At 38.6% G+C, this 71437-nt stretch overlaps 5 protein-coding genes across 6 annotated transcripts in view; 3 read left to right on the top strand and 2 right to left on the bottom strand.

Moving 5' to 3' along the window:
* slc13a4 (solute carrier family 13 member 4) overlaps positions 1–20277 on the bottom strand; it is a 22492-nt gene extending 2215 nt beyond the window's left edge. Inside the window, exons 1-16 of the mRNA XM_066704916.1 lie at positions 19656–20277; positions 13204–13332; positions 9421–9557; positions 8800–8972; positions 8144–8198; positions 7068–7101; positions 6484–6555; positions 6051–6226; positions 5286–5405; positions 4807–4908; positions 3572–3673; positions 3204–3310; positions 1884–2020; positions 1298–1459; positions 858–995; positions 1–347 (exon numbers count right to left, since the gene is read on the bottom strand). The exon at positions 1–347 is cut by the window's left edge and continues 2215 nt beyond it. Of these exons, the coding sequence (XP_066561013.1) occupies positions 210–347; positions 858–995; positions 1298–1459; positions 1884–2020; positions 3204–3310; positions 3572–3673; positions 4807–4908; positions 5286–5405; positions 6051–6226; positions 6484–6555; positions 7068–7101; positions 8144–8198; positions 8800–8972; positions 9421–9557; positions 13204–13332; positions 19656–19775 (1902 nt within the window). The 5' untranslated portion in view covers positions 19776–20277 and the 3' untranslated portion in view covers positions 1–209. The remainder of the gene's footprint in view (positions 348–857; positions 996–1297; positions 1460–1883; positions 2021–3203; positions 3311–3571; positions 3674–4806; positions 4909–5285; positions 5406–6050; positions 6227–6483; positions 6556–7067; positions 7102–8143; positions 8199–8799; positions 8973–9420; positions 9558–13203; positions 13333–19655) is intronic.
* Positions 20278–26026: 5749 nt separating this feature from the next.
* Positions 26027–26944, bottom strand: LOC136749032 (lysophosphatidic acid receptor 4-like). Its single transcript, XM_066702970.1, has one exon. It carries the CDS (start codon positions 26942–26944, stop codon positions 26027–26029), a length of 918 nt encoding a protein of 305 aa, XP_066559067.1.
* Positions 26945–33212: 6268 nt separating this feature from the next.
* LOC136750116 (sushi domain-containing protein 3) lies at positions 33213–43556 on the top strand. The gene is made up of 5 exons (XM_066704914.1): positions 33213–33799; positions 40191–40382; positions 40743–40899; positions 41390–41569; positions 42173–43556. The coding sequence occupies exons 1-5, from the start codon at positions 33655–33657 to the stop codon at positions 42387–42389; spliced, it is 891 nt and encodes a 296-aa protein (XP_066561011.1). The 5' UTR covers positions 33213–33654; the 3' UTR covers positions 42390–43556.
* A 1145-nt stretch (positions 43557–44701) lies between these two features.
* ssbp1 (single-stranded DNA binding protein 1) lies at positions 44702–53096 on the top strand. Its single transcript, XM_066704915.1, has 7 exons — positions 44702–44807; positions 46489–46602; positions 47004–47064; positions 47205–47345; positions 50150–50237; positions 50503–50591; positions 52855–53096. The coding sequence occupies exons 2-7, from the start codon at positions 46579–46581 to the stop codon at positions 52896–52898; spliced, it is 447 nt and encodes a 148-aa protein (XP_066561012.1). The 5' UTR covers positions 44702–44807; positions 46489–46578; the 3' UTR covers positions 52899–53096.
* Positions 53097–54632: 1536 nt separating this feature from the next.
* On the top strand, positions 54633–63022 carry creb3l2 (cAMP responsive element binding protein 3-like 2). 2 transcript variants are annotated; one of them, XM_066704913.1, is made up of 12 exons: positions 54633–55169; positions 57410–57635; positions 57896–58086; positions 58509–58593; positions 59415–59596; positions 59779–59925; positions 60456–60514; positions 60828–60896; positions 61284–61383; positions 61782–61905; positions 62127–62364; positions 62625–63022. In XM_066704913.1, the coding sequence occupies exons 1-12, from the start codon at positions 55071–55073 to the stop codon at positions 62698–62700; spliced, it is 1596 nt and encodes a 531-aa protein (XP_066561010.1). In that variant the 5' UTR covers positions 54633–55070; the 3' UTR covers positions 62701–63022. The 2 variants fall into 2 exon arrangements, with proteins under 2 accessions (XP_066561010.1, XP_066561009.1); XM_066704912.1 differs by having other exon boundaries at positions 54634–55169; positions 57896–58095.
* The last annotated feature ends 8415 nt before the right edge of the window (positions 63023–71437 follow it).

The raw sequence follows: 71437 nt of genomic DNA, 5'->3' as shown, positions 1-71437 counted from the left end.
GATCCCGACTGATTTAGTGCTCATCGGGTTTCCAAAACCACCAATCGCGTGATGAAGAGATAGCTGGATGTGGTGATTGCTGAAAGATTAAGCTCTTTTTGAGGGATGATCGAGTGAATGTGCAGGACTGGCATTGCAATTCCTCATGTAGGCTGTTCCTCCCCTACATGCCCCCCAGACTGCACCTTCACCCCAGTTTTGCAATGGCTTTAGATGCTGTCCGTCACATTCCTTTGCAACGCCCAGTCTGGAAACTCGGACAGCTGAAACAGGGGAACGCCCCACGTCATGATGGCCAGCATAACCACTACCACTCCGATCAGGTTCACCCCAAAGCCCGCCTTCACCTGCGGACACACGGGGAAGTCAAAGTAAGCCAATAACAGCACATAGTAACATCAATTGGAGATCAGACACTTTGTGTTTGAATGCAATGGTGAAACTTCAGGTACCTTTCAAAAAACTAACTTTTAAGCATGCATGGAGTAACATACATTTTGAAATTAGGAAGCACTTTGTTACACAGAGGATTGTGGGAGTCTGGAACAAGTTACTGCCCTTTCACTGAAGCAGTCTGGGATCCTTCAGGAAACAGCTGGATGAAATCCCTGGGTTGAATAGTTATTAGCATGTAACCGCATGAGCTATCTGTCAATTGTAACCTTTCTTAGTATTGCTTTAGGAATGAGTCTTAAAAAAATCTAAATAAAAATGTTATTTTGCCTTAGAAAAGATTTCTCCGTTGTGCAATCAGTTGTTTGGTTTGCCTTTCTTAACTTGTGAAGAACAACCACAGCAAAGGAAACTGTGATTTAGTTACTTTAACAGTGGATATGCTATATTGTTTGAGCTCTCACCATGTCGCTAATCTGGCAGTGCCCATAGCTGAACACAATGGCATTGGGGGGGTTGCCCACGGGCAGCATGACTCCAAATGACACACACATGGTGGCTGGAATCAGGGTGTGCAGGGGGTTGATCTTCAGGGTCTCCGACTGCGATAGAGACACACTATCAGAATCGGCTGCACTTCTTAAACAAATAACATTTATTTTAGACAAATAACTAAAAATTAAAAACTTTTACACGAGTCTTAATCTTGATTTGTTCAGGCAATAATTGGTTATAATATGCAATTCACAGCTTGGCTTTTTTTTACCAGTCCATCATCATCACCATCATGATCATAATAATAAATGAAAAAGACTCAAATGAGAGATGGCATTGGCATGTTTCAGTGATGTATTGTTGTTGCTTCATTACTTTAAGCCTGGTGTGTGGCGTTTTACACACTTACTAGTGTGGAGAGAATGGGCAAGAAGACAGTCAGGGTGGCTGGGTTACTGGCGAATTCAGTAACTGTAGAAACAAGAAGACAGGCCAGTAGTGTCACTGTCCACGGAGGAAGCCCGCTCATTGGCTCCATCTGTCTTCCAATCCACACAGATAATCCTGACACCTGGACAGGAAGACATCTCATTTACACATCTGATTTCTGATGGGTAGTAACAGGATATCTGTTTCTTAATCTTAATTCTAATTTACCACCCTCCCCCCACCTCCCCACACACACCTTCTCTCTCCTCTTTTAATCTAATTCTAATAATCTAGTGTAATGCACCACTGGAGTGCACTAAGCACTTTGTGTTTATAGTATTTTAATGTGCTTGATGCCAATGTGTACATTGTAAGTAATCCTATCAAAAGGAAAAATATTGTATTCTTTAAATAAAACATCAGTTAGTGCTTCTTCTAAAAATAGGAAAGCATTACAAAAGAAATATAACATGCCAAATGGCTTATCATGGTGAGAGGAAAAGGTTAAACAACTAAAACCATGTCATAAGTGTGCCAGTGAAATGAAAGGGTGAAGGGGTGGCTACCTTGCACCCAGCTGCCAGGGCGTAACCGCCTCCCACGAGAATGACAATCTCCCAGGGCATCAACTTCTGGAAGTCCTTCCAGGTTATCATGGGGGCCATGGGGTCAGAGTCAACATCGTTCCCTGGACTGCCTCCTTCTGAAAGAAGAAGATGAGCAGTCTGAAAAGGAGCCACTTACAGAGCAAGTATGATCAGAAACCTGTCCAAAAGAGCCCATCAAGCCCAATATCTTAATTTTGTTGGGTAAAAACTGATTTTATGGAAATGACAGTTGTACCTGGAATGTATCAATGTCTATATACAATGCTCACTCATATATGTACAGTGAGGGAAAAAAGTATTTGATCCCCTGCTGATTTTGTATGTTTGCCCACTGACAAAGAAATGATCAGTCTATAATTTTAATGGTAGGTGTATTTTAGCAGTGAGAGACAGAATAACAACAACAAAATCCAGATCAAATCTTGGGTGAGAACCTCCTTCCCTCAGCCAGGACATTGAAAATGGGTCGTGGATGGCTATTCCAGCATGACAATGACCCAAAACACACAGCCAAGGCAACAAAGGAGTGGCTCAAGAAGAAGCACATTAAGGTCCTGGAGTGGCCTAGCCAGTCTCCAGACCTTAATCCCATAGAAAATCTGTGGAGGGAGCTGAAGGTTCGAGTTGCCAAATGTCAGCCTCGAAACCTTAATGACTTGGAGAGGATCTGCAAAGAGGAGTGGGACAAAATCCCTCCTGAGATGTGTGCAAACCTGGTGGCCAACTACAAGAAACGTCTGACCTCTGTGATTGCCAACAAGGGTTTTGCCACCAAGTACTAAGTCGAAGGGGTCAAATACTTATTTCCCTCATTAACATGCAAATCAATTGATAACTTTTTGAAATGAGTTTTTCTGGATTTTTTTGTTGTTATTCTGTCTCTCACTGTTAAAATACACCTACCATTAAAATTATAGACTGATCATTTCTTTGTCAGTGGGCAAACGTACAAAATCAGCAGGGGATCAGATACTTTATTCCCTCACTGTATAAACAGACTTTTCTAAGTTATTGTTATTTCTAGCAACCTAGGAGTCCCCTGTGTTATTAATATTATTATTGTTACCTAACTATAAATACAGTCAGCAGGTCTGAATTGCAACTATACTTTATGGATTTAAACTGTTTTCTCTGTGAATTCCATGTGCATATATATATAAGAGAGCATGCTGAGGTGGGGGAGGGGAGATTGCAGGAATAGACAATAATTATTGGTGTCCATGGCTAGCGCTCTAATTACTTGGTTGGTTCCCTAACAACAAGTAAAGAGAGTATTACCTTGGTCTTTCTTTTTTGATGAACACGGCCAGGGTTTTCTAGCAGGTATTAAGAAGAGCAGAAATCCCAACAGCACAGAGATCGTGGCATCTGTGCGATATCCCTTCCTAGGAAAACAGATAGAAAGTCACTGTAGCCTCACTGAGCTAGTCTACAGTCAGAGGAACATCTCAGTATAATTTCATACATTTACCAAGTTCACTTGACTTTCCTATGGTTTAATCATACTTTTCACTTCACTGCATCTACACTTATATAGTTGCATTGAATGAAGCTGTCTTCATTGACACTTCATGATATTTTGAGCAATTGGAATGTTTCCAAATGGTAAATTAACCACATTAATTTTCCTTAATTTTCACACTTACTTCTCAAACAGGGAGGTCCAGCCAGGCACAAACCCTGGCTCACGTGTGAACCACAGCAGGGTCATGAGGATGAAGAAGATCCCAGTGACAATCTCAGGGTAACTAGAGCACAAGGGTGCAGAGTTAGCAATGAAAACAGACTTGTGTCCCAACAAGGCCGTTTGAAATCTACAAAGTCTCACCAGCTGTTCTGTCCCAAGCCCAGATTTAATTAAGCCAGGCCTGAGCCAGGGAGAATAGCCTGCGGTTTTAAACTTTGTGCCAAGTTTGATTCTTACTTATGGTGAGTAATGCTTAGTTTCAACAAATATTTTAGGCTACACAATCAGTGGACTGCAATGGTATATTATTTTCAGTTATTGAAAGAACATAACTTGTCAAACAGAAGCCTTTAACTGTTGAATATGAAATTATTGTGTTTGTATCTTAGTAATTAAAAAAAATCTCCAGGGCCCAGACAGGGCAGTAGTTTATTTATGTAACAGCTGTGCTGTATAGTTAATATACCGTCTCGCTGAGTTTTAACATGAAAACATTTTTTTCTGTCTCGTTTTTCTGTTTTTGTTTTTCAATTTTGGGCTGCTGTTTTGAAAAGTGCATCTCACTCGCTTGTTCACACTGCTTTGTGACCTATCAGCTAGTCAGATGCTATGGTGCAACACAGATAGGACTCTCTGACATAATTCAAGTAACTCAATGATACTAAACTAAAGGGAACAATTAATCAGCATTGTTTTTCTCTGGGTAACATCTATGTAGTGAAAAAGCTGATTGAAGTCAATCAATAAGGTGTTTCTCTTAGTAGATTGACCTGTTAAACATTATTAGCACACTGCTTTAAAATACACAATTTTAAAAGTGAAACACAAGGCTGGCAGAGACAGCCTTTCACATGCACATGGAAGAATCCAATTTTGAAAATGTGTTAATCGGGCCCAAACAAAGCTGCTTTCACTGAGTAAAGAAGTGTCCCAACAAGTTCATACGATTCAATTAAATAAACGCATACATTGAGTAGACATTTGTTTATGTTTAGAAATCGATTCTTGTGAAGAGAAAAATGTTCTGCCCCTGTCCTGGTTTCTTCATAAAACCAAAACTGGCTCCCATGGAAGTAGTTGACTGTTATTATTATGTTTATAGTTGAAGAACATTTAAACAAAGATATTGTAATCTAAAACATAGTTGCATCTGTGCAGAGGTCACAAGGTCAGTTATGACATCAAATTGCCTACCTGATGGGCCCCAGTTTCTCATATTCCTCTTGGATGCGTCTCTCTGATAACTCCTCTCGCCGGGTTTTGCGTTTCTTGCTGAGGGAGCAGGTGTCTCTGAAACTGTGCAGACACAGAAGTGAAAGGATGAACTGAGAACTATAGTGTTTTGTGCAGATATTGTAGCAAAGCAATTAAAGTGCATTCAACAGTAGCTTTATTTAATCTGATCTATGCATTATGTTGTTGTCTTCAACACTGTCATGTAGACACCTGAAGGATGCAAACCCTGCTGTTCCGTACTGCAGTGTTTAAAGATTTGTCTAATTTATAACAAATTATGGAGGCCTGTTCCACTGGGGAATCTGTGTGCTGAAGTTTCAAATGATGCTTTGCACAGCTGCACATAAAATGATTCTCTTTCGTACCCACAGAGGAATATTGTCCATCCAGGATATTATAAGGACACTGACTAACCCGATACCAGAACACATACTCACTTGCAACCCAAGAACAAACAGTGCAGCCAGATCCATGTCAAAACTAGCATGATGAGCGCGATTGGTAAACTGAAGACAAACCAGGTCCCAAAGTTGATCACATTTGCATCAGGGTACCGGCTATAAAAAGAAACACAAAAAATATATGTATTATAAATATTTTTGAAATACATATTCATGGCATGTCTACCCACTGCTTTGCCAAGTCCTCATGTTATGAACAACTTGGAAACAGCTGAAAGAAAAGAGTAACAATAATCATTCGGTTATATTTCTTCTTTATAAAACACAATAAAACTTCATTTAGGACAGAAGAAACAGATCTGCAGGGGATACTGAAGTAGATATGATGTCTTAGGAGTCAGTTCTTCTGAGTAAATTGAAATACATGTTTAAAGTTGAAGGGGAAAAAAAATTGTAAGCAGAAAACATGTTATCAGATTGGTTTAGTTCAAGGTACAACTAGTTCTTGCTAAACCAGTCTTTCTAAAAATATATATATTTTTAAATCAACACATACAAACTTTAAAATGCCTGTTTAGACAAAAGAGAGTATAATAAATAGCTTTCAGAAAGTGCTGAGATACTGATTATAACAGCAAACAAGTGATTATAAGGGAGTATACTCATAAACAGTACTGTTTACTTGTGAGAGCAGGTGATTTGTAGATGGTGTTTGAATACCAGCATTTTAAGAAAAACTTGAATTTTGGGAAAGATTTCAATATCACTGCACGAAGAAGAGCGCAAGCAGCAGGCCGGTACCTTTTGAAATGCTCTGCGAAGATCAGATTGGTGGACGTGCCAGTGATGGTGATCAAACCTCCTATGGTTGCTGCATAGGTAATGCTTAAGGACAGGCACTTGCAGATCATATGGTCCTTCTTGGTTGGATATAAGGAAGTCTGCTTCTTCTGGGGCTCAGGTATGATGATCTGTGTCTACAAATGAGAGTTCGGCACAGTTAGCAGGAATAAGAAGTGTTGTAGTTTACTCGTTTTCCCATCTAGGTTCCCACCTTCAAGTTAATCACTTAAATCTTTAATGTTCAGTATGTCTTGTCAAGATGTCTTGGTATGTAAACCAAATTAAAACAAAATGCAGTGTAGTTGTGATTTCTGTACCTGGGCCAGGTGGCCATTGGGCAGTGATTTACTGTAGCTGGTCCAGGTGGCCATTGGGCAGTGATTTACTGTACCTGGGGCAGGTGTCCATTGTGCTGCCAGTTTATCACCTCATCATTGCATTTGAGTGACATGCCATTCAACTCCTGCAAGTCATAAACCTCAGTCATAACACTTACATTGATACACGTGTGTATTTTATCCGGAATAATATATAATTTATACTGTCAAATTCATACCCCTAATCTGTTTGTTTTAGGATGCACGGTATACAATTGTAGATGATAAAGCATGTATAATTCATTTGTAAAACATTTGGTGATTAATTTAGTTTAATACATATTGGTTGTACTTATTTATCAGTTATATATTTTCAGAGATTGTTGAACACTAATTCAGTCTGAGATAAACTGTAGATATTTCAGTTGACTGAACTGAGTTTAGGCACCATGACACTTTTGTTGGTTCTCACTGTTATACAAGGCAGGTTAGTTAAATCTGCTATTGAAAACCACTGAAGCATGAAGAATTGCAAAGGTTTGGTCGTACATAAAAACTAATAAAACAAACAAAACATGTTGTTGTTGTTGCTGTTGTTTTACTAAAAACAGGTCTCTTTAAAACAGTAATGACACAATCTTAAATGGTTCTCTCTTACCTCAGGCATAGTGATAAGATCACTCTTTGTACAGCTGTAAAAATAAAAGCAAATGAAAATAAAAATACAAATTAGTTTGGGTAATAATATGATAATATGTTGATGTATTCTCTGACTGTTATACACTGAAAAAATATTACTTTATATCTATATTATCTAACTATATGGATATGTTTCAATGTGTGTTATAGAAATGATCTATAGTTAACCATTACATGGTTACAAATAGTGATAGTTTTTTTTAACCTTTAGCACTGGGCATTTTTAGCAATGACTGGATATATTATTTTATACACAATTATAATATAATTTGTAGGGCTTACATTTTCCCCTTACATTTCTCCTCACCTTCAGGTGTGAAGCTTAAAGGGATCACTTAAACCTCACAAGTTTATACAAAATAGCATTATGTAAAATAGCTACAAAATCATCATGTTTACAGTTTACAGCTAAAAAGTCACTTCTGCTGAAGAGGAGCGTCATTTAAAAGAGTTCTTGGAAACCTTTGGGTCTTTGTTAATGATTAAGTTATTATTTTATTATTGAGAAAAAAACATTTAATCACATGAATACATTCACTTAACAGAACTCTTAGCAGATCTTTTAAATTACAGCTGAAATATGTTGTTCAAATACAAGAGTGCATTTATTCTGTAAAGTGCGTGGCCTTGGAGCATGTCCAAGAAATACACCTAACAGACAATCATTGCGGACCTCAGCCCAGAGAAAACTATCAGGATTTCAGCTGACTTAACTGAGATATGATAGGGGTGTATAAACTGCAAGTCTATTGATTTTTATAGAAGTAGATGTATTAAATGTATTAATAATTACCTCATCTGGATAATCAATTAATCACACCATTGTGCTACTAAACACAAATGCAGTGAGAGATAACTAAAAGTAACACCTGGTATTAATACTATTTTCTGTCAACATTTATTAACTACACCTAATATTTAACATGCAACTTAATGTGACTTCACTTCAAGCCCATCTCTTTATATGGCAGTCGATGAGGAACACTAGCACTCTTGAATTTGTGACATTATTACAATATATTTGTGTTTTCATACCTGTGTGTCTGAAAGAGGAGCTCAAGCTGGTTCTTGTCAATATTTCCTTCCTTGTCTGTAATGCATTAATTGTTGAGGGAGACAATATTCAGTCTATGTATGAAGCAAGAGCTTTTGCATTTATAATAATACGAGTAATATTAATAATGATAGTAATCCTATTTTTTGTTGTTGCCCTTAGTATACTTAGAATCACTTCCATATACAAATCTTTGCACTGTGTTAATTATACAACCACCATGGCTTCTTTGACAGGGAATGCCCCAATTGGTATACATGCTTAAAACATGTTTCCATGTAGCCTTTTTAGAAAAACATATATAGCATTTGACTTCCACAAGACATGTTTCTAAGGTTTAATTTCAAAGACATGAAGGGCAATGAAAATTTAATGTCTTTATTGTCATTGTGAGTGGCCCTAAATCATTTTTTACTCAAGATATGAAGGTACTGTATTTTTTCAGAAGACTAATTCTGTTGGAACACAAATCAGCAGGGTAGGGGGACCTCCAGGACCAGGGTTGAGAACCACTGGTCTAGAACAACTACCTGCAATCACACACAGTCTGTCACAGAGCAGTTTTCACATAGCGTTCTCTCACATTGACACTCTCCTGCTAAGGATGTCAAGGCATTGTCAGGGAATAATCCATTACCAGTGTCCTCCTGTGCTTCCATGCTCTCTGAGTCGTCCACCGCATCACAGATCCCGGTGCTGATCAGCTGCTGCAATACAGCCTCTGCTATGGGCATCACCATGGCCGTCGTGGAAGTGTTACTGAGCCACATGGAGAGGAACACTGTGCAGCACATGAATCCTAACACAAGCCTGCAGAGGAGAAACAAGCAGCTCACAGAAATGCCTAAAGCTGACCTGTACAAGGAACAAAACTGAACTAGCCTCTGCATAGTAGTAGTGCTTTTGACTATCGAGGACAGGAGAGAAAAAGAACAACAATCCAGCACTTTCAAAACTCAAAAAGGTTCTGAATTTGAAAATATAGTTCATATCGTAGAAGGGGAGTCAAGCCACCAACAACATCCGTTGAGTAAATTACTTTGATTAGCCTACTTAATATACTGTTTGAAGTTACATCAATATTTCCAGCCTGTCCTCGAGAACCAGAGAATCAGAGAATTAGCCAGTTTGGGCTTCGATCTTTGAGAGCACATATAAAAACTAGGAATTTTTCAGGCTGATACACCCAGACACTAAAGTTCTAAGACAGCATTGGTTTTTGTGAGCAAGATTGTGGAGGAAGTGTTTAGATACTGACATGCCAGGCTTGGCCCCTGCGATCATCACCATGCGCAGAGCGATCCGCTTGTGCAGATTCCACTTCTCGATGGAGGCAGCCAGGCAGATGACCCCAATGAGCAGCAGAGTGGTGTCTTTGCAATATTCAGCAGCCACCTACAAGCAAAACACACAAGGCCCTCCACTGCTCAGTGCAGGAAAAACACGTTTTTTTATATTCAATAAAATCTGGAATGACCAGCTTTTTTATTTCTTACATAACCTTCTAAATTAAATGGACAACTGTTCATCATCCTGTCTCCCCAGGAAGGACTGCTGGTGGCTGTCCCATACTGTGAGACCACAGTGCCAACAGAACAGCTATAGCACCATGGGGAGGACTGGTGGAGCTCTCACTGATAGCACTTCAGGCCCAGGAAACTAGCACACTAGCGCCTCCTGAACCACAGGAAATCTGGCTGCACGACAGGCCCAGGAAACTCTGGGACGGAGGCTATGATGGTTGACATTTGACATGTTCTCAGGATACTCAGCCATCACAGTCAACTCCTTCCTGTCCCTTCTCTTGCTCAGCATCACCGCTTTACAAGCTACATTCAATTCTAGGGCCAGTTATCGCTATTAGAAATACACATAAGCAAGATGGATTTATAAACCTGCAATACTCAAAATACCCTATTTACATGGTATGACTAGGCTATATAGAAATGTCACAGATGCAGGACTGGCCACAGGGGTTCGTGTTGTTCTGGGACGGGGCAAACTCTTCACCCCAGTTAAACCCACACACGTCTGGCGGTGCTTTTAACATAAGAAAATGTATTAAAGTGTAGCCTGTGTGAAGTGTTATACAGTAATCTTTCCACTCAGGGACTTTAACCTTGTTACAGTTGTGTAACAGCAATATTTCCCCTGACACTTCTCACTGCAGTGTTTACACGACAAAGAAAAATTGTTTCTGCCAAGATTTTCCAAACTTGATTGCACTTCCAGACTTAAAGTTATCTCAAGAATGTGCTGCACATCCACATTCATAACAAAGTGTGCATAATTACATAATTTGCCTATAAGCAGTTTAATTCACAGCATTATAACAAAGAGTTTAAACACTAGATCACGTGGATTACTCATAACACCATTTTAATACAATTTCCAACTTGATACTAGTATTACTGAGCTCCTATGGGACAAGTTAATCTAATTCTTGGCACCCAGAACAGACAGCATTATTTAAGCCCTTTAGAGATGTTGGAGATGTCTGCAAAAGAATTCCACACCCTACATTGGGCAGCCATTACTCATAGGTTGAAGGGAAAGGCCAACTGACAATCATCTGTTTTCAGTCTTCTTTTCTCAAAAGGCAGTGCAGTTTCCACAGTCATTTTCCTCCAGTGATATACACAGTAAACCAGAGCAGGTGACTCATATAAACTGACTTGGAATTCACATGTGGGCAGGATCTGGCAAAGCTGTGAATACCTGCAAGCCCCTCTGCAAACAGTATGAGTCAGAAGACAGAGGGAGCACATTGCACTCCGGCCTGAATATTGAAGTACAAATTAAACACTGTGGGATTGAAAGGGTTACATTAAAAATATGCTTGCTTCTTTTTGAAGTTTGTTTTTTAGATATGCTGGTATTTTTTTACAGTAAAACCTGCACATTAAAAACAAAACATGTCCGAACCTGTTAACTATCCAAAACATCATACTGCTTGAGAATTTAGCTTTTGTTCCACCTGCTAAAAGGTAACATGGCAATAAAGTGGTTAAAAAAAGTTTACAATCATAGCACCGAGCAGTACCCCCCCAAGAAACAAAAACTAGGTTACATTTGCAGGGGCAAACAAACCTGTCTTTGTTTACTTTTGTTATCCCAGTCACACATAGCAATACTCTCCCAAAACCCTTCACTAATACCAACATCCCCTAATGCTATTATGTGCCCTTTTAGTAACCCCAGATCCCCTGGGCCTGGCACCCAGCCATCAGTGACAGCCCCTGCAGAGAGAGGGTGTTATATAAGGTCTGACCGCTGTGCAGAAGCAGCACACAGCCCAGCACATGTGTAACCATCAGGGGAAACGTGTTCATCTCTTGGCCAGTGCCAGTGAAGTGGATATTATTGGATTATTTAACAAAATGTTCAGGTTCCTGTGGACAAATTGTACAACTTAACTGGCTTTAGAAAACGGACAGGACATTATTAATTCTAAATGTAAAACACCCTAAAGCCATAAGATCAAAGAGGCTGTGACACATCTCTAGGGTCTGTATTTAACCCTTAAGTGGTGCAGTTAATACCAGTAATGTGGGAAATGATTGATAATCCATAAAAAAACAACAACTGTCCTTTCCACTAAAGTATCTTTACAAAGGTTTTCTGTGATGAGTGACAAAAGGGTTTTAGCCCTAAAGCAGATATGTTTGGTGCTGTATATGTATGTATACATAGTGTCATTTCATAACCACATTAAGAGAAGGTGAGAAAAATTCAACCAGATGCAACAAGGCAAATCATATGAACAAATACAGTGCAGACCAGCAACAGAACTCTGCCCTGGGAACAGAAATCTGTAATATCACTGCTGACCATCAGATGGCAGTGCAGTCAAACAGAGACCTATGCCTCAGTTCCACTGCCGGTAAAGCTTTGCATGGACAAAAAACACTGTAGTATTGAAGGTTACATGTTTGTATCTCTGTTTCCCTCTTGTTTTATGATTAAAGCACTATTATCTAGTTCATGATATACATCCTATGTGGCTTGACTGGTCACATCAAATCTGAGAAAGCAAAATGAATCAAGATCCCTCTGCAATGCATGTGTCTGAGGGATGAAATGGGGTGAGATACTGCCAGCTCTAACACCTTCATCCATTTTCCCCATAAAGAAAAGAGGCTGGATAGCAGCTTGTTTAATAGTATGTGTCTCTTGTACATTAACTAATAATGCTTGATGGATAGTATATCTGTGATTCATATTTCCTATGTAGTTGCACATAATAAAATATAAGGAAAAAAATATATATACTTTTACAGCATGCATATTCACTCCCCACCAGAGGGAAGGCCACAGCTAGAAGCACCACTTAAGAACTTTCTGATCTTCTTGCTGCTGTACAATTAAACGTCCTAGAAGGGGGAAACCATCAGTCCTAGGCCTTAAGCTGTGGACCAACTGAGATTCACTAAATAGGGCACTATACTAAATACAAATTGATGGATTGAATTAATTACGGAAAAAAATAGATTTTTTTTGTAAAGTAAACCTGATAAATATAGTTAGTTGTAGTTATGTCTATAGTCTAAAGTCTCTTTACTGAATACAGAATTATGCAAAAACTGTTTGCTCAAATGGTTAAAAAAAGTGATTTCAGTGACTGATTAAGAAACATATTCTTCTACACATATTATTAATTAGTGGTACAGAATCTAGCTAAAGGAAGATATGCATGGTATGTACAGTAATATGGCAAAAAGATCAAGAATATATACCTTTACAGCTGTGCCCCTGTACATCATTTCCAAGACAACCCTTGCTATTGACAATAACAACAGGGCTATTCTCATTGGTTCTACACATAATGCTGTCTAACCCAAGCAGGTGCGGCTCCAGGCCCCCAGAGTTGTAATGCCGTCTGGTTTTCACTTACCCCCTAATGACTTAATTGAACTAATTATTTGGATAGTATCTCAGATAGCCTGTCACTTACAGTTATTGATCAGTTGCTGATTTAAAAGTCACTGGAGCTGCACATCTCTGGTGTAACCCTATGAACAGGGGAAGGGATGGCACTCACCTCACTGGATTTGAGGACCCCGAAAAGTGGGTAGAGAAAGGCTGGCACAAGCGCAGCAGCACCCAGAGGAACGGCTTCTGACACCCAGTAGACCGCCGTCACGATGAGCACATAGGCGCAGCAGGCCTCCTGCAGAGGAAAGAGACAAAGGGCTGAGACTGGGGTTCATGCCTTACCTCACTTCTGTTGCACATACCTTTCATTTTAGGACTGATTAAATATATGAATCTACTACTAAAGTAGCCAAGTGAATATGTTCTCAAAATCTTTTTTTAAATGCTTTTGATATTTTTATCCTTTTTTACTGTGTTTTTTGTGTTTGTCTAATTTGTATTACATGAAAGTTTACTAAAGACATTCTTTCCTAAAGATAAGTTATCTTTCAGTTACATGGCTATCAAAATTATTATGGCCTTTTCCTTCATCTAATTTATGTCACTTGAACTAAAGAAGGACATATTTCTTGATAAATACATATGCTCGTCGTGATCAGAGGTTTATACCCCCTTGATATAATTTAGTTCAGTGGTCTTGAATATTCATAGTGTTCACTAGGCTGAGCACCATCAGAGTACTGTGCCCATGAGACCTGAGTTTTCTTCTCTGCCTCACCTAGACTGACACACACCATATTGTACAGCTCACGTCTTAGACAGTTCATATTTCTCTAAGAATCATTGCTTTATCTGGCTACCCTTATATCAGTGCTAATGTGAAGGTCTGTGTCTCCCCTCTGAGTCCTATCACCTTAAAAGTTACACTCATACTAATTCACCTTTAAAGGTACATTCATACTAATTTCTATAATTCCTCAATTCACCATTTCCTTCCACTCTTTCTCTGAGCTTAGTGTTGTTCAACCTTGTCAAGCCTTATTCATTCCAGAGCCCCTATGAGTTAGGTTTCTGTATTCATCCAGTCAAAGGTGCCTTTTCTTTACAGATGGCCGCTGATCAGTCAGCTACGCAGTGTCACAGTATAAATACATACATTTATATACGTATAAGAATTGTTATATATACAATGGTTTGTAGGTGGAGGTTAAAAATAAAAATATATATCTACTAAAGAAGAATATTTGAAGGTGTTTTCTGAGGCAGAAATGCTGAAATTCATGGTGCTAGGCATTAAACCTTCCAGATTTCGTAATCTTAAGCAATCTCATTTATCCCTTATCCCTGAGCTTTCACATTATTGTACTGTAATTTCAATGTATTTATTTAAAAAGCAGATTAGCCAGCCATTGTATTCCCCATTCATTCTCACAGATTCTTAATTATTTGTGAATTATTTAGTTTGACACTTTTTGGTTTAACATTTTTTGTGACTAACAAATAATAATTCACTCTCGACTTCAAACTTACCTCCTTCAGGTGCATATTGGTTTCTAAATTGTGGACATTTCTAGGCCTAGAACAAATCAAAATCTTGTCCTATCTGCAAATTGCAAATTACTTGTACACTATAGCATCTTTATTTATAACCAGTAGAAAGTGACTTCTGACAATCAGTTTAACCACAATTGGGTACAGGTGTGTAATTTTCATTTCTTTTTTGGGATTGAAACATTACTATTATTTTGATGAGACTGACCAGTAAGAGCCACTTTCATGTCTTAGTTAATGAGACATTCTGTTCTAGTCAGAGATTCAAGTGTGGGTATAGTCCATAATGATTCAGAAGATCTTTAACATGCATTTAATTCTGGTGTTCAGGGCTATTTCAACTGACCTTAATTGATGGCAATGGTGTACAAATGGTCAGTAGTATGTTTAAAGCCTTCAATTTGATCTTTGTTGCTGACAGTATGAAGTACAGAATGTGTATTGATAACACATTTCAGATGATGTGTATGAACATTATCTTCCTCTCTCTCACAAAGCAATAGAAAATAGGGTGGAAAAATACACAAATTCATTTCAAATCGAAAAGAAAAGTCTGTCTTTGTAAATGTTTTTTGCTAAGTGGAAAACATCACAAGTCTACAACACCAAGGTTTAACTCCCTCCTGGCCAAGCCCTGTATGAGTCTAAACTTGATGTGTTACTTATTTTCTGAATTTCAGATCTCATCATGTCAATCCTGATTTTATCAAGTAAAAACCAGAAGGATTAAAGTGTTTATTAAGTCTTACAAGTGGAAGGCATGATATATACTATTATTTTAATCTGAGATTTTACTTTAAACAATAGATTTGCACAGAGCTCACAATGTAGAACATTATGAACCAAGAAATTTGGCATTGCTTTTACACACCTGCTGTGCCAGCAAGGAATCTTGTTTTAGAGTTTATTAAGAAGGCTTTGGAGGTTATGCAACTAGGCTCCATTTAACTTTTCCCCTCATGTGATAGCAAAAATAAATAAATAATGAAAATATTCAATTTTAGTAGCCAGGCTAAAGGCTGAAGGAAAACAGTCTCTTCATCATTGTGATTTTGATCTTGTGCAACTGCAGAGGAATGTCTGACTGACAAACGTGCAGAGAGAGAAGTGAGATCTTAGAAGGACTAGGGCAACAAGAGATGTAATTTTTGAAGATGAAAGTTGGTTAGAACATACAGTTGATTATTTAGTTTACACATTTAGTTAAGTTTGGTTAAGATTGTTTAATTTTGTCTCTTTAAAACATTGTATGGAAGCAGCTGGTTGTGACACAGGCAGGGTGCTAATGATATATTTTTAAGGATAAATATAAATTAAGATGTTTGTAGTACTTTTAGTACACTTATACATCTGTTTTCAATTTTGAGTTTTCAGAACCTGTCTTTCCGCTCAAAGACCTAAAAAACCTCCATCAGCACTTCCAAGAGCACTGCTCTTATTTGGATAGCGAACATGTCACAACCTGACCAAATAACACTAGGTGACCTGAACTGGAATGTTTCTAAATCTGGGGGGGAGGTGGGTTCTTTTGTTATTTTATTTACTTGGCACCATTTTAAATGTTATTGTTCTGGTTAAAACCTTTTCAGTTTTAGAAGTGGCCAAATATAGCTTGAATGCCCCTAATAAACAGCAGATTAAATATTTTAGTGTAGTGTTGCACCATTTTACTGCTGTGTTGCTTTTGTATCAAATAATGCCTCCATGTTAGGGGACTTAGAAAGATCCATCATTAATTCATTGTACTTTAATCAATCATAAATTTAAATTCTCTACCTTTGGAACATATTAACAAAAATGTATGAGATTGGATTTAGACAATAATATACAAAATGTGAAATGAATCCAAATCAAAGGGACTGAAAATGTGTTAAACAATGGAAAACAGCATTCTGATCCAATGCATAGAAATGAACTGCTGGTATCTGAACTAAAAGCTTGCTTGGTACCATAGCAGAACAATGTGAGGCATAAGCATTGGCATTTACCATTGGACTGGGATAATATTGGTAGGATAATACCCATGACAACTGCAGAAATAAGAATGTGTAATTCTCTGATCAACCAAATAGTGATATTCATATCAAACATGTGACCTTGCTGTAAGTAACACATTCTTTTTCTTCTTGAATAATCTGTCAGTTTCAAAATATGTTTAACTCAGCACCATCTACAAGTTGACAAGTTGACAAGTTGACAGCTGTGCCTGTGCACTGGTGCCAGAACTACAAAAGTCCTCCCCATGATGCTAAGGTTCTACAGTTTGCATTGTGGATTTATGGTGAGAGAGGAAGGAGATGGGCTGAAACTGTAAGCACATGTTTTGGGAGGATGTGTGTCAGCTACATCTCCCAGTGTGAGTACAGGAGGTTTTATAGGGAGCCAAGAAACTGTGGAATTCCAAATTTGGGGGCACAGAAAAATAAAAAAACATTTGGCTATTCATAATTTAAAATGACATTGTGTTTTTGTTTTAATTATCTTATTAGGTATGTATGTGGGGCTGGTTGACCAAGTTTGATTGCCTTAAAATATCCTCTAAAGACAAGATTAAGGGTCTTTTCTTGTATAACTACTTTCATAAAACACTTTTAATCATTTTATGTTTGATGGTTGCTACATCTAAATAAATGTTGACTGCTGCCTTTGTTTCTACCAACTTTAAATCCTCTTGAGATACTCTGCTATGAAAGGTATTATGTTAATTAAAGATTGCTGCTCTTGCCCAATGCTGATAACCCCTGGGTCATGATGAATCATGGCCACCTCAGCCAAGCTTAGGGAGACCTTTACCCAACAGTGGATTGACCAAATCAAAACCCACCCATTTCCCCATGACACAATTCCAATACATGAGAGGTTTTAAATCTCACAGTCTATTCTTCCGCACACATATTGAAAATGCACCACCAAGTTCTGCTTATTTAGGGACTGGGAGGTAAGTTGGCATTTTGAAGTTTAGGCCTCTGGGTGAACATTTAGCCCCTTTTACACTGGTGCAAGTGGGTGATTTGCACTAACAAATACCCAAGCCAAGCTGGACCCATACTATGTGACCCTTTTTTATACCATGATCACTAGATAATTTACCTCAGAACCTCAATATTACCATTCGGAAGATGGAAGAATCCTGTCAGTGAAAGTACTGTCAGCAATGAGACTGTAAACTGTATTTTAAGAAAAGAATATCCCAGTGTTTCCTTAAATATGGTTGGCTGTTTATTACAGATTTTGAAGAATAAAAAAACCTTCTTATATTGAACATGACAGTTATATTTTCATGCTACCATTGTTTCCATACTCAGACACTTTAATTTAGTCTAAACACATTTTTTATCAAAATGTTTTGTCTTTGTATGTAAACAAATTTTTCTTGCCCCTTTTATGTTTAAAATCATTTGATTATACAAAAGTGAATCATTTTACTGAGATCAATTGTAATGAAATTGTATATATGTACAATTTTAGAGGATAGGTATAATAATAATAATGTATTCCATATACCTAATTTAATTTAAAATCCACGGGAATATGTATCAGTTCATGCTATGTGAGCCTTGAGCAACACAAGAGCTTGTAGCTGTTAATTAATATTTTGAGACAAGAGGGAGCCAGACTTATCAATGCCTTCTTAGTCAGCAGAAAAACTTTGCAATCAATCCTAAATGTTGACTTTAGTTTGGGTCCTCAGCTTTTCACTTTGCTCATGTGTAACATTGTAATGTGACTATCCACAGACCAGGCCCAGACCATTATTTAAATTACATAAATTAGTAGAGTAGACCCTGAATTTCTCTTGTATAAAGAAGATCCATTCAGCCCAGGGTTAATTGATTTGACTGTATTATGTGGCATAGGTCAGTCATCACACATAATGTGATCTGAGCTCCTGGGCTCAATAGCTAACTGATAAGGAGCGTCAGATAAGAAAATAAATAAGCATTCAACTGCAGGATGATTGACCAGCACTGATTTGATAAAGGTATAAGGCATGACAGCATTGATTGAAAGCTACATTGAAAATATCAACATTTAAAAATACATTCGAATTCAATGTATCGTTTCAAGCTACACTTGTCAATGTCAACTTGTGACATTGTAACAGTATCAGTCACTGTAGATTTTCATTTCTGGTGACTGACTGCTGTATTCAAAGCTTGCACGACAAACAAATGCGATTTCCAATACCGGTGCCTGTAAATGATCCTAGTTGATTTAATCGAAGTGAAATGGGGGTGGGGGGGTCTGTAAATAGAGTGGCAATCAGAAGATTACTCACCTCTGTGTCTAAACTAATTTCCATCATTTACAGTTTACAGCTTTTCTCTGGGCCCAATCAGTGTTAAAACATTTACTGATTAAAACAAAAAAATGTAAGTGAATCACCGAATTGCATTATTTTTAATGAGGGCTGAGAATGGGTTCGTGTGTTGGCCTATACATGTAAAAAAACAGTTGCAAAACATATTTACAGGTAATGGGTCATTCTGGGGCATATTTGTAAAACTGAAAAGTTACATTTACTAATTTAAATGTAAATGTTTAAACGCTATAATAATCATAATCATGATAATGAATTTTACTGTGGTAACGTTTACATAATCAATCTTAAAGTTGTGTGGCACTTCCACAGTTTTTCTCATTATGTCAAACAGGCATTATGGAGACTGTAAATGGCCCCTATATGTAAATCGCATGACATGAATGTTTATTTAACATGTATTTAGCATTTAACGTGTATTTAAAGTAGTGAAATTAAGAAATGAAAAAGTACACAGACGCGAATTATAAAGCTTGCTTGAATTGAGCAAGTTTAAGCGAGTTAGGCTAGTGTCTACACTATGTGTTAACTTTGTGCTATTTTGCACTAGTTAGGATGAAGTAATCGCACATATTCGCAGGTTGTTCACTGTTGTCAGTAGGTAGTAGGTTAGTAGGCTTGTGTTGCAGCATTACACCATGATCGTATTAATGGATCAAACAATAAGCTGGTTGATGTTTGCTGCATGCACTGAATATGATGCTATTCATAAAATAAGAAAGGAAATGGCCATGGTCGGTACTTACACTGGACGGGTAGATGAGGGGCAACGGGAGCAGGAACAGGGGGATGAGGACAACCAGGAGCAGCTTCCTTGCGGTCCACAGCTTATTCAATACGCTCATCCTGTCGGTCTTCAGCTTCATTTCTATTTCACTGGACAACACAACAAAACTAAATAAAAATGATCGTCCACACGCGTATTGTCAACGTTGATCACTTTATAATTCAATCCGTTTTTCTTGGAAAAGTAGAAAACCTGTTTTTTTCCTTCAAATCCGAACTCCGTTTCACGTGTTTGGTTTTCCTCGTATTAGATGAACTTCGTTTAGTTGGGTTAATGTATTTTGGTGCTGCTTCTCTTTAACCCAACTGTTACGGTTTGTTTCTTCTTCGTTGCGTCTTATTTATGGTATGTATAAAGGTATTGGTTAAGCAGTGATCTTATTTTGCCGTCTGATGGTTACAGTTCACACCGCCACCCCACCTGTCCCCTGTCCGCTCCGACCGGGCTCGGGTGTCCGCCTGCTTTTATCGCTGTCCAGAGGTCCTACAGAAACAGATAACTCCTCTTTTTATCACTTTTTTATGTCTTATCTTTAACTTGCCCTGTCCACGTGTTTCTAGGCATACTTGTTCTGCTTTTCTTGGTATTTAAAAGTCATTTTCTATTTGATTCTTTTTCTTTTCGCTTCTGTACCAACATCATGTTTTCCAGAATGGTTTTCTAATTTATACACTTCCAAGTAAATTAAATAACTCGATTTAGCTCCACCCTCTGTCTTGCCACATTGCCAATCCCTGTTGGACAATGCGATTAATCCCCTGGCCTGGAGACCAATACAATCAGGCACCAGACATCCAGTCACAGTCCACCCTGAACAAGTTTTGAATGAAAAGTGTAAACAATGCCATGCTGCTCAAGGATGTCATGGCCTACTAAAATGAGAGAAGGCTTCCCCTGGTCCTGAGTGGGCCACGAATACCTGCAGCTCGTGATGGAGAGGATGGGTCTCGCTCTTGGCCTGAGAAAGTGGGTAAAGATCATTTACAGCAGCCTAAGCAGCAGGGTCCTCGAACCATTCACGGTCAGGTCGGGGGTTCGACAGGGTTGCCCCTGTCGGCCCTGCTGTACGTCCTCTGTTTGGAGCCGTTCCTGCAGGTGATCCGCCAGGATGCCCGGGTGACAGGTTTCCATCACCCAGTGACCGGCAGAGTGCAACTGAAAGCCCTGGCCTACATGGACGACTTGGCTGTGGTTTGCACAGACACGCTGTCCATGGTTAGGGTAGAGGAACTGCTGGACGGCTTCTGCAGAGTGACAGGGGCTGCTGTCAATAAGGCCATCAAGGTCCTGGGGATCACGATCGATGGGACCAACACGGGTTGGGATGAATCCTTAACCAAGGTGCAAAAGAGGATCCATGGCTGGAGCACAAGGACCCTGATGATGACTGGTAAGGTGCTGGTCGTAAAGGCCATCCTCTTCCATATTCTTCTCTACATAGGCATGATTTTTCCCCCATACAGGCATATGAGCAAACTAGTTAAGAGAATTGTATTTCGGTTTGTCTGGGGGAGTAAAATGTAGAGGCTGAAAAGAGAGGTGAAGGGCACCCTGGATGGTTGTAGGGGGGTCCCTGACATTGTGTGGCTCATCAAGTCGCAGGGGCTGGCGTATGTGGATAAGAACATCCAGGCTGCTGGCAAGAAAGTGAGTTTTATGAACTGCTTCTATTTTGCCAGCAGCCTGAGACCATTCCCCTCCCCCAAACCTACCTTCACCAAACTTATGATGAGTGTGCTCTGAGTTCATTTGTTTTCTTTATTCTTCATTAGGCAACTAACAGTCTTGTTTAAATGTTTTGTTTCAAGTTTTTATTTGCAATATTAAATATCCCTGTATTGTTGCTTTGTCTTGAAAGACCTTAACTGCCTCTCACTAATTATTAGTGTATTGTTAATAATCATTTAGCATATGAGGTTAATAACTAATCTGACATCATAGGTTTAATTATGTATTATTTAAAAGTATTGCTTTTATCTGCATTTACTCATTTTGTTAATTACATGTTTGTTAGTTTTCTTTAATTAGATACAAAATATATTTCATTATAAAACAGCCCATCTACATTTTGCCTTCAGAAAAAGTGGGAACATCAATATCACCTCTGAGAGCTTGTAGAAAAGCCAAAGTCAATCACTTAAAAACAAAAACATATTAAATCTCTTTTGCAGTTCGAGGAAGCAAAATTAGAAGAAAATAATGACCTTTGGGCAAACATCTTGAATAGATATTTGCAGTGGACTTAAAGTCCAAATCATTTTCAGGATGTCAATGATATGGGGATGGAATACAGGTGCAAAACAAAAGTCCAAACATTGGAAACCAAAAAATATGGAGACTGTCTGTGGAATGCTCAGAATTGTTGGACTTGTTCCCTGTATTCCATGGATTATCAATATCTGTCTTTGTGAGCCCAGACAGATAACTGACTCCTCTTTAGAAACATTGTAGACATGGCTTAACATGCCATCCTGTGTGTCCTAACTTTACTAGGAAGGCTGTACAGTTGGGGAGGGTGTGTGTCTTTCAGATTAGGATGCCTGCAGGAGCAGTTAGAATAACATGTTGGTGTGTTCTTGCAGCAATGGTCTAATATATATATATATATATATATATATATATATATACACTCACCTAAAGGATTATTAGGAACACCTGTTCAGTTTCTCATTAATGCAATTATCTAACCAACCAATCACATGGCAGTTGCTTCAATGCATTTAGGGGTGTGGTCCTGGTCAAGACAATCTCCTGAACTCCAAACTGAATGTCTGAATGGGAAAGAAAGGTGATTTAAGCAATTTTGAGCGTGGCATGGTTGTTGGTGCCAGACGGGCCGGTCTGAGTATTTCACAATCTGCTCAGTTACTGGGATTTTCACGCACAACCATTTCTAGGGTTTACAAAGAATGGTGTGAAAAGGGAAAAACATCCAGTATGCGGCAGTCCTGTGGGCGAAAATGCCTTGTTGATGCTAGAGGTCAGAGGAGAATGGGCCGACTGATTCAAGCTGATAGAAGAGCAACTTTGACTGAAATAACCACTCGTTACAACCGAGGTATGCAGCAAAGCATTTGTGAAGCCACAACACGTACAACCTTGAGGCGGATGGGCTACAACAGCAGAAGACCCCACTGGGTACCACTCATCTCCACTACAAATAGGAAAAAGAGGCTACAATTTGCACAAGCTCACCAAAATTGGACAGTTGAAGACTGGAAAAATGTTGCCTGGTCTGATGAGTCTGGATTTCTGTTGAGAAATTCAGATGGTAGAGTCAGAATTTGGCGTAAACAGAATGAGAACATGGATCCATCATGCCTTGTTACCACTGTGCAGGCTGGTGGTGGTGGAGTAATGGTGTGGGGGATGTTTTCTTGGCACACTTTAGGCCCCTTAGTGCCAATTGGGCATCGTTTAAATGCCACGGCCTACCTGAGCATTGTTTCTGACCATGTCCATCCCTTTATGACCACCATGTACCCATCCTCTGATGGCTACTTCCAGCAGGATAATGCACCATGTCACAAAGGTCGAATCATTTCAAATTGGTTTCTTGAACATGACAATGAGTTCACTGTACTAAACTGGCCCCCACAGTCACCAGATCTCAACCCAATAGAGCATCTTTGGGATGTGGTGGAACGGGAGCTTCGTGCCCTGGATGTGCATCCCACAAATCTCCATCAACTGCAAGATGCTACCCTATCAATATGGGCCAACATTTCTAAAGAATGCTTTCAGCACCTTGTTGAATCAATGACACGTAGAATTAAGTCAGTTCTGAAGGCGAAAGGGGGTCAAACACAGTATTAGTATGGTGTTCCTAATAATCCTTTAGGTGAGTGTATATATATATATATATATATATATATATTTGAAGGTATTTCATCAAAATTATTATTAAAACAAATTACACTATTAAGTAGTATAATGTATAATGTATTTGCTTTATTGCATTTTGGAGCCCAGCTTTTCATGATCAATAACCATGAAAAAACTAAGTCTCTCTGGGTAAGGTTGTCTGTTAATACATAAATAATTAAGTAAATGAATAATAGTAATCCCTAAGATCTATAGATAGGTACTGAAATACTATATTGATGCATCTTTTTAATCACATATTGAAATAATTAATTTTATAAATTTTATAACAGATCGGTGAAACTGTCCATGTCAACGATGGCTCAGGTTCTCCACAAATCTGGCCTGCATGAAAGAGTGGCAAGAAGGAAGACATTTATGAAAAAAACACATGTAACATCCCACTAAACATTTGCATAAAGGCATGTGGGATACTCTGAAAAGATGTGGCCAAAGATTCTGCGGTTCAGTGAAACAAATGCAAAGCACAAACCCAACACAGCACATCACCCGTGCAACTCCCTACTCCTTACATCCCTAATGTGAAGCATGGTGGTGGCAGTATCATGATATGGGGATGCCTTGCAGCAGCAGGGACTGGGAAGCTTGTCAGGGTAGGTGGCAAACTGAATGGAGGTAATACAGGCAAATCCTTCAGGAAAACTACTGCAGTCTGCAAAAGACTTAAGACTGGGACAGGGATTCACCTTTCAGCAGGACAGGGACCCCAAGCACACAGCCAAAGCAACACTGGATTTGCTTAAAAATAAAGAAGTGAATGTCCTAGAGTGGCAATCTGTGCCAATACTTAAATATTGCTGTCCACCAATTATCCCCATCAATCCTGAGAGACCTTGAACCACTTTAAGAAGAATGAGCGAATATTGCACAACCCAAATGTGCAAACCCGGTAGAGACTCGCAGCCAAAGGTGGTTCTACCGAGTATTGGGATGAATACTTATCTTACCAAGACATTTCATAGATATATTTTTTTCATTAACACTTGTTTTACAATAAAAATGATCTTACGTGTTCAGTATGCTGTGTAACTCAAAGGGGAAAAAAATTCAGGTTGTAACAACAAAATGTGATAAAGTCCAAGGGAGGTGAATACTTTCTATAGTCACTGTAGATTCTATTGGATCAGCATGACTATGTCATCTCCATATATAGGAGAGATTGACCTCTGAGATGGAGATGGAGGGAGAGAGAGAGAGAAAGAACTGCACTGCGATCACAGTTAAGATTGGGCTCTGTCTCTGGTTGTGCTGGTTGTTTATTTTGTTGTTCAGTGCTCATGTTTGCTTTGTGTCGGCGGGAGCCTAGAAGCCTGGGTTTATAGGGAGGGACTGGAAGAAAGTTAGGTTAGTTCTCAAAAAGGAGACTTGGTTTTGTTTTGTCTTTGTTTTATTTTCTTTCCACAGACATTACTGTACATAATATATCACTTGTTTCCTGAGTCCCCAACTATACAATGGCAGATTCAGCCTCCTAAAGTGTTACAATATTGGGAAACAATCCCAAACCAGTTAAGACTGCAGTACAATTTCTGAAACCAATATATGGCAATCTGTTTAATTAAACTGATAGCAGTGGTTATATATGATCAACCGATAGTGATGGTTTCACTGTACCAAATGAAGGCAGTCCACTACCAAAAGGTAGGATACAGAAACATATACAGAACCAGATTCTGTATACCAGATACAGAAAAATATCAAAGTAAAACAGTTTTAAAAATAAAGAGGGAAACATAATAATAATAATAGATCCAAGTGGTTGGAAAGGACATAAAAGAACAGCCTCCATGAATTAAAAGTGTGGCTTTACACACATCTATATATGTAACAGTACAGTTAATAAGTCTATGACAAGCATGATGATTGAAAGCTATCAATATAACCACAAATGTTACTTACTAGTAACTATGAAAAACAGTAGAGGGTGCTGTTGTTCCTATACAAAGACAACAAGATTAGCAGCTGTTCCATTAACAAATACCTTCAGAAACATAGGCATTATTAAAGAATAATAATAGTATGATGTACTCTGAGGATTTCCCCCGCTGACCTCTGTCCACAGGCCCCAGACAATTCCTAATTTAAATATTACACTAAGAAGGTGCCTATATGTAGGAATATCCCCAGCTACTTGTATTAAACTCAATCAGATTCACCTCATCCAGGGAACTAGCATTCTTGCAGGCTCCTACAAAGACGTATTATATGTATTAGTGCTTTCTTGTATGTGGAGCAATGCAACATCATCCACATGTGTCAGAAAATATGTGGCTTCTTTCAGACCCCACCTGCATTACAGCTCAAATAAAATCCTTGATCTTACAAATGACAAACATGTACCTAATTGCGCTATACTTTACTTTTCCAACTTATAAAAGAAACTGCAATAGGGCTCAAGTTTATCATTTTCAATTTGCAGGAATGTGAATGATTTGGTCCTGGCGCCTAGTCTATTGGTGTACTTTCATTTTTAAAACAAGGAAATCGCTCAAGGATTGATTTTCCCACGTTAAGCAGATATGTCGCTGGCCCAATGCAGACCCCTAAGCTGGGGAAAGCAAACAGCACTGGAATGACAATGCAATACAGATTATTGGCTTTTTTCATGGCAAATGCTTCCATTAATGAGGCGAGGCTGAGCACTGGAGTATAAACCACCACAGAGGCAGCGAGCACCAGCATGACAGTCTTCAAGGCATCCTTCTTCACAGAGAGTTCTTCGGTCTCTGTGCCTGGATCGGCCTTACGCAGCACAAGCGCCATGACAACATTGCAGTAAATCATGATGATAATCAAGGCAGTGATGATGCACACCAATGTTAAGAGTATGGTTTGCATGGTTTTAAAATAGGCAAACACACACATAGACATGGTGCAGAACCAGATGAACACAGAAGAGAGTATTCTGTTTTGACGGACAGTGAGCTTTAGGAATGTATTGGGATGCACCACGGCCAGAAAGCGCTCCACACAGATACAGCAGAGCAGCAAGGGGCGCCCAAACATGTTGAGGGCGTACAAAGTGTTTAAAGTCATGTACATCTTTTCAGAGGCTCCTTTGAAAGTGGCATAAGCCTCTAAGGGCAAACCTACACAAAACAAAATATCCATCATGCCCAGATGGAGAAGGAGGAGCTCTGTGAAAGACCAGGCATTTTTGCTGCTCAGTAACAGCCAAAACAGGGCAATGTTAGAAGGTAAACCTACAAATATGGACACAAGCTGGAGAATGACCCAGAAGACGTAGCCAGAAGACATCACAACACATATTGTGACAAGTTCATTCATCTCAAAGTCCCAGGTATCTTTCTTGGTGAAATTGCCATTGGGTCCCAATGATGAGTTCGCCCTGAATGAATCCATTGGCTCCAAGAAGACCAGAGATGATACTTGTGATCTTTACCCTGCTAAAGAAACAAAAGCTTTTCAGTAGTGGTTATTGACAAGTGTGCAGAATATCAGTATTTTGTGCATATTTTGTTTGATCTCCTAGGAATATTGAATACCTCATAACTGAAAGCTATTAGTTAGTTACACAGGGCATTGTGAAATCTTTAAACACATTTTAAATTAATTTTAGTAATATGACTGGATTTGGCTGCAATAATGCCGGTTTCATGATCAAGACATACAATGACATTCTTCAAGGTTTACAGCTAAATTCAATACATTTACTTACTGCCCACATAGTACCCTTGCCAGCAATATCTGAGCAAATAATTTTCTGAAAGCAGACAAGCTGGTTGCAACCGTTACAAATATTTATACATCAACCAAGCAGACAATTACATATTACACTTCATCTACACAGAAACAATTGCTTGGACAGAAACAATCCAACACGTTGTCTGTACTTCACCCCTAAATTTGCCACTTAAGCAATGCATAACACGATGAAGTGTAAATGAAAAATTGTTTCGCAATTGAATATGAAACACTACAAGATTTGTCAGTGGTTACCAATCCTGTACATGCTGAAAGAAATGTTTCTGATGGCAACGTTTTTACAGAATGTCAATCTCTGACAGAAGACAGGGTAAACCAACTGACTATGCTTAATTGCTGAGTCAGACATTCAGCCAAATCTTGAACTATAACCAAGGTCATATTTTCCCCAAAACTAGAACAGCACAGTGCAAGGATAAATGTGACTCTGACTGACCTGAAACTGAATCCAGATGACAGATTTTCTCAGGAGAATGGTGTACAGTGCACTCAGCCCTTATGATCTCCGTTCAGATTTACTGCCACAGAGTAAGGCTCAGCCTTTTCTTCATGGACATTTAGAATTTGCAAAACATTGTCATGGGTCACATAAGATTAAATGGATTTGTTTACAGTAAAAACAAAGGCACATTTCCACTCATGCAACCATTTTAGGAAACTTTACCATGCAAATATTGTAATTTTATTAAAAAAAGACAACATGTTTTTAACCCTCCCTGGCTTTTTGTTTGGAACAGCTGACAGTTTTTACTTTATGCATACATAACTTATGTATTTATCAAATAAATGCTTATTTAAGTGATGAAGTCATTATTATTTTTAGCAGCAGAAGCCCTTATAGCCTGTCCCTCCTGTTCCTGTAGTTTCCTCTAATTTACATTCTCCTTTGTTATCTCTGACATGAACCTATTTGTTACTGTGGGTCGATCATACCCCTCCCTCTTTAAGAGCTCTTTGATATCAAGTTGCTAAGGTGCTTATTCAGGTATATTAATTACTGTATTTTTCATGCCATTCTTGATAATATTTATCAAATTCCATAATATCAGTACTATGATGAACACTGAATGAAATGAAAAGCAAATACAATTTGTTCACTTTAAAATAAGAACATAAAGTTTACAAATGAGAGGAGGCCATTCAACCAGTCTTGCTCGTTTGGTGTCCAATAACCAAGTGATCCAAGGATGCTATCTAGTCTATTTTTAAATGTTCCCAAATTTTCAGCTTTCTCATGCGTTACTTCATCTAGTTCTATTCCTCCCATGGTGTAATTATAGTGGACATTTTTGTTACCTGCATGTAATACCTTGCAATTGTCCACATTGAATTTCATCTAAGTCCCTTTGAAAAACCTGTGCTGCTGAGAGCCACCTATTTTAATATGATCTGCAAATTTGACAAGTTTGCTAACTATCCCAGAGTCCAGATCATTAATATAGATTAGAAAAAAAAAAGGCCCTAGTACTGATCCCTGTGGAACTCCACTAACAACCTCACTCCAGTTAGAAGCGACTCCTCTAATCGACACCCTCTGTTTCCTATACATCAACCAGTTCATAATCCATCTACTTACATTACCCTGAATGCCTACAGCTTCCAATTTGAGGATCAGTCTTTGGTGTGGAACCTTATCAAAAGCTTTTTGAAAATCTAAGTATATCATATCATATGCTTTCACGTGATCTACAGCTGCAGTTGAATGTTCAAACATCTCTAATAGATTAGTCAGACATGATCTGCCTCGTGTAAACCCATGTTGACTATCTCCAAGAATATGGTTTTCATTAAGATGCTCCTCTATTTTCTGTCTAATCATTTTTTTTATTTTTGTATGTAATTTCCTAGCTCAGTTTTGTCCCCTTTCTTGTGGATTGGAATGACATTTGCCGTCTTCCAGTCAGTTGGCACGTCCCCTGTTCTAAGTGTCACTTGGAATATTTGAGTTAGCGGCCTATAAATAATGTCCCTCATTTCTTTAAGTACTGTAGGAAATATACCATCTGGCCCAGATGATTTGTTGGTTTTTAATTCTGCTAGTCCCTTTAGTACCTACTCCTCATTTATCCTGATCTCTCTTAGGGTTTGACTGGATTGATTTTTAACCTGCGGCATGTTATCAATTTTTTCTTTTGTAAAAACCTCTGTGAAAAACTCATTTAGAACATTTGCCACATCTTGTTAATTTTCCAAGATACTTCAATTTTTGCCCTTTACCTGTTTCACTTCCTCCTTTGTTGACCTCTTGCTGTTGTAGTATTGAAAAAAGCTCCTTGCATTACTATTAGCTCCAAGAGCTATATTTCTTTCTATTTCCCTCTTTGCTTTCCTGATCCCTTCCTTAAAATCTCTTTGCAGTTCAACATTCTTTGTATTTTGTTTGTGCATCCCTTTTGTATGCGTTATACATTTTCTTTCTCTTGATATTATTTTGCAAACTTCTATTAAACCATTTTGGCCAATGTTTTTTGGTACAAATTTCAACAGCGTGTTAAACTTTCTAATCTCTGCCTGCCTCCCTGGCCTGGCACGTGGTACCAGAAGTATTTCAGAGAAAACTACCATGCAGGTCCTGCTCTTTAGTTTCTTTCCTAACTCTTTAAATGTGTATTGCAGAACCTCTGCCTTTCCTTTTCCTATATCATTGGTCCCAATGTGGACCATGACCAGTGGATTCCTCCTGGGTTTGGCCAGTAGCCCGTGTACTAGTTTAGGGAGATCTGCAACCTGAGCACCAGGCAGGCAAGATACCATGCGGGTCTCCTTATCACTAGAACACACTGTGTGATCTACACCTCTAAGAATTGAGTCTCCTACTATAACTACCTCCCTGATCTGGGGGTGGGGGGGTAGGGGGGTGGACACCATGGTGCTCTGGTGCTCAACTGCCCTCCCATCACCCTCTGAGCTGTCACTGTCCAACTCGGTGTCCAGCAGTTGGAACCTGTTGGGCAATTCTTGCTCTTGGGATGTCTCTAAGGGATGTGTGTGCCCTTTTCTGCTGTAGTACAGCAGCAGTTCTCTACACTTTCCTGCTCTAAGGTCTCACCTCTCCTGGGTTTTGGTGTGCACACCATCTCTCTAATGGGCTGATTGACCAATTCTTCCATATCACAAATACAGCACAGATCAACAAGCTGAGCCTCAAGATCACAGACTTTGATCTCTAGGATTTCAACATGCTGACAACATTCACATATGAAATCTTCTTGGATGAGTTCATCCAGGAAAACAATCATTCTGAAAACCTGCCACTGTAGTGGCCACATGCTTCTAAATGTTACATTATTATTATTATTATTATTATTATTATTATTATTATTATTATTATTATTATTATTATTATTATTATTATTATTATTATTATTATCTCTTCATTTCTGCTCCCTAGTCAACTGCTTGACTTTTTATCACCAAAAAACAGCACAGCTCTCGCAACCACAGCTTTAAGTAGCGTTTCCCTACCTGCCACCAATTCACACCTAACTGGCTCCACCTGGAACAGAATTCCTGCTAGTCCTTGACTAAATCACCTTTCTTCAACCTATTTACTTTCACCAACTCAGCAGCTGAATGGAATTGACTTCAATTAAGGCAAACTACAGACAAGATTAACTTCAATTTAGGTAACGTTAAAACAAAATGAGGAATGCCAAGACTGGTCTGAAACTATGAACTGTGGCAACTTGTATATACTTCTGTTTACATCTGGTTCAACAAACCATTTAAGAACATTATTAGAATATTTATTTTTTAATTAAAGTTCAGTCTCGTCCCTCCAAATGTGTTAAAAACCATCTAGATTTTGAAATGTCATCTACATGCTTTGATGACAGTGTTATGTATGAGCTTCAACAACAGCCTTATTATATGTATTATATTATAGGTGAAACAGCAATTTAACCTCCTTATAATCCTCCAGAAATACATATGTGAAAAACAAACAATTATGGCAAAATTACAGGTATTTCAAATAGGTTTTTCAAAATGGCACACATATTAGCAAACAGTTGGGAAGCAATGGGACCCAGGGAGATATGTAACAGTGCTGTAACTAAAGAATTAGGATAATAATGTGAACAACCCAGCACAAACCCTAATCCCACACTGATTTATTAGGAAACAGTTAAACTTTATTGTGATTAGTTAAACAAAATGAATGCAAATATAGACATGCACTGGTGCATTGGCCAGTGCAGCATTGTGTAAGCACTTTATGGACCATCTAGACACACTCACTTGTTTATGTGACATTGCTGGTTTGTCAGTGCTGTGTAAATCCTTACACAAGCAGATAATTGCTCTGTTTCACCTGATTGCAGTTTAAATTGTATCCAGTGATTAAGCACATATTCTCTCAGTTCTGTCTGGAGATAGAATACTATGTATTAAATAATAAATGTAGTTTTAAACCAGAGATTTGTATTATAAAAGTTTAATACAGTAATACGATTAGAACTAAACATTTTATATATCTAGGTGGGTGGAGAAATGTAATTAATCAATTGATTAACGATACTATAACTATAAAGGAAGGGGCTACAGAAATATATGCAGAAAAGCAACAAGCAAGTTTATTTCTGCAGGTTTTTACATTTGGAAATATGTACAAAGAGGGAGAATTAAGAACACGTGAGCTGACCAGCAGGAGCTCAAACAGATCACCCCAGTGCATTATGTTTAGATCTACATTCTGATTGGTTTTCTATGGAAGAAAGGCAAATGTCCAAATGGAGGGTACATTTTAAATATAGCCACACCCACCTTTCCCTTTCAACCAGTCATAAAGCACCTCCTTTCTTACATAGCACAGTAATAATAATTATAATAATAATGATGATGAGGAGGAGTATAACTTAGCTAATTAAAGGAAACACATCTCTGTATGTATTACTCTGATTGTGTTAGCACAGAGCTAGATTTAATGAGAGGAAAACAGAATCTTTAATCTGTGGCTTTGATATTCTTGAACTACATGTATTTTCAAAGTATGGTGTTAACCTCACAGGTTATACGGGCAAATTGCTTTTCAGCAGCAAGATTTGAATTTTCTTTGTGTTTACTTAGCCCTGCCATCACTCACACAATTCACATTGGATGGCAGCCAGTAGCATTTCAATGTGTGGTTTTCCTTTTCACTGTGTGTGAGTTAGAATCCATATTTGTAATATACTTTTCAGGAATAAATGTAACTTCTAAATGTGTATTTACTCACCTTGCTATCACAATATCACAATAAACAAATTGAATATTTATTTATAGTTTATATGAATACTTTGTTGTTATTTCTGCAGAACTCCTTTACTGTATTTTTTCTATTCCAAGTTGTATATCTTTAAAAAAACACTTTTCTGATTGCAATTTTAAAACAGAAAATGTAATTTAATTAATAGGTCATATAGAGACTGAATTAATCTAATATGATGTTTGAGACAGGGGAAAACATGTTCTCATTCCTTTTTATCACTTTGTAGTCAGAAGCAATTCATTCTGTCTGAAGGTTTTCTTCGGGCTGGATGGAGCAGGGTGTAAAATTAACAAATAAATAAGTAATTACATTTTTTTTAGAATTTAACAGGCAAAATAAATATTTATGTAATGCACCCTCAATAGTCTGATTTATATTGCCACTTTTAATCAGTGAATAACAAAATGTAAAAATATATAAAAAATTTATCTTCACCTTAATTGTTTTCCTTGTATAAAGACTTTATCCTGCATGACAAAGGTTTTTTAATATTAAAAACTACAGCCTTGACTACTTTAAATGTCTCTACATTTCAAGTCAGTTTCTCTTTGCCACTGAAAAGACTGATGTAAGCAGCTTTTGTCTCCACATCAGAAATACACATGCACAGTCACACACGCACAGTCACACATGCACTAGTCTTGCTCTGCTGTATTGCTGTGGGATCAGGATTTAAGAGCACATTAATTACAGTAGATGCAGTTATGCAAGAAACAGCGGCCACAGCACACAAGAAAATAAGGGGGGTTGTGTTGTGAAGCACTGAAAGAAGATTAGCTCTGTGAAATAAGGCAGGAGTGCAGGGCAACGAGTTGACGAGATTATGAAGCAACACAGCTATGGCAGCAAAAGGACTGTTTGAAAGTTAAAAGCTGAGGGGCAGCATAAATATTACAAGAGACATAGAGGAAGAGAAACTGTGTATACTTATAAAAAGACAGTGCTGAACTTGAAACATAAACAAGCTGAAGAAAAACAGATATCTTTGTTGTATTTAGTTTCCAGTTACCAGATTTGGTTTGGGAGCACTGCGGCGAAAGTGCTTTATGGCCGGTTGGCTGGACAGTCAGATTGGGTCCTCCACTTGGGACCATCAAGCATGGAACTGAGCTGGATTCTGGTTTGGACTGCTTGTGGTTTAAGCCTGAAAGCTGCTTCTGCTTTTGCATCGTCTGTGAGACCCTTTCTTCTCAAGACCAGTCCCACTGAAGACACCACAACTACACTGACAACCAACCTCTCAGGTAAACACTGTTATCTCTCTTTCTTTTACAGATAATGCACTGTACACACACACAGACAATAAACAGATGTTCAAATCAAATTTTGACTGAGGGACTCCATACATAAAAAGTCTCCTATGAGCTTGAATTTAAAGGACATTTTTACAAAATGTGATTACCTTCTATTGAGTGGTCATTGTGATAGTTATTAATCATTTGATGCATATAAGTGATTTATCATCTGATGATACCAGTCAGCCTTGGAAAAATGTTGGAGACCAATTTCTTAATTAAAAAAATATCCTTATGATTCCTAAGGGTCAATATATTACATAATTCTTAGCAGACACCCTTATCCAGGGTGACTTAAAATTCATCACATTCATACATCTGGGTTTTTACTGGTGCGTTCTAGGTACAATACCTTGCTCAAAGGTACAACAGCAGCATGGGAACCCACACTCCAGAGCCCTAATCACTACTCCACATAGTTTATCCAGTTGTTAAATGTCCACATGGAAATTGATAGTTTCTATACATTTCAGAAAAAAACTAATTGTTGCAAAAGCAGGGTTGTGGATGAGGAATAAAGTTACAACACATAGATTAATATATATATATATATATATATATATATATATATATATATATATATATATATATATATATATATATATATATATAAATTATGTTATTAAATGTAAGTTAAAGTGGAGGCATTATTAGCAATAATAAACAATTAAGATATATTTAAATGAGCTTTTGACATGATTCTGTAGAAATGTTTGCCATTTGTTTAATGCAAAATGATTTAATGTAATTTAAATTAAAAGGAAAAATGTTTCAGTCTTTCTTAAACCCACACAAAAACTCTGTATTTAATTAAAATAATAATAATAATAATAATAATAATAATAATAATAATAATATTATTAATAATAATAATAATAATAATAATAATAATAATAATAATAATAATAATAATAATAATTTTGAAATACATTTGTCGTTAATATCACCTCCTAGTTTTATACTACTTCAGTAATTAATTGATACCGAAGGTACCAAAACGTTTTTTGGCTGAATTTTCTAATCATATATTTAAATCATGATTATATAATAATTTTATATTATCTATGTATTATAATTTCCATAATACATAATTTAACAATTTCTACAACTGTCTAGTTTGCATTACATAGGGGCTGCGTCCCAAATCGCACACTTGCTCCCTCGTCCCCTTCCCTTGCGGGCGGAGGTCCTCGCTGGCACGTTAACGCTGTCTGCCCCCAGCAGCGAGTGCAGAGCCTAATCGCGCTGCTTGTCCTCCAACACAAGAGCGCACTGATGCGAAGAGTTTAGCGCTGAATCCCAACTCTGTGCGCTAAAGGCGCAGACACGTCAACTCACGTCACGGCAGCGGCGGCTTTATATACATGTAATACTAGCTAGACAGGTGTAGAAATGGTTACATTATGTATCAAGGAAATTATAATAATATATAGATAATATAAAATTATTATACAATCATGATTTAAATATGATTATAACGTTCAGCCAAAAAACGTTTCGGCACCTATCAATCAATTAATTCATTAATTACAGTAGTGAAGTAGAATCCTATAAAATAGGAGGTGATATTAACGAACAATGTATTTCAAAATTATTATTATTTTAATTAAATACAGAAACATATGTCAAGAAAAGACTGTGTAGGTACTTTTTTAGTCAGAGGCAAAGGCGGTGATGCTGATGCTGAAGTGTGTCCCATTGAGCACTTTTAGTTTCACCTGCACCCTCTTCTTGAAATTTGTTGTTCACACTCTTCTCCAAAGGAAGCGAACCGCACTGAATATGAAACAAATCTCTAGTGTGAACGAGCCCTTAGACTGCATTGACACTGATGGTAGTTTGATTAGAATTATTGAATTTTATTTTAATGCAGTACTGTTGAACTATAAAAAATGAAAAATAAAAACTTGTTTTGAGCAATCAATCAATTGCAGATCTGCAAACCCAGACTTTTGGAAGATATAGATATACACACGATGTAATATCATGCTTTTTTCTCATTTATTTCAGTTGATTTAACTTTGCTTTTAAAGAGTTGGGAAAGAAACTAAAGATCAAAACCTCCATGGTAGTTTTCTCTGAAATACTTCCAGTACCACGTGCATGGCCAGGGAGGCAGGCAGAGATTAGAAAGTTTAACACGCTGTTGAAATCTTGGTGTAGGGAAGAGGGTTTTAGACTTATGAAGCATTGGTCTTTCTTCTGGGATAGATGGGACCTGTATAAACTTGACAGGTCTACATCTAAACAGAAGGGGGGCTAACGCATTGGAAGAGCGTATGTGCAGAGTAGTTGAGAATCTTTTAAACTAGGGAACAGGGGGGCAGGGAGCTCTGACAATGGGAGATGTTCCACTAAGGAAAGAAAACAAAGGGAATCTCCTAGTAGGAAAGTCCTGAAATATTTGTACCTCAATTCCAGGAGTATAAGGAACAAGGTGTTAGACCTAGAAGCCACAGTGCTGGCGTGTGATGTTGTAGGAGTGACAGAAACATGACTTACAGAAAATTATGGGGATGAATACTAGTTGAAAGGATGCACACAGTTTAGGAGAGACAGGCAAAATCGAAGAGGGGGTGGCGTAGCATTATATGTCAGAAATGACATTGAACTCAAATTAGACCCTAGTAATAAAACATAACCTTTGTGGGTTAACCTTTTGAATAAAAGATCCGGAGGATTAGTGGTAGGAGTGTTACAGACCACCCAACTCAGATATTCAGAAAGATGTTGCATTGTACAATGTAATCAGGACTGCATGTAGCTGTTATAATGGGGGATTTCAATTTCCCAAACATAGACTGGGAAAGCCCAGTTGGGACTACAGAAGCAGAAATAGACATGATTAAGATGGTAAATGACTGCTTTCTAACTCAATTTGTCAGGGAACCAACCAGAGAGAGCGCATGTATTGACGTGATCTTTTCAAATGACCAAGATAGAGTCAGAGGGACATTAGTCAGACAACCAGTGGCAAACTGTGATCACAATATGGTTAGATTTGAGGCATTCTTCCAAAAAACAAGAACCAAGTCTAAAACAATGGTCTACAATTTTAGAAAAGCAAACAGTGAAGGTATAAGGTGGCACTTAAAGAGTTAGACTGGAGCACATTGGATACAGATTCAGTTGAAAATGGATGGTTATATTTTAAGAATATTCTACTTGAGGCTCAGGAGAAATTTGTACCAAAACTTAGCAAATTGAGGACCAAAAAAAATTGGCCAAAATGGTTTAATAGAAGTATGCACAAAAAATATCAAGAGAAAGAAAATGTTGTATAACGCTTACAAAAGGGATGGAGACAAAACAAAATACAAAGAATATGTTGAACTGCAAAGAGATTTTAAGAAAGGGATCAGGAAAACAAAGAGGGAAATAGAAAGAAACATAGCTCTTGGAGCTAATAGTAATGCAAATAGTTTTTTTCAATACTACAACAGCAAGAGGTCAACAAAGGAGGAAGTGAAACAGATAAAGAGCAAAAATGGAGGTATCTTGGAAAACAAACAAGATGTGGCAAATGTTCTAAATGAGTATTTCACAGACATACTAAAATAGGTGGCTCAGCACATACAATCTCGGCAGCACAGGCTATTCAAAGGGACTTGGATAATATTCAGTTTTGGGACGACACCTGGCAGATGAAATTCAATGTGAACAAGTGCAAGGTATTACACGCAGGTAACAAAAATGTCCACTATAATTACACTATGGGAGGAACAGAACTAGATGAAGTAACGCATGAGAAAGACCTAGGAGTCTATGTGGACTCCTCACTTTCTCCATCCAAACAATGTGGGGAAGCAATAAAAAAGGCAAACAATGCTAGGGTATATTGTCAAAAGTGTAGAATTGAGAACAAGGGCAGTAATGTTAAGACTGTACAATGCACTAGTTAGAGCTCATCTGGATACTGTGTACAGTTCTGAGCTCCACACTTCAAGAAAGATGTCGCTGCTCTAGAGGCAGTTCAGAGGAGAGCAACCAGACTTATTCCAGGTCTGAAGGGAATGTCCTACTGAGAGACTGAGGAACTGAACCTTTTCATCCTGGAACAGAGGAGACTACGTGGGGACTTGATTCAAGTCTTCCAAATCATGAAAGGCATCGACCACATCAAACCAGAGGAGCTTTTCCAGATCAGCAGGGACACACGCACCTGGAGACACAAATGGAAATTGGACTTCAAGGCATTCAAGATGGAAAACAGGAGACACTTCTTTACACAGAGAGTCGTCACAATCTGGAACAAACTCCCCAGCGATGTGGTTAAAGCTCAATATTTGGGAACATTTAAAAATAGACTGGATAGGATCCTTGGATCACTTAGTTATTAATGGACACCAAACAAGCACAATGGGTCGATTGGCCTCCTCTCGTTTGTAAACTTTCTTATGTTCTTTCTTATGTTCTTATGTTTCCACTTTGATCTACAGCTTTTCTTTTCCACGTCACACTTGCCAACTTTTCATCTGTTATGTCATAATCTTCCAGGTATTTTTTAATTTCTTTCATCTCTTGGTATCCATTAGATATCTTCCTTTGTCCATCTTTGATCTGTTGAACACCTTGCAATTTGTCCAGCCCATTGCCATTTTAACATTTTTCAATGAAATTACATATTTTGGTTTGTTTTTAGATCCATTCATGTATTTTTCTATCTCTTCTAGTATTCCAATATGTATACATACCATTATGAAGTGTAAATCAAATCTGACTTAGCTGCAACATATATTACAAATATAAATATATGTAAATACATATAAATACAAATGTAAAGAATTGCATCACTCTCAATATTGTATGTAGAAATAGCATATTTGATAAAAAATATTTCTATATACACAATCGTCAAATGTATCCACATCCCAGTAATCAGGATTTCTCCAAAACTCCTCTGGCTTTGATAATATGGAGGAGACACCACCTTTAAATTGGTTCATCAGTTTCTCAGGAGGGATATTTGATCCCTACTCCACCTTCTCCAGCAACTCCAGGCTGCCAGGCTTGTGCTTGTTGGCTGTGTTTTGTTTTTAGTTCGTACAAAAACTTTTATATTGGATTGAGGAGGTCTGGAGATTGTGACTGGCAATCAAGTTGATTGTGTACTCTATTATCCATTCGGCATTATCCAGTTGATTGGACTTTCTGACAGAGGTTTAACAGTTTGTGGTTAAAATATTCTGGTATATTTTGGAATCCATCCATACCTCAATTCTTACAAGGGCACAAGTACAGGAACAAAGGAACATAGATCTGACTCTGTACTTCACAGTAGTTATATAGGATATTTGGTATTTAATTAAAGATGTCCAGCCCAGAGAAAAATACAGTTTCTACCATGCGCTCAGGAGGAAAATTAGCTAAATACAACTCCTTCGATTATCACCTAACAAAAATAGGGGAAAGGGATTATTACACAGTAAACCAGATGAATTCTCCAGATTAGATGTTGCCATATGCTCTCACTCTCTGCAGTCTATACAAAGCCTGCACTTAACCAATTATGTTCTTAATGAGACAGGTATGGCTAGGAGAAAATCTCTGTAGAGTCCTTAAAGGAAACTATGAATTTGCTTACAGTATTTCATTATGATTAATTATGTAACTTAACGATTGCAGAATTTGAACACAAGCCACCCTTTACAACACTGATCTGGTCCTCTGACTCCAAGGTTAGGAGTTTACATTTGCTTTGCATTTCTGGACAAGTAGGGCTTCATTTATCTTTCATGGTGCTCCAGGGATAAAACTTTAATAGACCCATCTAATCTTTATTTAATCAGATGCTATTCCGATAGCATCACTGGCAGTCTTAGTGGACTTAGAGAAAGGAGAAAGCTGTAAAAATCAAATCCCCTCTGACAAGGATGTAGCTCCGATTTGGGTGCACTGGGACTGGCCTGTCAAGGGAGAGATTTTATCAATTTAGAGCTGGGCACACATCTGATTCGGCACTGCATCTCCTTGGTGTTTTAAAACTGATCAAACACACTCATAGTATGTGCATTATAAGAACACTGGGTCAGACACAGAGGACTGTTTAGTTTGTTGTGAAAATGACCAAGAAACTCTGTGCCTCTGTGTTTGCATATACTGTCACAGCTTGGTCAGGAACTCCATGAACCCTTTTTACAGGATTTCATACCATAGGGAAGTGAAATGGTTAAAACTGCAACTATGTGAAATCTATATAGAACGCCTGATTACTAAAGAGAAAAAACAACAAATCATTATATTGACGAATGGTAAGACATTGTGTAAGCAGAAGCTGAAGTTAGTCGTATTAAGGATGTTTTTAACAATTTCTGTAATCACTATCCACCTTTTTCCACAGACCTGACATGCATGGTCTTGCTCCCTCCGCACTGTGGCTCCTTCTATGTGAAGGAAGGGTCAGGCACCTCCGTGGGCTCAGTACTGGTTTTCCTGTGCCATGAGGGATACCAGCTGGTGGGCAGTGAAATAATAACGTGTATTCTTAAGGCAGAGACCCCCCAGTGGAGCACCTACTTGCCAGTTTGCGAAGGTAAGAGATGAAGAGCTCCAGATACCAACAGCACTCTCAAAAGGAACTTATTCTAATGCACAGGGAGGTTGTTATAAAGTACTGCAAATATTGCCAAGAATATGTATTAAAGTCAGATAAAGCTTTGGTACAATCAACATTAAACATTAAATTAATTAATATTACATTTGAACTAACTAATAATCTAGTATTTCAGGAACAGTATTAAAATGAAAACCAAAAACTGAACATCATAGTTCACTTTGGTCTTTACAATGTGCAAGCATGTAGTATTATTCAACTAGTGCACAATTACATGATACTGCTCTAGAAAGCTGTAAACACACACTTTGACAATCGTACCTGCGTGTTTCCCCACAGCCATCCCCAGGCCCGAGGATCGAGGGCTGCGAGTGGCCGTGCTGGTGTCTATCATTAGCGGGCTTGTTATCCTGACCATGTCTGTGTCCTTCATTATTTGCTGTGTGCAGGACCGACTGAATCACAGCCAAGAGAGGGGAAGGGACAATAAATCCAGGTAAGAGACAGGTGGAAAATTGGGTCACTGTTGTTGGTGAATTCTGTTGTTATCTCCTATACTGTCATATCCAGAATATTATGGATCCATCAGATTTCCACTTTCCTAGACATGTTACATTTCTACTTCAGAGGACGTTTTCTGTGAGTGGGTTAGTAGTCATTGGGTCAACTTTCAACCACAGGGCAAAAAATCTAGATTGATGAAGATCAAATTTGTAGATATTTGAAGATCAAAGTGTTTTTTGTGCTACAGTTTGATTTTGTAGGCATGCTGCACACAGGGTTATAGAGTAATAATTTATACAGAGAGAGGGTTCAAAATAACCTTTATTAATTATCTAAACAGCACATGCTTTCTATGTATTCAAAGTATATTAAATAAGGTTTTTTTTTTAAATAAGAGACTGTTCAGCTCCTATTGTGTAACAGATTTTGTACCCTTTACAAACAATAACCTAATGATTCTTAGCCATATCTATTTCTCACAGGAAGAAGGAAGGCAAACACCGTGCACAAAAGAGAGTCTGCTGGTTTGATCGGGAGGAAGATGAATGGGACAGAATTACACCAAAGACGCTTTCATATCAGCTGGATCCTCAGCTGTCTCCTTTTGACTGCCCTCTGTACCTTGGTGCATGCAATGGTTATGAGAACAGAGGGTACCACAGGTAAAACCTTAGCTTGTAAAGCAGACTGTAATGAATTTGAACATCAGTAAGCTCAAGCACCACATGATGTATACATACACCTGAAGAAACTAAAGGGAAGCCGAGTCCTGATTTTCATGAAGACAAACTTTCAGTTGGGTATAGTCAAATCTTCAGAGTTCTCAGTTCCCTTCGAGCAAGAGGATGGGATAACACAATGCAAATGTAACACAGCTGTCATCAAAAGTGCATAGAAACCAAATTAGAATTTAAAAAAATGTCTCAAGTAGAAATAATTAAAGGAACAAACGTATTGTAGAGTGTTGCTACTCAAGACAGCAAATTTGAAGTGAAGATGTGCATTGTGCTCTACAACTGAGAGCTAAATGTACACTCACAGTTAAGTTATAGAGAACTAAAATAAATATGTTGATGTTTAGTCTAGGTTTCTTATCAATACAAAATCAAGCACTGGGGAAGGAAAATAACCACATAACACTTACTATAAATCAGTGGGATTCAGAAAAACACCTCCAGGTGGCATGCTGTCTGATTTTTTGTGTTTATTTGGGTTTTTTTGCTGCACAAATGACAACATTTGTAAGTGCACCTATTGTTTTTCAGGAGCCAGGAAAACCTCCTGAAGAGTGCAGGTCCTCGCCTGTATTGTGAAGACCAGGCGTACCCCCATGTGGTGCTTCAGCGAGTGCCAACCCCTACTGCCCCCATCTACCTTCATCTGCCATCTCAGCCTGCAGACCCGCCTTCACAAGTAATGTCAGCCTTCACCAACCCCGGCTACCACAACGCCCACAACACACCTCAGAGACTCTGGCCGTAGCATCCTTGTCTCTTCGCACTGATGATCTGGATGAACCCTTAAATATGAATTGTCAGAAGCATAGTATCCATAAATGCCCTGCAATTCACCAGCACTAACAAGGAATCACATGATTTTTTCTCTTAAATGTAGCCTTACCGGTTAACAGAAAATGGAAGCCTTATATTTTATCTGAATTGCTAAAAACTCTGCGTGAAGCTGGACATTTGGAATAAATACAAACTGAGCCACTGTAGCACCTGCAATGTGTAACATAAATATAGATGTTGATCATTATCAGAATAATTTTTTTTCCTTCTTTGTTTTCATATGGTTATTTACTTATTCCATTGTCTTTGCCCCCTTCCAGTACATTTGTTCAAAGCCATTTTTTTGGTTTGTTAATGAAATATGTTTTTTTCTCAATATACACCGAAAGGAAGTCAATGCCACTGCAAAATGTTTTCAAATTTGAATTGTACTATCCTCCTAATGAACAATCAATTCAAACATGTTCTCTTTGGTACAGCACCCTTCACAGCAAGTGTCACAGAACGTTTACTGTCACAGATTTAATACACAAAATGACATTTACTGTACAGTCACTGTGAACATCAGGCCCAGAGGAGAAAGAAACACAAAAACTCTCCAGGAGAGAAATAAATATCTGTCAGTCTAGAGCCTAATAATATGCCTCTCATTCAGGCAGTGAGTTAATGGTGAGAGGAGTCTGGAGACTAGTGAGAGTTTTAATGGAATTTCTGGTGTAGTCTTTTGGGGATGGATTGGCCCACATCCTGGGACCGAAATGGTCATATTACTGTGTAGGTGTTTTAAAGCTAGGTCTGGGACGTGGGGTCTAGCCCTTTGAAAGCTTTGAAAGTAAGCTGGACAACATTGAAATCTAATCTGTTTTCTCTTTTTGAACTTCTAATGGTGGCATTTTGAACTTAGGATACCAATAGGAATGCTGCTGGTTCGAGCTTACCTCCCAAATAACAAATAAATTGCAGGAATTAAAACAATGTAAATAGTTAAAAAGTTAATATTCCCTCTTATCAGTGCACAGTCATTATGCACATGCATTCATTATTTTAAATACACTGCTCAAAAAAATTAAGGTAACACTTAAATCACACATCGGATCTTGATGAACGAAATATATTAAAGATCAAAATCTTTACTGTACATTGTGTAATTCGTTGAGAACAAAATGACATAACAACAGTCAATGGAAATCAAAATCACAAACCAACTGAGGGCTGGATTCAAACTCACACCAAAAATTTAAGTAAACTATTGAAATCACAGGCTGTTCCAACTTGCGTGAATTTCATCATGGCAACTCATAATGTGACTCAGTAGTGTGTATGGCCCCCACGTGCCTGTTTGCACTCCCGACAACATCTGGGCATGCTCCTGATGAGACGACGGATAGTGTCCTGATCTCCTCCCAGAACTCGATCAAGGCATCAGTGAGCTCCTGGACAGTCTGTGGCGCTACTTGGCGGCGTCAGATGCACCGATACATAATGTCCCAAAGGTTCTCAATTGGATTCAGGTCTGGGGAACGTGAGGGCCAGTCAATGGCATCAATGCCTTCGTCATCCAGGAACTGCCTACACACTCTGGCCACATGAGGCTGGGCATTGTCCTGCACCAGGAGGAACCCAGGGCCCAACGCACCAGCATAAGGTCTGACGATGGGTCTGAGGATTTCATCCCGGTACCTAACAGCAGTCAGGGTACCGTTGGCTAGCACATGGATTGTGCAGAATTATCTACTTACATAACATTATTTTATGTTCATTGCAGCTTAGATTTAATTTGACTGCACAAAAAGTTGTAAATGGTGTATACACTGACAAAAATAAATGACTTAGTATTTTTATTTTAATTAAACAATAAAAACCTTTACTTGCATATTACTACAAATTATACTATTACAGTGAGGGGAAAAAAGTATTTGATCCCCTGCTGATTTTGTACGTTTGCCCACTGACAAAGAAATGATCAGTCTATAATTTTAATGGTAGGTGTATTATAACAATGAGAGACAGAATAACAACAAAAAAATCCAGAAAACGCATTTCAAAAAAGTTATAAATTGATTTGCATGTTAATGAGGGAAATAAGTATTTGATCCCCGTTTTGAATCATTGTATTTAGTCATTTAAGAACAAAAAAGTATAATTGTGTTGGGTGTATGGTGCACTATGTACTATATTTAAATCACATACATGTGTATATGGTGTACAATATTTAAATAATTTGTTTGTATAAAAAGTACGCAACAATAATTTACGTTGGTAACACCGGAATGACAAGGAGGCTGCATTGCGGAACCAAAGGGTAAGAAGTTGTTTCTCTGTAAGGCGGATCATTTCGGGGACGGATCGGAAGCAGCGTGGAGAGACTGGAAACTAAACCGCAGAACGTGTATGTTAAAAATAATATATATATATATCCACACATATGTCTAAAATCTAAAATATTATAAACACCAGTGATTCATATTGGTGATATGATTATGTAAGCAGAAAACTGTATGTGTGATATAAATAGACATAAGAGCGCGATTTGTGCAAACTTTCAGTTATGTTGAGCACGATGCATTATGCGACTTTGTTGTACAGTAAAGAAACACAATTACAATTAGTATCGGGAGATACAACATTACTTTGCAACACAATCGCAGATACAAGGCTGGTAGCAATAATATCACATTGTCCCTCACCTTGGTGTCAACCTTAAGCCCTTATACGTTAAACTCAATTCTTATTCAAACTTTTGCTGTTTTCTTTTCAAAGGCAACTTAGGCATAGTCGCTTTAGCAGCAATATATATATATATATATATATATATATATATATATATATACACACATATACACACACAGCTCTGGAAAAAATTTAGACCACTCCAAGTTCAGAAATCAATGTTAAGTGGTCTCTTAATTTTTTCCAGAGCTATATATATATAAATTATTGATCGATTGACCGATTCTGAGCAACATCTGCAAAATCTCCCCCTGTTCAGCCTCCAGTATGATGTCTTGTCTCACTGAACCTCAGCTGCCTCCCCTGCCCTCTCTGTCTGTATCTCCAGGCTGTGGCAGAATGGCAGACTATGAATCACTGCTCCTCAGGGGCACAATGCAGTTTTAGACATGTTTTGCCATTTAATACATTTATGTTTTTACCAGTTTATTCTTATGTATGCTAACTGTAACCTTGGAAAGTCACCTTTGTAATTTGAATAAATACAACTTTTTACATTATTTTAGTAATAAATTACTGCTAAGCTTGTATAATTAGAATGAAGACAAATGTACAATATTGTGTAGAATAGTATCTGCAGTAAATGTAGAACAGTAAATAATAAATTGATACATTGATTTAATGTTACACATTCTACTTTTGTTGAACTTTGATTAAAAAATATAAATATAATCTACAGAGTTGAAGTACATTCTGATCTGATGGTGTTTGTTGTATATGATGGATAATAATTGTTTTTGCATCTGTAATAGAATTTTAAAAATTGTGATCAATATATAATATTGCATATAGGCCTGCATTGTTTTCAATTGGTTTTATATGGAATTTGAGTCTATTATTGAATATGATTATGCAAAGCAATCTAGTGAATATAAGTCTGATTAATCAGTGTAATATATATTTTAATTTGTATGTGTTGTTCTCTAATAAACTTAAAGATCTCTGTGAGTATTCAAACTACTTGACTGTTCAAATCTGTCCTGTAAGAGGGGGCCCACAGAGTGGATACAATAGCTACTCTGTGACTTTTATTGAAAAATACAAATGGGCAAACCATTTTTACCCTGTTCAGGGCACAATTTCATTTACATTTTTACATCCAAATAAATGGACTCTAAGGCTTTGTTTGATTAATTTTAAGTGTTACTGATTTTTTTAGACCACATTCTTATCTTCTGTGAGGCAAACTGAATATTACATAACAGATTTCTTCATTGTTGTCCCATCATTAAATCCAGAACTTACAGTATTGTTACTTTTATTTTTTATTATCTTGTTCTATTATGTTATATAAAGATAGCCGTGTATTTGCAGCCCCCTTACAAGCATGTTTCTTGCAGGAAATTAGCTGCTCTCTTCCTGTGAACCAGAGTTGACTGACAGCAGTTGCTTCTGATATTTTCACACAACTTCCTCATCAGAACAGAACAATGCTGAGAAGGGCGTCAGAACAGGTAACCAAGCAAATGTCTCTGTGTCACAAAACAGTAATGAAACATTTGCTGATCAAGGTAATTTGATCATTTAAATGTTCCTTCCCTTTGTAGAGTGGTGGTGAATAAGTAATTTTTGGTTATCCAGTTTGATTTTTCTTGTTTGCTTTCATTTATGTAACCTATACCCGCATAGACAAAGCACATCAAAAACATTAACAAGCTTTGGGAGTGTTTTATTTTAACTAGAACAGGATAGTTGTTAGTTTAGGGAGTTAAATAGTTTTTAATAAAAAGTGGAATTCACTGAAAGGGTTACATTTATTGAGATATGATTGATACATTTCTAGGGATTGTTATGCAATAATATTTTTTGCACTTTTAAAAATACATGTAAATCAGTGTGTGTGTGTTTGTTTCAGGTGTTCAGGCAGTTTGTCAGATATCAGTCAAGTGACATGAGCTCCTTCATTCTAGAGCGATGTGAGTATTTACATCTGTTCATCGCTATCGTTTTTTATTTGTTGCCTAGTTCTCTTCTGCCTCTGTGCTCTGTGTCTGATATACATTGGTACTACAAACCACAGAAGGCCTGTCCCTCTTGAGTCTTTCCTTCCTTTCAGCAATAAACCGGGTGCAGCTTTTGGGCCGAGTGGGACAAGACCCTGTGATGCGGCAGGTAGATGGACGCAATCCTGTGACCATCTTCTCCATGGCAACCAATGAAATGTGGAAGTCGGGGGAAGGTGAAAGTACTCAAACAGGCAAGAACATGTTACATCCTGTTTTCTACATAGGTGTTAGCTGCTACTGAAACAACCCACTGTAGTACGATGCCTGACAGCTGCTCGAGCAGCAGGGCACACATCTCACAGCCAGCTCTCTCACACCTAAACCAGGGAAGCTTGGCCAACACTGGGACCATTATGCACTCCCAGCCATCACTATGTTGTTACAGTCTGCATTGAACAGGCAATAGGACTACGTCCCAACTGGACAGTTTTTAGCAGATGAGTATGATTCTGCTTATCAATATACCTTTTTTTCCAAATTAAGGTGAAGTTCATTTTAAAATAGGGTAGAATTCTTTATTGGGGAAAAGAAAAATGTGAACTGGTTAATATATAAAGTGAGAGAGAATAAATATTCAGGTAGAATTGGGGTTTTATTTTCTGAAATAAAAGCACAAAGTAAAGGTGATTACTTTCTCAGTCTGTTATAACTTGGGGACAACTGGTTAAAAGCCAACATAAATAAATAAAAATGTGTTTCTACCAGTTTGCATTGTTATTTAGTGTAAAACAAGAAAATAAAATAATTTGTGCTGCACGAAAACCAAAAGTATTGTACTACACAAATTAGGTTACAGATGCAACATATATGCCCATTTGCTGATAGTGTGATTTCTAATACTTTACTGCCCTCTGGCCTTTGAATATCTGTGTTCATTTCTCTGTCCTCCAGCATTTCCTAGTGCCTCGTTAAAAACAAACACACAGTCTATACGTTTTAAAGTATAAAGTTTTAATCTGTGATTGCTTTTCTTTATAATGATTTCCAAACACACCAAAAGCATTTAAATTAAGCATTTAAATGAAATGGGAGGGCAGTTGAGCACCAGAGCACCATGGTGTCCACTCCCCCCCAGATCAGGGAGGTAGTTATAGTAGGAGACTCAATTCTTAGAGGTGTAGATCACACAGTGTGTTCTAGTGATAAGGAGACCCGCATGGTATCTTGCCTGCCTGGTACTCAGGTTGCAGATCTCCCTAAACTAGTAGACGGGCTACTGGCCAAAGCCGGGGCGAATCTACTGGTTATGGTCCATATTGGAAACAATGACATAGGAAAAGGTAGTGCAGAGGTACTGCAAGACAAATTTAAAGAGTTAGTTAACAGATAATACTAAATTATTTGAATTTTTTTAACATGCAACTGCAGCTGTAGATCACGTGAAAGCACATGATATGATATACTTAGATTTTCTTAAAGCTTTTGATAAGGTTCCACACCAAAGACTGATCCTCAAATTGGAAGCTGTAGGCATTCAGGGTAATGTAAGTAGATGGATTATGAACTGGTTGATGTATAGGAAACAGAGGGTGTCGATTAGAGGAGTCGCTTCTAACTGGAGTGAGGTTGTTAGTGGAGTTCCACAGGGATCAGTACTAGGGCCTTTGCTTTTTCTAATCTATATTAATGATCTGGACTCTGGGATAGTTAGCAAACTTGTCACATTTGCAGATCATACTAAAATAGGTGACTCAGCAGATACAATCTCGGCAGCACAGGTTATTGAAATATTCAGTCGTGAGCCGACACCTGGCAGATGAAATTCAATGTGAACAAGTGCAAGGTAATACATGCAGGTAACAAAAATGTCCGCTATAATTATACTATGGGAGGAATAGAACTAGATGAAGTAACGCATGAGAAAGACCTAGGAGTCTATGTGGACTCCTCACTTTCTCCATCCAAACAATGTGGGGAAGCAATAAAAAAGGCAAACAATGTTAGGGTATATTGTCAAAAGTGTAGAATTGAGAACAAGGGCAGTAATGTTCAGACTGTACAATGCACTAGTTAGAGCTCATCTGGATACTGTGTACAGTTCTGGGCTCCACATTTCAAGAAAGATAACGCTGCTCTAGAGGCAGTTCAGAGGAGAGCAGCCAGACTTATTCCAGGTCTGAAGTGAAAGTCCTACTGAGAGACTGAGGGATCTGAACCTTTTCACCCTGGAACAGAGGAGACTACGTGGGGACTTGATTCAAGTCTTCAAAATCATGAAAGGCATCGACCACATCAAACCAGAGGAGCTTTTCCAGATCAGCAGGGACACACGCACCCGGGACACAAATGGAAATTGGGCTTCAAGGCATTCAAGACGGAAAACAGGAGACACTTCTTTACACAGAGAGTTGTCACAATCTGGAACAAACTCCCCAGCGATTGATTGGTTCAAGCTGAAAATTTGGGAACATTTAAAAATAGACTGGATAGGATCACTTAGTTATTAATGGACACCAAATTAGCACAATGGGTCGAATGGCCTCCTCTCGTTTGTAACATTTCTTATGTTCTTATACAAGCTTTATTTAGGAGGAGCAATTATATAGACATTTCCTGATCTTACTTCAATGATCTTGCACTGTTAAAATGAACAAGGAAGCAATTGAAAAAATAAGTTGTAGTACTTTGATGGATACTGACATACTTCAAATCTAACCACTAGTGTTAATAAAACTATATCTATTCAATAATCCTCAAATCTATTTAAAAAAGGCTGTACACTATGTATTTATTTCATAGCAGACACCCTCATTTATATATTTTATATAAATAAAACGTAATGAATTGCTTTACTATCATTGTTTTATCTATGAATAGCATATCTGTCAAAATATTTACATAGATTTATAATTACACAATGTTCAGATATCTCAGTACTTTGTGCCCTTGGGGTAAGAGTGCATGCAGGGACCTGAGCAGCATGGGGTGTATCACACAGGAGGTGTTGGCAGATGTGTTACAGATTGTAATGCTGCCCTTTGCTTTGATGTCTAAGGTGATGTCAGCCAAAAGACAACTTGGCACCGAGTGTCAGTGTTCAGACCTGGGCTGCGTGATGTGGCCTACCAGTATGTGAAGAAAGGGTGAGTCAGGAACGGACTTTCTGTGATTTTTGTATTACGCTTTTTTTTTTTTTTTTTTTTGTATCCCAAGTGTTTTTCAACATAAAGGTAAACTGCTGCATAAAACTTCAAATTCAGTAGTTGTGACACAGCTGTTAAGTCCCCCTCAGATACCAAGAGCCTTGTTTCTACACTGCTTTATCCTGTATCACTGTATCCTATTCAGACCCCAAGTGTTGTCTAGGCCACAGCTTTAGATGTCACTCATGGTCCTTTCTCTCCTCAGCGCTCGTGTCTTTGTTGAAGGGAAGCTCGATTACGGAGAGTATGTGGACAAAAACAATGTCAGACGCCAGGCCACCACCATTATAGCAGGTAAGCAGAGGTTTATGAAGGACGGTGCTTTAAAAAAGAAAATAACAAATTTTGTTTCACATCATTAGAAAGCTGAGAGTCTCAGCTTTCATGGGATACCAAACACTTGGCAAACAGGAGTACACATGGGATTAAAGAGAAGCACACGGATTGGGTGCACTTTTAAGGGTACCAGAGGGGTTTGTCAGCTTAAGGGGTTAAATTTTGTTAATGTCTTTATGCTTTAATTTCAGAGTACATTGAGACATTAAACTGTGTAAATTTAAATATAAACTGGAAAAATGTAGGTGTACCGGTAGTGTAGCTTTGGTAAAAAGTTTTTTATGGCCCTGTACCTTCGACCAGAATAAAGCGGAGAGAACAGTTTATTCACAGAATGGTTTGGGTCTTAGAGTATGGCAAGAGCATTGCTGTGGCAATGAGCAGTGTTTGTGTGTGTACATATGTACAGTGGGGGAAAAAAGTATTTGATCCCCTGCTGATTTTGTACGTTTGCCCACTGACAAAGAAATGATCAGTCTATAATTTTAATGGTAGGTGTATTTTAACAGTGAGAGACAGAATAACAACAAAAAAATCCAGAAAAATGCATTTCAAAAAAGTTATAAATTGATTTACATGTTAATGAGGGAAATAAGTATTTGACCCCTTCGACTTAGTACTTGGTGGCAAAACCCTTGTTGGCAATCACAGAGGTCAGACGTTTCTTGTAGTTGGCCACCAGGTTTGCACACATCTCAGGAGGGATTTTGTCCCACTCCTCTTTGCAGATCCTCTCCAAGTCATTAAGGTTTCAAGGCTGACGTTTGGCAACTCAAACCTTCAGCTCCCTCCACAGATTTTCTATGGGATTAAGGTCTGGAGGCTAGGCCACTCCAGGACCTTAATGTGCTTCTTCTTGAGCCACTCCTTTGTTGCCTTGGCTGTGTGTTTTGGGTCATTGTCATGCTGGAATACCATCCACGACCCATTTTCAATGCCCTGGCTGAGGGAAGGAGGTTCTCACCCAAGATTTGACGGTACATGGCCCCGTCCATCGTCCCTTTGATGCGGTGCAGTTGTCCTGTCCCCTTAGCAGAAAAACACCCCCAAAGCATAATGTTTCCACCTCCATGTTTGACGGTGGGGATGGTGTTCTTGGGGTCATAGGCAGCATTCCTCCTCCTCTAAACACGGCGAGTTGAGTTGATGCCAAAGAGCATGATTTTGGTCTCATCTGACCACAACACTTTCACCCAGTTCTCATTCCAGCCTTGTGTAGGTCTACAATCTTGTCCCTGACATCCTTGGACAGCCCTTTGGTCTAGGCCATGGTGGAGAGTTTGGAATCTGATTGATTGATTGCTTCTGTGGACAGGTGTCTTTTATACAGGTAACGAGCTGAGATTAGGAGCACTCCCTTTAAGAGAGTGCTCCTAATCTCAGCTCGTTACCTGTATAAAAGACACCTGGGAGCCAGAAATCTTGCTGATTGATAGGGGATCAAATACTTATTTCCCTCATTAACATGCAAATCAATTTATAACTTTTTTGAAATGCGTTTTTCTGGATTTTGTTGTTGTTATTCTGTCTCTCACTGTTAAAATACACCTACCATTAAAATTATAGACTGATCATTTCTTTGTCAGTGGGCAAACGTACAAAATCACCAGGGGATCAAATACTTTTTTCCCTCACTGTACATCCTTCACAGATGTGAGCTCAGCTCCAATGATCTTTTGTGCATAATACCTTGTATCCTCATAATATTACATTGCCAGTTTACACTTGTTGGAATATTATTTGGTCACTTACAATTACAAAATTGTTCTCTCATTCTAAGTGGTTATATGATATTGTGAATATATTTATATTAGTTATATTGTTGTCATTGATTCAAATACAGCTACTCACAGACTAACTTAACATGGATACTGGGAATGCTAAGGAAACTAAAAAATATATAGAAAACATTCATTGAAACTACTAGCCCTATTTGTAACTCTGTAAATAGTTAAAAACAGGGCTAGTAACATTTCAGCCGGGCTAGTGGAAATTGGCTGGCTAGTGCCAAAAATCCTTAAGATCCACCCCTGCTTATATCAAATAAAGATAAAAGGTAAAGGTATTATAATGATGTGAGGTCTTCTGACCTTTGTGACGTTTACATGCATAAATATGATCACTATTAGATTCATAAACATACTACTGTAGGGCCCTGTTTTTTGGATTAATTGATTTTTGAAACTGTATTTACTGTATTTTTTTGTGCTTAATTTTACAGACAACATCATCTTTTTAAGTGACAACCTGAAAGAGAGATTATGACAGGCATCTGCCATGACTACCTGAATACCTCAGTCATGTCATAAGGAGCCCCAAGATTTCATTTTTTGTTTGTTTTTTATATGTTATGTAAGCTTATTTTTGCTCTTGTGTTTTAGGTATTAAAGACAATGTTGATACTGGAAGTAAAACTGATACAGTAGACTTTGAATGCAAACCTACTTCCGTATCTTAATAGTGTTTAAATGTCCTGTCTTTATTCTGATCTTTCATGCATTTTAATGGACATAAGTATTATGTCTTAAAAAGAATCAACATGACACTGAAAACCGGAAACATTGTCTTCTCACAACGGATACGGTCTAGACTTGTATTCACCTTGTTATAAATACTGATGTCACACACAAGCTGATTTTGTTTCCAGTGAGAGAAGGTAGTTCCTTTTTAAAGGCTGAAAACATACCATTATCTTATCCACTGGAAATTGCAGGATTGTAGGCAGGCATAATGCATATCCCTAGCCTTGGTTTAAATCCATAGAATAATCAGTTTTTCAGACTGAGTCTTTTGCAATGATATGTTTTTTTCTTTAACTACTGATTGACTGCCTTTCACAACCTAGAATGGCACAGAGGTTAAATACATGTTTTGTAGTTAATCTTGCATTTCTGAGGGTCCAGATGAGTATTACAGTTTATGGTGATATTTTTACCATGTTTTTTTTTTTCTTTATGCATATTTTATCCTTATTTCATTATATAATTCCTCAATTCTTCAAATCCTTTACTAATAAAGTGATACTACTTTGTAGATAAATTCAGATTATCATTTGAAGTAAGGTTTTGCTATCACTTTGTCCATCTATCTTGATCATAAATATTTGTACTGTATTTTCAAAGCAGGATTTTAGACTTATTCTAAGCAAAAAAGAAAAAGCATGAATAGGTGTCTGGAGCATGTATATTATATAGTGCCTTTCATAAATATCACAAAGCACTTCACAGAAGAGTAAACTTAAAATAACAATAAAACTGTGTAATTGACAATGTATTAGAATATAATCACTAATAAAAAAAGTTAGAAATTAATGAATTTTCAGATGAGAGTTAAAAAGTCATTTTTAGTTATTTTATTTTACAATCCAGTCTCTCTTCTACATCCACGGGTCCATCCGAAAAACTCGTCACTGTACAATGAGGACATTGTCACGTGGGCACAGGCCTTTAACCTGTGTAGTTTTGTAAACTTTCTTACGGTCAGTGGGACTAAATAACAGTTTCCATGTACATTATAAATCAATGCTTTCGTTTAGCTGGGTTAACGCACAATTGGCGAGTGTGTGGAAAGAGGTTGATGCGTACAAGGAGTGATCGAAAATGCGATATTTTGGATTTGTATTCTTGTCTGTATTTGATTGGTTACACTCAGCTCGTTCATTAATTGGACTGGTGTTCTGTCAATCATTTGTAGGCAGCCGCAGTAGATAATACTCGTCTAGTGGTAGGTGTCTGCGCTTGTCCGTCAGAGAAAAGAAGGGGGTGTTTTCTGTGCACAATGGACGCTTTGTGAGACATTCCCGCAGTTTGATAGGCTGGTGCGGGGAGCCCGAAGGCGGGGATTCGTGTTTCGGAGCTGTGTATTCGCTGCTTCGGGGTGGTAGGCAGTCCGTTTGTCCTGAAGGCGTGACTCTGATGCGGTGTGAAGGGTCTTATTGGACGACGTCTCAATGCGGTAAGGCCAAGTCTTGGTATTTTTCCACATCATCCCGCCCCTAGAATCCTGTCTGTCTGAAACGGGAAATTCTTTACTGGGAAAAAAAAAAAAAAAAAAAAAAAAAAAAACAACAACACAAAAAGAGGGTCTTGAGTTTTTAAACGCGGCGGGGGAAAACATCAAAACCAAAACAGCGTACCAGAATTGATAATAGTTTTTACTGAGCAAAAAGTAAGGAACTAGCGTGTTCGATCTGACTGGTACGGAATCGTTTGTTCGAACGATTACGTACATGAATCTAGAACTTATCATTCTCTCACCAACTTTGGTTTACTGATGATTTAGAAGAGCAACTAATTTTATAGGACTGCAAACCAAGAGCTGACAACGTAGCGGGTTTTTTTTAAGTGTGTTGATTTAATCGCCATACCAGTCATACACGATCCTTTTTATAGTCCTGCATACTATTCGGGGTCATCGGAGCGCTCGTACTGTACCTCTATGGAGATACTGGACAGTGGAGACCCGCTGTTGCACTGGGACAGGAATCTCAGCGAGCTCTCTGACCCCGGAGACAGCGACCATGGGCTGTACAATACAGTAAGTCACACTGCCTGCCTTTTTATATTCGTACTATAGGCTATACAGGATTATTATAAAAATTACATTTAAAATAAACCTATTATCTGATCCACAAATAGTTGACGACTCGCGTCTATTAACTGAAAAAAACTTTGTGAATTGATCTTATGATGAGAAGTATGTTGTTTGATCACCATACATTTTCAATTTTACCCTTTTTTTATTAAGCATATATGTATGTAGAGGTATACGTTTAGTTACGGGTCACTGGTCACTGCAGAAGAGCTTCATAAAACAGCCATGCAACCCCCCAACTTTTACATTTGTATAGAAGCCACAAACTAACTTGCTGGTCAAATATAATTAAAAGCGTGGGTCTAAGTCACGTTTTTTTTTTTTTTTTCCTCGTATGAAATAAAACTATTAGGGTCATCATTATTATTACTGCTACAACTACTACGGGTGCTTACATTAATAACAGTTCAAAGTTAGTCATTTGTTAAATTCTATAGTTAAACCAGTGTAAAGATGATGTTTAATTATAAACAGATTCAATGTAGACTAGAATCTGTATAACTGTCTCAAAGTGTTGTGTCCAGATGACAAGAGTGACGCAGTGTCCTGTTCTCAGGAAAACAGTTTATTTGGAAAATGCTAATTTGAATCACTTGTGAGGTTCTTGAAACATGCCATATCCAGCCTTGCAAATTGTATGGCAGAGGAAGGGAGAAGCAATAGCACAAATCTGGATAACTGTTGATCCAATATGAATGAAGCTAGCTGACTGGGGTTCAGACACATTTGCAGTGTTCTTCAGATATGTGTTCACCCCTATTCATCTCCCAGTTCAATCCATTCAAATTCGTCTGATCTGAAGAGGTTGAGAATATTGCAGACAGGTTAATCTGAACTGGGTTTAAGGGAGGGGGATTGATGGAGGAGAGAAAAATCTCATACAGTTGCTAAATCACAAATGCGGCAGAATCTGTTTGCCCACATCTGCCAGATTTTTGTGCCCCTTTTCAGTCTAAAACAAGTTGTGATTGTGTTGGGGGTTTGCAAACATTGTAAATACAGTCAAGGGCCCCCATTTAGCACTTTACCTTTGCATGTTACACTATTCTGAACAAATGAATGGATTAAGAAAGAGTGTGAAATGGAGTCTGTAGTATTAGGGCTGGGGAGTGTGGGCTGGAGAGGGATACTGACTGACGGAATAGGGACAGGCTTTGATTCTGTGCCGCTGCATGCCTTGCCTGGCCTAGTCGTTCTCAGTATGCCTGCCTACAACAAAGCTGACTTTATTCCCATGCTGTGTACACTGCTCAGTGTTCCCACCGCGCAGCTCCTATACAAGGATATTATGACAGGCTGCCGGCTGGCTCTTCCTGACTGAAACACGTCTGAAAAGGCCTGCTTTGTGCAGCTGCAACCTCAGATGAGCACCTGGGACAGTGCACTGCTTCAACTGCTTCACATAGTGCTTTATATATATATATATATATATATATATATATATATATATAAAATGTGTGTTTGTGTAAGGCTTTGTGTGTATGACTTTAAACACAGGTTCTTGGAAATGCAGTCAGCAGAAAAAAACTATTTTCTGAATGCTTTGTACTGGGAAAATAAAAAATCCTTATTTTGTATTTAAAAAGTTTCTTATTCTTATGTATTATTATGATACATTTTTGGAAGAGAGATTCTGTACCAAATTAGGTATAGAAAATACTCTCAGTTTGAGAACAGTTAAAAGTTAGTTAAATAAAAGTATATTAGTCTGGTTTTGTCCACAGTTTTCAATGCACTGAAAAAACAAAATAAACTAATATTAAACACCAACCCAGTATTTCACATATGCTTTCTCAGATATTAATAAGATATATTGATCTACAATACTAATAATCCACAGTGTGTTTAGTGTTTAGTCAGTTCCCCTTCACTGATTCCACCTCTTTACTGTAGTGTTTGCTGTAGCTGTGTTTATTTATTCACATAGAGCCTCCTGCCTGTGGTAGGAGTTATCAGATTTATTCCTAATTCAGGAAAGAAAGCAAACGTGTGTTAATTTGGCTAAAAACCCTAAAATCCCAAGATATAACTTTGACTCTGTATACCGACAGCTTTGTTCCTAATACAAATACAAATTGTGTGCCATAAGGAATTGTAATGAGCAGTGCATGAGGAGGATACAACCAGCTGCTTGAACACAGTTTGATTCTTTTTAAAAAGTTCAATTTTCTGTGTTTCCATAGCACTTCACCGAGCTCATGGATGATTTTTCCCAAGATGCTCTGCTGGGACAGCTGTTGAGGGACCCCTTTCTGTCGGGCCAGGGGGAGACTCTGGACACAGAAGAAGACCTGGCCGCTTCCCCTCCACCGCCACACATCCAGGCAGAACACAGCTACTCCCTGAGCGGGGACTCCCGGCCCCAGTCACCCCTCTCACACCTCCCTGGGGACGGGACCAGTGATGGAGGTAGGACAGTGAATTTGAAGTTGTGAATTTAATCTTTTGGAATTTATCTATAGCTAAACTGGAAATCTGACAAGGTGCCATATCCATTACATGTACACTGTCTATTGCTTTTCCACATTGTGCAACCACAGCGATTGCTACATTTATCAACCATCAGTCGCCTTGGTCATACCTGTATGTTACCATATGTGTGCATCTCCAAAATTACTCTTTCCTTTCGAGAAAGGGCAGTCTTTGTGACTGTGATTTCCCCCACACAGGAGAGACGGACGGTGAAGGTTGGCCTATGGAGATCGACGAGAAGGTGCTTAAGATGGAGCCGATGCTATGCGAGTCCCCTGGCCTCCTCCCTGCTCTCGCACTCGGCCTAATCTCAGACAAGGCCGTTAGTGAGTCTCCCTCCCCTGCTCTCTCCCTGCCTGTCTTGGTCTCCCAGCCTGCACAAGTTCAGGTGATCAAGGTTTGTATATTTCTCCTGTACACTGAACTCATATGCTGCTTGTAAAAAGATTAAGATCACTGCATAAAGAAAGGTTTAGATTTGTATTATTGTAATTTTTTTAATAAGTAAACAATACTGACTGTGTTTCCAATTTGAATAGTCTTTTTACTAAATTATTATTTATTTTTCTCACTCGCTCCTGGTCTGACAAAAGCTATTCACCCAATTTAAGCCATATGAGTTTTGTCCGCTGGTTCCCAAAAGCATATTTTTAAAAACGCTATACTTAGTAGGTGCAGTAAGTGGGGGAAACGTGGGTAAGTAGGAAGTTAACTATGTTCATTTATAATGTACGAACATCTCAATGTGCATAGACTAGAAGAACAGCTAAACCATTAAAACAGTAACTGCATCTTGCACTGATTTCCTAGTTGAAAGAAGCCGCTGAGAAGTTCACCCCCAAAATTAAGCTGGAGCCACATGAAGTGGATCAGTTTCTGAACCTCTCCCCTAAAGGTAACATTCCTGCCAGTTCATATTTAATGCTATTAGATTTTTGTTGTGATGGAGAATGAAATGTCATAACAGATATGGAAGTGTCACAGTGTGGATACCCTTCAATATTGAATTGTGTATCTTTTGATAACTCAGAACTGCTGGTTTTGCCAAGTATGTTTTAAACTGAAGTGTAGGCCTCTCTTGGTCCTTTGGACGGGAGGCTTCTAAGAGCCTGACTTGAGTTTGTTTCCAGTCCTGGCAACGCTGCTGCTGGGTTTAGCTCAGAGTTCCCAGAGGGCAGTGCACAGTAGACTGGGTGTTGCCAGGGTCTGTTGGCCAGCTGTTGGCTCATCTCCTGGGTTTATGGCACACCAGTGACTCCCTGTGGCTTCTTGGGTGTCTGCAGGTTTGAATAAGTCACAGTTCCAGCTGCATCACATCCTGCTGGGGGTGTAATAGCTGGCCTGTGGCATCCTGGGCTGGCAGTGCCAAAGACATTGGGGTTTCTCACTGTCACTGGATTTTAAACTCTGGTGAAAATGGGGAAAATAAGTTTGTTGTATTCTTTAACAAAATGTGTTGCTTTTGATTTTTTTAATTCTTAAAAAAAAAACCTGTTGATTGTTATCATAATTAATAATGCTACAGATCAGAGTGATTACATGTACACAGTACCCCTGAGAAAACCTTCATGCATTTAGTTGGTTTCATGTGTTACCATAGTTAAAACCAGAAGGAAGGACATCTATCATTGCTTTAGAAATAATGTTTTTTTTGTTTTTTTTTTCACTGTGAAATAGAAAAGCTGAAACTAGAACTTACCCATTTGTTCTGAGCAGGTCTGGATTCCTTGAAGCTGCCCCCCACCCCACCAAGCTCTCATGGCAGCGATTCAGAGTGGAGTCAGAGTCCTACCCGGCCCTGCCCCCCCTCCAGCCCCACGCAGTCTCAGGCTGTCCTTAAAGTGGCCCCGCTGGGACCTTCCTCCCTCACCAACTCTCCACTGCTCACTGCTCCACACGTGAGTACCAGGCCTGTGTGTCGCCAGCAGGAACATGAAAGACCTTTGACTCTGATATGAAATTGTAAGCTGTAACTGGCAGGTGTCTTTTTGCATTCTGAATAACTTTCTGGAAGAGCATACTCTTTGCAACCTGTAAATCCTCTTGATCATATTTTGTGCTTTCATTCTTGCATAAGCAGAAGCTTCAAGGCACCGGGCCCCTCCTTCTCACAGAGGAGGAAAAGAGGACGCTGATCGCTGAGGGCTACCCTGTTCCCACCAAACTCCCTCTCTCCAAAGCTGAGGAAAAAGCCCTGAAGAAAATCCGCAGAAAAATAAAAAACAAGGTAAGCTGTGTTAAGGGTAAATTAATAAAGCACAGGGGTGCTCAGGGGTTAATAGTTGCTATTCTTAGAATTGTTCCTAGTTCTATAAAATGTGGGTTTCTAAAACAGTGACCACAAACTGAGCACCATATACTTAACGAGATCTTGTCAGTATTCATGAAACCTTGATTAGCTGGGCAAGAGATTTTCTGGTTTCTCAGTTTTGCTTTCAGGCACACACCGGTTCATATGGTTCCAGCTACATCAAACCCTTTGACTGATGTAATACTGAACTTCCTGTGCTAGAAATAGTGACTTTGACAATTTGACCTACGAGTACATGCTTTTTTTTTTTTATAGTCCCTTCTGAAGAAGCACAGAGTGGGAGAAAGGGGAAAAATAAATCATAGATTCCAAAATGAAAACAGAAACCTCAAATAGAGATCACAGTCTGGGGTGATTCTCTCTTGTCTGTGTCTTTCTCACTCTTTAGGATTCATATTGCCTTCTTGAAAACTTTGAGTTGATGTATTTAACATTTTTCCACACAGATATCTGCTCAGGAAAGCCGAAGAAAGAAGAAAGAGTACATGGATGCGCTGGAGAAAAAGTAAGGTTTACCCTACACCATTTACCTCAAACACGTCTAACCTGTCTACATCCTAATTGCAGAGGCTATGTGTTGTTTTAAATATTTAAAACAAACGAGTACGGTAGAATTGTTGTAAATCAACAGTCAATTAGACACTGACACTTTTTTCATGCTGACGGTAGTCTTATGAATAACAGTACAAAATGGTTTATTAAAAGGCCATGTGTATATGAATGAGATTCTTAAAGTATAAGATGTCCATCCATGTGATCCTGGTGTACTTGTTTTGAGAATCTGTCTTTTTGAGCTGCATTTCTCTTTTTGTACACAGGGTGGAAACGTGCTCCAATGAGAACAGTGAACTGCGCCGCAAAGTCGAGACTTTGGAGAGCACCAATAAGTGAGTGAGAAAACATACTAGAGTTTGCACTGGCCACGTCTGCATTCAAAACATCCACCTGTTTTCCTACACAATGGCTAAGGTTTAAGAAAATGCTGAATGCTAAACCTTTTGGGGAATACAAACTTTAAGGAACCATTCCACGTCCTACAAAAAAAACCCTCTTAAATGCTTAAATGGGCGAGAGGGTACAGGAAGATGCTTACTTCGGTGTTATTGGAAATCTCAGGTAATACACAAGTGTGATATGGTCCACCATCATTGATTCTGGATGTGTGATAAGGGATTGTAATATGCCATTTTTTATTTTGAGTATTAAAAAAAAGACTGGATTGGACAAGGTAAGTGTGTCTTCTACAGATTTGACAGACTCCTCTCTTTCCCCAGGTCTCTCCTGCAGCAGCTGCACTGCCTGCAGGCCGCAGTTGCTGGCAAGGTCCCACGCTCCTGTCGAGTCACTGGCACCCAAACCACAACCTGTCTTATGGTGAGCCTGGTTTAAGTTATGTCAATATGAAGTGTAACTTATGAAGTGTAACTTTTGTTAGTTTGTGAAAAGCTCTGGTCTCCTAGAGATTTCCCTCCTGATGAGTGATACCTGGGTGAGAGAATGTTTTCAGAGTTTTGGTATTAAATATTTGATTAGAGCATCTGAGAGTGGTCACAATTGTCCCTCATGATTGTGATAAAGGACAGGCACACGGTAGGCTACAGTCCAAAAGAGCTTTAAACTCCTGTAGTGTGGATATTTACACTTAAATGCCTTCTTTTGATGTAATTATACTTGGTGCTACAGAGTGTACAGTGTATACAGCATCAGATTATTTGAGGTCATGCTGTATTGCAATCTGTGCCACAAATTTCTATTTGAATCTCTCCTCCTAGGTTGTGGTGCTCTGCTTTGCATTCTTCTTGAGCAATTTTCCTCAGAGTTTTGGCCCCTGCTCCTCCATTGCCAAAACTAGCCTACCCAGTCAACTCACATCTCAGGAGTCTTACACAGCCACAGGTAGGGCACCGGTCCGGACATGGAGAGACTGTGATGATGTTCTAGTTTATATTAAATCCCAAAACCTTCCATGCAATAAATGTAAAACTGGACAATAATGCCCTGGTTCAGTTTTGCTTTCTTCTTTGTGAATAGACAACTCTTAACTTTATACTGTAGTGCAAGAATACTCCTTGGGGAAAACATTAGAATTTTATGGGATTTTGTTTTTTCCTCTTCAGTGAAATCCAGGAGCCTCCTGGGTTATGAGGATCGCAGTGGCTTTGAGGAGCCGCACCCCTCTGGGCTGGCGGGGGAGAATGTGGAGAAGTGGGACAGGCGACCTGATTCCATATCAGCCTGGCACAGAGAGCAGCAAGCCTCGGAGAGACACGTAGCAGCCGAACCGCACACGCGGTACCTGAACAGCAGTGACTCGCACCTGAAGAAAGCCATACTTATAGATGTTCATCCTCACAGGTAATTAAATCTATGTATTATTTTTATTTAAGTATTTTTATTTATATACAGTACAACCTCCGCATAGGGATCCCCATTTATAAAGATGACCTGTTTTTAATGATAGGTTTCTTTACCATTGAAATGTGCCCTATTATAACAAACATTTCTATGTGGTCTTGGTATTGAGTGACAGCGAACTTTAATGCGATGAAGAGGAGATTGTTATAATTAACGAATGGATCCCACGGACTCTTTGTCCATTACTGTTGGTTTGACAGATCCCATTTGGAGCAGCGGGCAAATGAGACCACAAAAGTGATTGAGCTGGAGAGAACAGTGAATAAAACCTCCTGAGGTCTCCATTCCAGCAGCCCCCTGTGCCATCGCCGTGTCGGAGGCTTCTGCAGGCCACTGTGTCAGAGGCTGGAAACTCTTGTATTTAAATATGCTATTTTTTACACATGTAGATTTTTTTTAAGTGTATTTTATTCCATTCTGTTATTATATTCTACATTATTATTCACTCTTAAACATGTGTTTTATAGTTGTATTTCTTTGTTTTTTTCATTTTAAGCAACAATGTAACTGCTTAGATTGATTTGATAAATGTATCTTTTTACTCTTAAGGCATGATATTTTTTCAAAAAAGACAACAAATATACTTGATTTAATATAATCTTGTGTGAAAATTACTACAAGAAATCCATGCATTCACTGCCTACATCCCTTCTACACTTCACTAGATGAACAATTAGCAAATTCAAATTGGGAGGATAGAAAAAAAAGTTATTGGTAATTCACATTAAAAAAATAAAACTATAACATTATGACCATTTAAAAAATATCATATACATAGTCAATTGTAGGTTTTATTTTACAAGATGACAATTGCAGAACCACATCTGGGACAATCATTTAATTGTTTATATAAATAGAAATTTATATTTTGCTGCTTAAACATTTAATTACATCACAATAACACTGACAATCTATATTTAAAAGCCATTTTTAAATCTCATATTATGCTTCAAGATTTAGTTTTTATACAAAAATACCATGGGGCAATTTCAATGGATACAGTTAGTATGTAGCAAGTGTACTGTTGTGGACTAGTAATTACTATACTTTTCAGGAGATTAAATTCCAATTGGAATAATTGAAGTTGGGAATTAGCTCATCAACAAGATTAGTGTGCAGGAGGGAAAGAAGATTATTTCCAACCATTATTAGTACACACAGATGGATTTATGTTTGTCATAGTTCAAAGGATTTAAGTTAATAAGCAAAATCAACATATCAAGTATATGGAAAGCAGGTCTGCTAGGCTACTTTAGTGTCAATCAGTAGCAGCTGGTGAATTTTAAGACAGATAAAATCTTAAATGTTTTTTTTTTTTTTTTTTTTTTTTTTAAGAAGTGCCGGTTTTCACAGTATGTTTTCAACATTACACACTGCATAGTGCCTACTGTTCTGTTTTTTGTATAAAAAAAAAAAGTATTTACCCTTACACATTGCATATCCAGATTAAGTGTACAGGCTATAAAAGAGAAGAATATGTCAATTGACAAGTGAGTGTACAAGCATTACTGTAGCCTATTTTGTAAATGAAACTGTCCTCACCTATTTATACAGGAACTTTGCTCGGTGATCTTTGAGGGCAGCACATTTCTCAATGGTTCACTTGTTCTCTGGATCTCCTTGATTAGCAGCTCTATTGACCACATGGCAACAAGTTCACTCAATTCTGTGACATTGTGCTCTTTAAGAATGTTTTAATTCTTTTCCGCTTGGAGAAACATCTTTCGGATCCAGCAGTTGTCATCGGTGTTGTAATGAGTACCATCTCAGAATATGCGTCCCATAGGTTGTTTTCAATAAATAAGCTGAAGAGGCCATAGCTGCAATCGATGATCAAAATTCTCGGCCAAGGCTTCCACTGGAAAACGGTTACAATGCCATTCAAATCATTCACTTAGTAGCAACTTGGCTCTCACAAGATGCTTTGTGAAAGAAAACCATTCTGTTTCCAGCATCATCAGCATTTCACCTGGATGACTGGGACAGTAGTTGTAATATTGATGAGTCTGATGACTAAGCTTCAATTAATAAAATTCAATTAATCAGTTATTTTATTATTTTACTTTTTATATTTGTGTGGCATGTTAATGCATCATCATGTTTTCTTCTATGGATACTCGCAAGGTTCATCACATCCCCGTCTTAAGATGTTTACATATTGTCTATTATGTATTTGTTTATTACGAACATAACACATGTCTCATGTCTGCTCAGCACCACTGCTGGTTGCCACACATCTCATTGCATCCTGAAATTTTCTCCTGCATGTATGTCTGACAGTTGGCTCCTTTGTCTATCAAAGGAGCTCTTCTGCTTCAGTTAGCAGTCTCTCAGCTTGTCTAGTATTTGGACTTTACCTTCAGGAGTCAGCAAGGTGGTGTTGGTTTAGCCGTCGTCTCATGAGCCTCCAGTGGCGTGTTGCAATACTCAAGTAGTGCAATGTAGGGATCACCATTGCTACTCTGTCTTCTTCATCAGGTTTTTGATTGTTTGTACAACGATCAGCCATAACATTATGACTACCTGCCTAATATTGTGTAGGTCCCCTTTTTGCAGTCAAAACAGCCCTGACCCGTCGAGGCATGGACTCCACTAGACCTCTGAAGGTGTGCTGTGGTATCTGGCACCAAGACGTTAGCAGCAGATCCTTTAAGTCCTGTAAGCTGCGAGGTGGAGCCTCCATGGATCGGACTTGTTTGTCCAGCACATCCCACAAATGCTCGATTGGATTGAGATCTGGGGAATTTGGAGGCCAAGTCAACACCTTGAATTCGTGATTCATCAGACCAGGCCACCTTCTTCCATTGCTCCGTGGTTCAGTTCTGATGCTCACATGCCCATTGTAGGTGCTTTCAGCAGTGGACAGGGGTCAGCATGGGCACCCTGACTGGTCTGCAGCTACGAAGCCCCATATGCAACAAACTGCGATGCACTGTGCGTTCAGACATCTTTCTATCAGAACTAGCATTCACTTTTTCAGCAATTCGAGATACAGTAGCTCGTCTGTTGGATCGGACCACACGGGCCAGCCTTCGCTCCCCACGTGCATCAATGAGCCTTGGCCTCCATTGACCCTGTCGCCGGTTCACCGCTTTTCCTTCCTGGGACCACTTTTGATAGGTACTGAGCACTGCAGACCGGGAACACCCCACAAGAGCTGCAGTTTTGGAGATGCTCTGACACAGTCGTCTAGCCATCACAATTTGGCCCTTGTCAAAGTCGCTCAGATCCTTACGCTTGCCCATTTTTCCTGTTTCTAACACATCAACTTTGAGGACAAAATGTTCAATTCACCTGTCAGTGGTCATAATGTTATGGCTGATCAGTATATAGTTCTCTCCACTTGCTCGTTTGACTGAGCAGGTCCTGGACTGGAAGTTATATGTTGCACCTGACAGCGTTCAGCCAGACCTCTGAATTCAGTGCTGGTGATTTGTGGACCATTATCAGAGATGACAACATAAGCAATGACGTCTTGTGAATGTTGAATTCTTTGCAGTGATGACACCTCGGCTCGTGGTTTCACTCAACTTGGTGATCTCCAAAAACATGGAGTTATATTCCACACAGATTAATTACTCTAAGGCATTGTTGTGACAGAGGTCGTTGCCAATCTTGGCCCATGGTCTTTTTGGCAATTCGTGTGGAAGTAAAGGTTCTCTGGGGTTAGTGTTCTTGTTGGAGTTACAAACAGTACACTGAGACACAATGTCTTCAATCTGAGTTGATGTGCCTGGCCAACAGAGAATGTCCCTTGCGATTTCCTTTATTTAATTATTCCCAGCTGTGACTCGTGAACCTTGATCAGTATTTTGTGTCTCAGTTGGTTTGACATGATTAGCTTTGTGGCTTTGAACATGAGCCCTGATATGTAGCTATTTTCTTCTATGAATGCCCAGTATGGCTGAATTTCTTTTGGAACTTTTCTCACTGGGCCATCCTCTCATTGTATTTCTCTCAGCATTTGCATTTCTGGATCTTCTGCTGTTGCTTTTCTGAACACTTGTAGTTTCTCCTCTGAGATGGGAAGCTGAGGTGTGATCCAGTTGACCTCTACCTCTTCTCTCAACAGGTCTTCGCTCTGTTTGTTCTAGGTATGTTCAGCTCAACATATCGGCCATGTACATTTCTTTGTCCGTGAGTGCCTCGTGATCCATAAGCCACAAGGCCTTCCATCTTGGAGTATGACATCTCCTATGCCTTCTGAGCTGGCATCCACACACAGTGTGATAGTGTGATTCCCCCAGACCAGAATGTTGTTGATTATGTTGACAACTTTGTCTAAGCTTTCTAGCATTTGTGCCACAGATCTCAGAAACACCTCTGAGGCAGACAGTGAAACCAGTATCTTCCTATGGATGTGTTTCACGTACAGAGTTTAGAGCTTTTGCCATCCAATTTGACCTGCCTGGACCCTTGGGTTGCATCCAGTACAGAGAAGGATTTACCATTTGGCATGTATACAACCTCTTCTAATGTGAGCAGTGGATAGTGGTCCTGTTTGATCGCGTTGTTGAGGTCCTGAGGATCTATACATATCCAGATCTTGTTTGGTTTGACCACTGTAACTATTCTATCTGTCGGTTCTATTTGCTTTGCAACCACTCCCATTTTTTCCATTCTGTGTAGCAACTCTGGAACCTTTCTCTGGGTTGAACTGTGATACTATGATAATATGATACTGTCCTAGTAAACATCCTAAACCAGAAAATCTTTAAAGTTTTCAATATGTCATTACTCAGGACCTTAACATCATATAATCTCTAAACAATTTTTAGACATGTTACTCATCCAAGTATTCTTGGGGAATCTTTGCAATGATCTGGATATTAACTTTTTATCTACTTTGTCTTCTATGTACGCAGGTAGGTGATATTTGACCCAATGGTGCCATCTGGTGCCAGAATAGGTAACCAACTTGCAGGTGGATTTGTGCAATTTTTCTTTTAATCTAAGTGAGTTGAACACTCTTGACATTACATTGCACTTAGTGCCAGAGTCAAGCTTAAAAGTCACATAGTTGTAATCCTCAACTTCTGCTGTGGCCATAGTCTCAAATTTTATTTCTTGGTTCCAGATATCTCAACATCAACTCTGTGTATAAATATGCTGCCACTTTCTTCAGTTTGTTTGGCTGCATTCATTTTTCTTGGTTGTCTTTGCTGGCTCTGTGTCTTACACGCCTTGTAAAAGTTTTTTTTTTTTTTGACATGATTTACAGAATTTATATTGATCACAAACTGGGCATTTCCTGTACTTGTGTTTGTAACCACATTTAATGCAGTTTACCAATGTTTTTTTTTTTTTTTTTTTAAAGCTGCCTTTGCTTTGCTCTTGTCAAACTTGAAATCATGTCTGACACTTCTCACCTTGTGTACTTCAGTTTCTTCATACTGACACACTTTCACCTAATTGCATATGATTTCACTGTCACAGCCGACTTGCTTCTGTTTTAGCTGAAGTAAGATCCCCCCCAGACAACAACCGGGGGAAGAAGAACTGTGAATTGTGGTAGTGCTGCCACGCAGACACTTCTTTTTCTCATGGCACAGCTTTGAAATATCCTAAAATACTCCTTACCCCGGTCTTTTGAAGACTGCTGAAGCATCAGATTAAGTTGATTGGGTTCAAAGTTTTTAGTTAGATTTGTTCTTTGAAATACATTCTGAGGAATTTATTCATAAGTGATTTATCAAAATAATTAATTTCATACATTTTGTTTTCTCACTTGTATCCGCCATCGACCTCCACCATCAAAGACTCAATACCCAGTTTCCAGAAAGGCATTCCTGTGGGGAAAGCAGCCTTTTTTCTAGAGGAGCCGCTGGTGGGGAAAGGAGTAAGACTGATTGAGGAGCGCCACCCACAGGAGCCACTGGATTGAACTACTCAGTTATATGTTTTGGAGTTTGAGATTTTGTCTGGACTGACATGTAGTGTAGTACACAAGTGAACGATAAGTGCTATTGAACTTATCCATTTATTACTATTTCCCTTTTGTTATGGCTGATAGTTGTTTTAGAGTAGGTTATAGATTAGGTTTGTTTTGCTTTTGCTTTAGTCAGTTTAGTTTAGTCAGGTTTATGTTTTAAGGTAGTTTTAGCACCTGGTTTTAATAAAGGAGTTTTTAGTATAGTTTTAGGTTTTGTTTTATATCTCCTGTGTTTACCAGGAGAGTTCTTTTCATTGCAGACTTTGTGCAATGAAATGAGTAAATTGTTATATTTACTCTAAACTATTTTAGGGGATAAAATATGTATTTTCCTTTGCTGTTTGGTTTGGTTGTCCTGAGATTTTTGCCAAATCTGCACAGGGAAGGGTGGTACTGAGTTTCCAGACACTCGTAAAATAACCAGGGTGGCGTAGTCTTTAAATTCGTAGTGTGGTGCAAGGTACCCTTTACATTATTGCTGTAGTATAGCTGTTTTGCACTTGACTTAACTTGATTTTTTTAAACTGGGTTTGAGTCCTCCAGCCTTCAAAGGCCAATACAGGTCATCATTAAGCCACCTATTGACCAATCATTAACAATCATCCCATTTCACTACTTGAATCATCTCAATTAGTCTTTCTGTACAACAAAAGTATGTGAATAAGCAGATTTTAAGAGATTTTCCCTTTCTTTATTCCTGATATGTTTTTAATATATAAAATACTAAAATCAGTTTCTTCACCTACAGTTACAATACAGTTGTCTGTGTAAGATCCCAAAGTCAGGTAGTGCATTCAAACCAAAGATATGACTGTGAAGACCAAGGAGCTTTCAAAACAACTCTTGATAATGTTGAAAGGCACTGAATATCCCCTGAAGCACAGTCAAGTCCAGAATTTGCATAGAGCAGCCCATCCTGCCAAACTGAGCAGCCAGGTAAGAGTCATTGTTCAGAGAAGACAACTCTGACAGATCTACCGCATTCTATGGCTGAGATGGAATAAACTGTCATTGTGTCAAGAATATCTCAGGTACTCCACAAATATAGCCTGTATGGAAGAGTGGCAAAAAGGAAGCCATTTATAAAAAAACAAACAAAAAAAAACTTAAAATCCTGCTTAAAATTGCAAAAAGAAGTGGCAAAAGATTCTGTAGTCCGATGCAAAGCATTCTGTCTGGCACTAACCCAACACAGCACATCACCCAGGTAACACTATCCCTACTGTGAAACATGGTGGTGGCAGTATCATGATATGGGGATGCTTTGCAGCAGCAGGGACTGGGAAGCTTGTTAGGGTAGGTGGGAAACTGAATGGAGTCTGCAAAAGACCTAAGACTGGGACAGAGATTCACCTTTCAGCAGAACAGTGACCCCAAGCACACAGCCGAAGCAACACTGGAGTGGTTTATAAACAAGAAAGTGAAAGTCCTAGAGTGGCCAAGTCAAAGCCCTGACTTGAATCTGATTGAGAATCTGTTTCAAGACTAGAAGGTTGCTGTCCACCAACGATCCACATCCAACTTAACAGAGCATGAACTGTTTTCAAGAAGAATGGGCATTTATTGCACAATCCAGATATGCAGATAGACTCACACCTGTTAAAGTGGTTCTACCAAATTGAATACGTGAATACTTCTCTAACCAAGCAATTTCATTTTTATTTTTATTTTATTAAGTCTTGTTTAACATCAACATTTTACTTTGGTTTTTCACAGTGTTGAATAGGTTGTATACATAAAATAAAATAAAAACATGTGTGTTTAATGAGAGATCTGTATGTCTGTTTTATTTGAGCAAGAGTAATGTATATATAATAAAATACACATCCTTTCACGGTACCCTGCCATGTATTTCCTAAACCCTGCTCTATAGAGCCCAGGTACTGTGGACAATACCCCAACAGTGCTGCTATACATATATATATATACAGTGAGGTAAAAATGTATTTGATTCCCTGCTGATTTTGTACGTTTGACCACTGACAAAGAAATGATCAGTCAATAATTTTAATGGTAGGTGTATTTGAACAGTGAGAGACAGAATAACAACAAAAAAATCCAGAAAAACGCATTTCAAAAAAGTTATAAATTGATTTGCATGTTAATGAGGGAAATAAGTATTTGATCCCTTATCAATTGGCAAGATTTCTGGCTCCCACGTGTCTTTTATATAGGTAACGAGCTGAGATTAGGAGCACTCTCTTATACCTGTATAAAAGACACCTGTCCACAGAAGCAATCAATCAATCAGATTCCAAACTCTCCACCATGGCCAAGACCAAAGAGCTGTCCAAGGATGTCAGGGACAAGATTGTAGACCTACACAAGGCTGGAATGGACTACAAGACCATCGCCAAGCAGCTTGGTGAGAAGGTGACAACAGTTGGTGCAATTATTCGCAAATGGAAGAAACACAAAATAACTGTCAGTCTCCCTCGGTCTGGGGCTCCATGCAAAATCTCACCTCGTGGAGTTTCAATGATCATGAGAACGGTGAGGAATCAGCCCAGAACTACACGGGAGGATCTTGTTAATGATCTCAAGGCAGCTGGGACCATAGTCACCAAGAAAACAATTGGTAACACACTACGCCGTGAAGGACTGAAATCCTGCAGCACCCGCAAGGTCCCCCTGCTCAAGAAAGCACATGTACAGGCCCGTCTGAAGTTTGCCAATGAACATCTGAATGATTCAGAGGAGAACTGGGTGAAACGATTTTGGTCAGATGAGACCAAAATCGAGCTCTTTGGCATCAACTCAACTTGTCGTGTTTGGAGAAGGAGGAATGACCCCAAGAACACCATCCCCACTGTCAAACATGGAGGTGGAAACATTATGCTTTGGGGGTGTTTTTCTGCTAAGGGGACAGGACAACTGCACCGCATCAAAGGGACGATGGACGGGGCCATGTACCGTCAAATCTTGGGTGAGAACCTCCTTCCCTCAGCCAGGGCATTGAAAATGGGTCGTGGATGGGTATTCCAGCATGACAATGACCCAAAACACACAGCCAAGGCAACAAAGGAGTGGCTCAAGAAGAAGCACATTAAGGTCCTGGAGTGGCCTAGCCAGTCTCCAGAC

Source organism: Amia ocellicauda, chromosome 5 (assembly GCF_036373705.1).
Source record: "Amia ocellicauda isolate fAmiCal2 chromosome 5, fAmiCal2.hap1, whole genome shotgun sequence".
Classification (NCBI taxonomy): Eukaryota; Metazoa; Chordata; class Actinopteri; order Amiiformes; family Amiidae; genus Amia; species Amia ocellicauda.
The sequence above is the reverse complement of the archived record's forward strand: the minus strand, read 5'-3'. Positions and strand labels throughout refer to the sequence as shown.

What these genes read in the sequence shown, in the direction of transcription:
- LOC136749032 (XM_066702970.1), bottom strand. Translation starts at nt 26,944, where the DNA reads ATGGATTCATTCAGGGCGAACTCATCATTGGGACCCAATGGCAATTTC.
- LOC136750116 (XM_066704914.1), top strand. Translation starts at nt 33,655, where the DNA reads ATGGAACTGAGCTGGATTCTGGTTTGGACTGCTTGTGGTTTAAGCCTG. An exon ending in ACTGACAACCAACCTCTCAG is followed by an intron (nt 33,800 to 40,190) that starts GTAAACACTGTT and finishes CTTTTTCCACAG; the next exon opens with ACCTGACATGCATGGTCTTG. An exon ending in GGAAGGGACAATAAATCCAG is followed by an intron (nt 40,900 to 41,389) that starts GTAAGAGACAGG and finishes TATTTCTCACAG; the next exon opens with GAAGAAGGAAGGCAAACACC.
- ssbp1 (XM_066704915.1), top strand. Translation starts at nt 46,579, where the DNA reads ATGCTGAGAAGGGCGTCAGAACAG. An exon ending in CTCCTTCATTCTAGAGCGAT is followed by an intron (nt 47,065 to 47,204) that starts GTGAGTATTTAC and finishes CCTTCCTTTCAG; the next exon opens with CAATAAACCGGGTGCAGCTT. An exon ending in TACCAGTATGTGAAGAAAGG is followed by an intron (nt 50,238 to 50,502) that starts GTGAGTCAGGAA and finishes TTCTCTCCTCAG; the next exon opens with CGCTCGTGTCTTTGTTGAAG.
- creb3l2 (XM_066704912.1), top strand. Translation starts at nt 55,071, where the DNA reads ATGGAGATACTGGACAGTGGAGACCCGCTGTTGCACTGGGACAGGAAT. An exon ending in CACAAGTTCAGGTGATCAAG is followed by an intron (nt 58,096 to 58,508) that starts GTTTGTATATTT and finishes CTGATTTCCTAG; the next exon opens with TTGAAAGAAGCCGCTGAGAA. An exon ending in GCAGAAAAATAAAAAACAAG is followed by an intron (nt 59,926 to 60,455) that starts GTAAGCTGTGTT and finishes TTTTCCACACAG; the next exon opens with ATATCTGCTCAGGAAAGCCG.